Source organism: Triticum urartu, chromosome 5A (genome assembly GCF_056163025.1).
Source record: "Triticum urartu cultivar PI428250 chromosome 5A, HENAU_Tu73, whole genome shotgun sequence".
NCBI classification, from domain to species: domain Eukaryota; kingdom Viridiplantae; phylum Streptophyta; class Magnoliopsida; order Poales; family Poaceae; genus Triticum; species Triticum urartu.
The window spans coordinates 566631707-566703795 of NC_141877.1; the positions used below are offsets into that span (position 1 = coordinate 566631707).

Genomic DNA, 72089 nt, shown 5'->3' on the forward strand with positions numbered 1-72089 from the left:
GTGTTATCAGGCATCATGTTTTTCTATTTTGTTTTACAAACCCGTAGATTTTTTTATTATATGTATAATTAACTTTTTCTGTACTCACCATGATGCCAGGCACGGCCCATATAACCACGTGAGGGGCCCCACAGGCAGGCTATCGTGCCGGCGGCGCTACACCAGCCCCTTTTGCCAGGTTCACATCTATCTTTCCCCTTTTCTCGTTTCCCTTTCCAAATCCCTAGCCCTCTCTCTCCATTTGCGCCTCCAAATCTCGACGGCGAAAGCATGACTGCGAGCTGGGCGTCGGGCGGCGGCGACTGCGGCGAGAAGAGCGGTGGCGACCGCAAGTTAGGTCGAACCATGGGTCCTGCAAGCAGGTGGGGCGGATTCAGTGGCACAGGAGGCAGTGGCGGCAGATCGTGTGGAGCAGGGGACGGGGGTTTCGTGGGCGGCGGCGGGCCGGGAGAACCCACGGCCAGGGTTTCTTCAGTGCTACACTTTGGTGGCAAAAAGGTAAGATCTTTACCGTTGTTCTTTACATCCCAGCATTATCACCCACAATTCATCACCTGTGGCCGTGACAAGCTCCATCTATGTGGTCATCAGGAAACTCCTGGTGGCCGTGTCTGCATAGATGCAGACATTTTTGGCAGCGCACTCGGGGGATGTGTGTTTGAGGTTAGTCTACTGAGCATGATCTTCAAACTAGTACTGCTATTGCGGTCAAGCTGCAAAACAGTTCAGTGTTTAACGGTTGCAGTGACAAGTTCAGTTATAAAATGACTTGAATTGCTCATGATTTATTTAGGATGATATCACTTCTGAGTATGTTGAATGGGTTGATGGGGAGTGTGATAGCAAAGCAAAGGCAGTCATTAAGTATCTTGCCATGAAGAACAAGAAACTGGAGACTAAGATTACATAATATGAAGCTGAAATTAAAAGGAATGAGAAAGAAAAGAGGGCAATGGTTAAGATGCACAAGGAAATATTGCTCTATAGGGATAGGATTTTAGGATTTGGAGGTCTTCTGTATCTTGGCATGCTTTCCATTATGATTGTTGTCATAGTTAGCAAGTAGATTGTTCATAAAGTTATTGACATCATTGTAATTGACATGATGAAATGCTGGTGAATTATTTGCTATTCAGTTTATGGGCAAAGTGTAACAGGGATTGCAGCATAAATAACATGGGATCATCATGATTGGTAGACAATGCACTTTTGGCATGTTCTATATTTGGCAAACAATGCACTTTTGGCATGTTCTATATTTGGCAGACAATGCACTTTTGGCATGTTCTATATTTGGTAAGTGATGCACACGGGCACATCACCTAGCAACACTACTGATTTATGCAGCAGCCTAGTTCATTGTGTTGTTGCAACATAGGAGCAACATGTAGCAGCACCTACGCCTTTGATGCAACACTGAAGCAAAGCAACAATACATATTCAAAATTCTGTAATTTAACAGAACTTGACACTTAGGGTGAGCAGTAGATATTCAGTTTTTCAACCATAAAGAACCCGACCAAACCGTACCGATTGCATAACTTATATGCTTACATATAAAAGCATACCTAACCAATAGCAAACCCAAAATAATGTTAACTTATATGCTGAAACATATAACAACATAACTAACTTAAGATAAGCAGCAACTTCCTCCACCTTCAGCAACTGTGCCCATCTTCACTTCTTCAGACATTTGAGGTGGGGTGAGCGGCGCACCACACACGGAGAAGCCTTCTTCTTGACCGCCGTCCTGTTCGACAGCCGCGCCACCTGATCCTGAGCCACCTCCTCTTCTTCCACCTTCACTATGTCAGGGAAGAGGGGTAGGAGCTCGACGTCGATGGGCATTGTCTTGCCACCTCGACGGCGACCGGCGTTACCATCTGCACGGCGTCCTCCTCGCCCTCCTCATGGTCATCAGGGATGACCAGTACCTCCTCCACGTCGTCCTCCATGACGTCAGAGCCCAATGGCATGACTGGCTTCGGCACGTGGCGGACTTGGTAGTCCGGGCTGACGGGCGGAGGGAGAGCGAGCTCGACGTCGACGCGCTCCGCCCTCGACGCGACGCGTGTTGGATCTGGCCGCAACGTCATGGTGGTGGAGCGGTACATCCACCACCTTGCGCGCTGAACAGGGGAGTCTCTGAGCGTGGCCTCTCGCATTGCCCACACGAGGAGGAGAGCTGGCGGGACGCCGAAGCCGTAGGGGAAGGCGCGCTTCTTCTCGGCGTCAGTGAGGACTTTGACGAGGCCACACGCGTGGTTGACCAACATCTCCATGCTGGGGAACCAGCCGCACACCTCCGTCAACTGCGCGCGCCACCCCTCGTCATCGTCGACGAGCTCCACCATCGCTCTCTGCCAGCCGAGGCTTCTCTCCATGGAGGCGGCTGTAGTGGTCGCCGACGAGGGTTTTCTCGATCTACTGTAGGTGGGGATAAGAGGGGAGTTCGAACCGGCGCCCATGGGAGGTGGGTGAGTGCGTGGTGGGGAGGAGAGTGCTACAATTACTTATTTCATGGCATTTAGGACGTGGCGAGGGGAAATGTAAAATATTCTTTCTACCTCCCGCCCTGGTCATAACACAGTAAAGAATTTTTTTGATTTTTGTTTTGAGGGAAACATCTTACTTTATTTAAAGAAAGTCTGGGATCTCGTCTGCTAATACACTAAGGATACAATCAGGGGGCGAAAGCCTCCAAACTAAAGAAACAGAATCCCCTACAACTACCTTAGCATGAGCCGCCCAATTAACACAGTAAATAATTGAAGCAAGTATTCTACTCTTCTGCCTTCTCCACTTTTCTGCACATGATAAAAGACAAGGTAAGTTAATGAATGATAAAATTTTAATATTCCATAATGCATACAAACACTTACTTCTGATTTAGTTTGCATTTCTTGCTACGTCTAGTGTGTCCTAGCAATTTGCAAGCGCCGCACCGGGTTTTCAACTCATCAAAAGAGAGTGGTCTACCATTTTTCGAGACAGGGCGGCTCTCATCTACCTTTGTTGCACCTTTGCTTGACACTTTCATAGGATCTTTAACCGCAATCATGTTGCCTTCACCATCGTCCACATATTCAACTGCACACTTACTGATGTCATTTGTTTGCTTGATCAAAGTTTCCTGTAGCAGATCATACTCATGACTCTTCACAACCTTCAAACTCTCCTGTAACTGATCCCACAAAGCAGGGTGTTTGCATGCCGCATGCATAGCTTCTGACGCTAATATACTGACCTGGCTATATTTCATTCTTTCCCCGGTCCCAGTCCAACCAAATCCCAACAGGTCGCTTGTGCGCCTTGCGGGCAGTCCCAACCTTGCTTCTTTCGTGAATCGAACAAGAACTAAACACTTTGGTATTTCAGATATGTTCAAGTGCTTCAGTACATGGAATATGTGCTTGCAAGGTAGACTGTCGGTGTCAAAACCGGCGGATCTCGGGTAGGGGGTCCCGAACTATGCGTCTAGGCGGATGGTAACAAGAGGCAGGGGACACAATGTTTTACCTAGGTTCGGGCCCTCTTGATGGAGGTAAAACCCTACGTCCTGCTTGATTAATATTGATGATATGGTTAGTACAAGAGTAGATCTACCGCGAGATCAGAGAGGCTAAACCCTAGAAGCTAGCCTATGGTATGATTGTTGTTCCTACGGACTAAAACCCTCCGGTTTATATAGACACCGGAGAGGGCTTGGGTTACACAAAGTCGGTTACAATGGTAGGAGACCTACATATCCGTACCGCCAAGCTTGCCTTCCACGCCAAGGAAAGTCCCTTCCGGACACGAGACGAAGTCTTCAATCTTGTATCTTCATAGTCTAGGAGTCCGGCCGAAGGTATAGTCCGGCTATCCGGACACCCCCTAATCCAGGACTCCCTCAGTAGCCCCTGAACCAGGCTTCAATGACGACGAGTCCGGCGCGCAGATTGTCTTCGGCATTGCAAGGCAGGTTCCTCCTCCAAGTACTTCATAGAAGATTTTGAACACAAAGGTAGTGTCCGGCTCTGCAAAATAAGTTTCCACATATTGCCATAGAGAGAATAATATTTACACAAATCTAATCTGCTGACGTATTCCGTAGCGTGACATCACACCACGGCCAAGTCTTTATTCAAATCATTTTACTGTCCCACCTCAGCATGTTTAGCGAGGCGGTTTCCTTGGCACGTCTTGTCAAAGCAGAGATCGTGTCCCCTTATTCCGGGATTCTCATCAATACGGGCGTGGGTAACCCAACTGCGCCATTGATTACGGCGCTTGGGAGATAAGCGAGTTTTACCAGCCTGGTGGGGACGCATAGTCGCATCCGCCCATATAAGGGGATAAGGATCCACCTTTTCATCCATGCCTTCTTCCTCCTTTGCCTATCCATTTCCGCGCACTCGAGCTCCAGCGCCTAAGTCCGCACACCCCACCTCAACCTTCTCCAGCCATGTCTGGAGCGGGAGGCAAGTGGATGGTCTCCTCCGTCACGGAGGGACACATCAAAAAACTAAGGAAGGTCGGATACTTGTCTAACGACATTGCGCACCGGCTTCCCGAAGAGGGGCAGCTCATCCCCACCCCTAGGCCCCATGAGAGGGTGGTGTTCCTCCCCCCATTTCCTCCGCGGACTGGGCTTCCCTCTCCACCCATTTGTCCGAGGGCTCATGTTCTACTATGGCCTGGATTTCCACGATATGGCCCCGAACTTTGTCCTCAACATCTCGGCGTTTATCGTCGTGTGCGAGGCTTTCTTCTGCATCCGCCCCCATTTCGGCCTATGGCTCAAGACTATCAATGTCAAGCCGAAGGTGGTGCGCGGCACCCAGGCAGAGTGCGGAGGCGCCATGGTGGGCAAGATGCCCAACGTCCTATGGCTTGAGGGCTCCTTCGTGGAGACCCTAAAGGGGTGGCAATCAGGGTGGTTTTACATCACCGAGCCGTGCGACCCTGAATGGGTCGCAGCCCCCGAGTTCCGATCCGGACCCCTACGCGGCTCACCTCCTGGAAAGAGACGGGCTTGTCATGGGGTAAAAAAGGAGAGCTGACCGGACTCCAAACATGCGTCCAAACCCTGGTGGATAAGAAGCTCAAACTTGTCAACGTAGTCCAGGTTATGCTCATCCGCCGGATCCTCCCGTGTCAACAACGGGCTTTCAACCTGTGGGAGTTCGACCCGACGCGGCACCGAACTCTGAGCAGGCTCTTCTACACGACATACGAAGATGCCTGGAAGGTGCTTTTCAAGGGCGCCAAGGCCCCCGCATCCGCTACCGAGGATCGCGAATTTAGCACGTAGCATCACGCTCGTGCGGTAAGTTGTTTTTACCTTTTACAGGGTATTAGTTTTTCATAGTTTGACTCCATGCGGGATCTAAGCTCCCTTACCTTTGACAGGATTGGCAGGAGACGTCCGGACAGATCAACTGTCCGGCTCCTTTGCCCGAAGGCCCAGCGGACGCTCGCTTGGCGAAGCTGCTGGTTCCGGCACCCTATGTGGTGCTGGAGAAGAAGGCCAAGAAGAAGGCCACGGGGACTCGAAAGAGTGCCCGGCGCCAGGAGGTGTCGGATTCATCATCCGACGACTCCAAGACGCACTCCTCCCATGAAGATGAGGAGGAGGAAGAACAGACCTCTCCCCCTCGAGCGGGAGGAGGGAAGAAAAGGAAGGCCGCCCCAACTGGGGAGGCCGAAGGGTCCAAGAAGGGGAAGACCCTTCCTCCGGACTACTTCACCAACGCCGACGACGGCGAAGAGGAGTGGCCGCACAGGGCCAAGCCCCTGGCGAGATCGTAAGTATTCGGACACCAGAGCAATTCATAGTGTTCCTTTCTTGCACAGCTCCTCCTTGCGCCGAATATGACTATGCAGCCCACCCAAGGCTGGGCTCGACGAGTCGTCGAGCGGCTCCCTGGATTCGTCGGACGTGAATTCACTTCTGCCCGCTACCTCCCCCCACCCTACGGACAACGCCGAGGTGCTGTCCCAACAGGTTCCAAGCCAGGAGGAGGTGGTCCTGGAGGCGCCGCAAGGCGACCTCCCGGACTCCAGGTGCAAAGGGGATAAAACCCCCAAGGGCCCCGAGTCCGGCCTTGAGCCGGACACCGCGCCGGAACCTTCAACGGTTCCGGACTCCGGTAGGCAGCCTCCTTCCAAGAGGATCAAGCCTACCGAGCCGGTGACCTCCGTCCAACCGGAGGCACCGGACAATTTGCTGGAGGTGCTTAAAGGCGCCTCCATCGACGAGGAGCACCGCACTATTATGAGTGCGGTGATCCAGAAGGTTCAGTTCGCCAAGAGCGGACTGACTGAAGCCTGTGCCAGCCTTCTAACAGGCTTTGAGGTAAGTAAAGAATATGTAAAAATATTACCGCATAGACAGTAGCCCCTGATGCTCTGTTCGGCGTTCGGAAAGAAAAGCCGAATAGAGGATCTAATAACATTCGCAGGAGTCTAACATAATCAAGTCAATATGCGTATGCAGGCTTCACTGCTGGCCTCCGCCGCACTGACTACGGAGGTGGATACGCTGAAGCAAAACCTCGCGCGGTCCGAGAATGAGCTCGGCCATGCCAAGAGGCAACTCGAGGAGAAGGAAGGTAAGTAATACCTTGCGCAAGTATATAGAGAAGATGTGGTTGCAAAAAATGACAGAATCAACGTGCTATTATAGAGGCCACGACCGAGGTGGCAACCCTTAAGAAAGCGCTGTCTGAGGCCAAAAACAGAGCGGCCGCGGAGCGCACAGAGAGAGGGAAGCAGGACGCGCGGGTGGAGGAGGTGCAGAAAGAGCTCCAAGCTCTCGTGAAAAAACACGAGAGTTTGGAGCTTGACTCAAAGACGCAAGCGTCCGAGCTTGCGGCAGCCCTCGAAAGCGCGAAGTCTGCCAAGGCCGAAGCCCAGAAAGCCCTCCAAGAAATTGAAGCAATGAAGAAGATAGCAGCGGGTAAGGCATTCATTATGCAAAGCAAGCACGTGAAAGTGAATTACTTGTTACTTACCCGAGTCCGGAGCTCTCCAGGAGCATTCGCAGATTTGCCCCATAGTGCGTCTGATGCCGCCGCCTACTACCGATCCGAGGATGGGAGCTCGACGGAGAAGGTGTTCTGATCTCAGTATGCTGAGGCCGGACACCTGGTGCCTTTGAGCGACCAGCTGAAGCAAATGGTCGAGCTCCACAAGGTGGCCGAACAGGCCATAAAGGGCCACATAGTTCGGCTTTGGCCTGGAGAGGCTCTGCCTGGGAGCTACTTTGGGCTGGTGAGGTGGCTGGTGGATGCCTGTCCACGGCTTGAAGTAATCAAGCGCTCCATCTGCATCGAAGGTGCCCGTAGGGCGCTTGCCCGTGCTAAAGTGCACTGGGGCAAGATGGATGCGGAGAAGCTGGTGAAGGATGGGCCACCGTCGGGCAAGGAGCATCGCGTCCCGGAAGCGTATTATGAGGGCGTCCTGAAGGGTTCCCACCTTATAGCGGATGAATGCTCCAAAGATGTAATTTTTGAGTAAACTCGCATTTGTGATCATGTACGCTGAACACTTATTCATATGCGCTAAGCAACGCTTTTGAATTTAAAATATTACCTTCTGTGCGGCCGTTTATCAAATTTGAGAGATGGGGAGTCATCGGCTTCTGCCCCCATGCCACGAGTGCTGGGGTGTTCGGGATAAACATGAGCGCTCTTTTTCCCATTCTTGGGTCCTTCGAGGGAGGCGCTCAACATAACGAACAAGGCAACCAGACTATAATGCTTGAACACTCTCACTTAGCCATAGAATTCTATAATTTTAAATTTCGATGAAGCCCCTAGTGTTCGGAAGACCGAGTTCGGGGCGCTATCCATGCCTAGGCCGGACAAAGCCGACTCCTCGCTCTAAGCGGTATAAGTCTTTAGGGACTCGAAAACCTCTCGAACAGCGACCAGCTCTCGCCTCATCATGACGGTCAGTTTTAGCTTTCTCTACTGAGGTGCTAAGCCCAGCTCAACTGGGGCACAATCGTAGTAGTTCTCCTAGTGCTACCTTAGCCGATATAACGGAACGTAAGGTACCAAAACATAGGAGTTGGGCAAACCCAACTATTGACCCAAGACATGATTCGGAGCCGATGCATATAATGCTATAAGTTCGGGGTGCCGCACTTGTGAAAGTGTTCGGACTTCTCACACCATATTGTGGGGTACTTAAGCCCCTGGCGTATTGGCCGTACCAAAGTGTACGGGTGCAACATGTCATTAATGAACATATATTCGCAAAAAAGAGTAATGCAATAATAGACGGAAGCTATGCATTGTTTATTTAAAAAAGCTGCGATCAAAGCAGAACGATACAAATAGTGCAATAAGCAAAAGATGGGACTATTTAACATGTCCTTTCCAGGGGCGAGCTGCGGAATGTTATGTGAAACAGGTATACTGCTCGTTATAGAGACCACCTTAGAGTTCCATAGTGTGGCGTAGTTTTCTGCTTCCCTGGTTGTATCGTTTGTGCGGCAATTGTACTACCGGACAAGCCTTCCGAAGAATGGAGTCCTGAAAATAAGAGAAAATTAAGAAATCGGCAGCCCCTAGTGCGGTTTAAGCCGCGTTTCGGGTGTGCCATGATGGTGCCCCTCCCCCTGTGCCCATGGTATTTCCAGAGCGTAGTTATGTACGCGCAACACTGGTTTCGCAAGTTGGCGAGGGCTGGGGTTGGGGCCGCATTGCTATGCTTGCTCGGAACGTGCCAGGCGGTCTTGTTGTAGGTTACTCCGGGCGCGCTTGACGGTGTCCAGACGTTTAATGGCCGGACTGGAGAATTGCCTTGAGAGGCTGCTTTGTACTTCCGCTGCAATAGCCGCCGTATGCTCCTCCGTTCGGAGAGAGTGTTCGGTGTTTCCATTGACTGTGACGACTCCTCGAGGGCCTGGCATCTTGAGCTTGAGGTATGCATAGTGCGGTACCGCATTGAACTTGGCAAATGCAGTTCGCTCGAGCAGTGCGTGATAGCCACTGCGGAACGGGACTATGTCGAAGATTAACTCCTCGCTTCGGAAATTATCCGGAGATCCGAAGACCACTTCAAGTGTAACTGAGCCTGTACAGTTGGCCTCTACACCTGGTATGATGCCTTTAAAGGTCATTTTAGTGGGTTTAATCCTCGAGGGATCGACGCACATTTTCCGCACTGTATCCTGGTAAAGTAGGTTCAGGCTGCTGCCGCCGTCCATAAGGGCTCTAGTGAGGTGAAATCCGTCAATAATTGCGTCTAGAACCAATGCGGTGAATCCGCCATGACAGATGCTAGTGGGGTGGTCCCTTCGATCAAAAGCGATCGGGCAGGAAGACCATGGGTTGAACTTTGGGGTGACTGGTTCCATCGCGTATACGTCCCTTAGCGCACGCTTCCGCTCCCTCTTGGGGACGTGGGTTGCGTATATCATGTTCACCATCCACACTTGTGGGGGAAAACCTTTCTGTCCACTGTTGTTCTGTGGCCGGGGCTCCTGCTCGTCATCGCTATGCAACCCCTTGTCTTGCTTTCGGCATTTAACTTGCCTGCTTGTTTGAACACCCAACAATCCCTGTTGGTGTGATTGGCTGGTTTTTCGGGGGTGCCATGTATCTGGCATGAGCGGTCGAGTATTCGGTCCAAACTGGACGGGCCCAGAGTATTTCTTTTGAATGGCTTTTTCCGCTGACCGGGTTTAGAGCCTCTGAATTCGGTATTAACTGACGTATCCTCAGCATTGTCGCTGTTAATGTGGCGCTTTTGCTTGTTGCGACGCGACCTGCCACTGTTGTCCTTGGTATCCAAATTACCAGGGCTCTTGGTCATGTTATTGCTGCGAGCTAGCCAGTTGTCTTCTCCCGCGCAAAAGCGGGTCATAAGTGTCGTGAGGGCTGCCATAGATTTCAGCTTTTCCTGTCCTAGGTGCCGTGCAAGCCACTCGTCACGGATGTTATGCTTGAAGGATGCTAGGGCCTCTGCGTCCGAACAGTCGATGATTTGATTTTTCTTGGTTAGGAACCGTGTCCAGAATTGTCTGGCCGATTCCTCTGGCTGCTGAATTATGTGGCTAAGGTCATCGGCGTCTGGTGGTCGCACATAAGTACCCTGGAAATTGTCGAGGAATGCGGTTTCCAAGTCCTCCCAACAACCAATTGATTCTGCTGGCAAGCTATTAAGCGAATGCCGAGCTGGTCCTTTAAGCTTGAGTGGGAGGTATTTGATGGCGTGTAGGTCATCACCGCGGGCCATGTGGATATGAAGGAGATAGTCCTCGATCCATACCACAGGATCTGTTGTGCCATCGTATGATTTGATGTTCACGGGTTTGAAACCCTCAGGGATTTGATGATCCATTACTTCATCTGTGAAGCATAGTGGGTGTGCGGCGCCTCTATATTGGGCTATATCACGACGCAGCTCAAACGAGCTTTGTCTACTGTGTTTGGCCCGGCCAGATTTACTGTATCCGGAGTGACGATTACCGTCTCGTGCCATGGGGCGCCCACGCGATTCGTAGATCGATCTTGTTTGCCTTGCCTTGTCCTCCAATATATCTCGCAGGTCTGGCGCATTTTCCCGTGCCTTGGTATTTTTTTGAGCGGCGCCGGGGTGTGGCTTGAGTGGAGGGCCAGGAGGCCTCTCTGTCGCGGCCACGGGGTGGCCGGTCGGCCGCATCATGCGCTGGTGATGTAGGTTTAGGTGCTTCCTCCTCTAATCGGGGTAGCAACATGCGCTTTGGGTAGCTCTTGGAGGGGCGTTCCAGTTCATACTCTTCGGCCGCAAGGACTTCAGTCCATCTGTTGGCTAGCAAATCTTGATCAGCTCTAAGCTGTTGCTGTTTTTCCTTGAGGCTGCTCGCCGTGGCCATAAGCCTGCGTTTGAAACGCTCTTGTTCGACGGGATCCTCCGGCACGACAAATTCGTCGTCGTCGAGGCTTGCCTCGTCTTCGGAGGGAGGCATATAATTATCGTCCTCGACCTCTCTGTCTGCCGCTCTCTCATGAGGGCTGGCTTCTCCATCCTCCTGTGCTGAATCTTGCTGGAGGTGGTTGTCTTCGGCACTGTCCGGGGTGTTATTATCTCCCGTGCCGGAATCACCGTTTTTGCTTTGGCGGGATTTAGAGCGGCGCCGCTGATGCCGGCGCTTAGGCTGCTTCTTGGAGGGGTCATCCTCCGCTGTTCCATCGACATTGCCTTCTTTTAGGGTGTCCACCATGTATATATCATACGACGAGGTGGCTTTCCAGTGCCCTATAGGCGCTGGTTCTTGATCGTCTCCTGCATCGGCGTCCATACCGTCGATGTCTTCGGAGTCGAAGTCGAGCATGTCGGTTAAATTATCGACAGTGGCTACGAAGTGGGTGGTGGGTGGGCTTTGAATTTCTTCATCATCCGCATCCCAACCTTGCTGACCATAGTCCGGCCAGCGCTTTCCTGATAAAGAGAGTGCTGAAAGATGTCCGCGGCGGTGAACTCCATGATCGGCGCCCAATCCGTTCGATCGGTAGGGGCGTGGAGGGCTCGGAGTCTGGAGAGGAGTCCGGCTCCTTGGAGTCACGGGCTTCGCAGAGAATAGGGCTGGTGTTCGGCTCGATCGCTGTAGAGATTGCAGCCCTCGAGGCGGTGTCCAACCACCCATCCTCGATTGGCACAGTTGGCTCCGTATTAAGGGTCGGGGCTGATGCGGGTGCGGCCTCCAGGGCACTGTTCGGCGGCAGAGCTAGATCATGACCATCGTGACAGTGCGGCGCGCTCGGCTGCTGCTCGAATCCGTCGAAGATCAAGTCTCCGCGGAGGTCGGCCATGTAGCTAAAACTTCTAAATCTGACCTGATGGCCAGGGGCTTAGCTTTCGATCTGCTCCAGATGGCCAAGCGAATTGGCCTGCGGTGTAAAGCCGCCAAATATGAAGATCTGTCCGGGGAGAAAGGTCTCACCCTGGATCGCATCGCTGTTAATGATCGGAGAAGCCATCGGGCCTAAAAGTGACGACACAGAGGAATTCTCAATGAAAGCACCAATGTCGGAATCATTCTTCTGCAATTGCACCTTATAGTTTCTACGGAATTTTCTGGTGTATACTCCACCCAAAAACGGCGCTTCTGGTTATTCTTCCAGGCCACGATGTACTGCTGTGATCTGTCTCCTAGCTTAATTTCTAGAATCTCCATACCGCCAATTTTTCTAAGATCATGTTGCAACATATAGAAGTTTTCTGGAGTGAAGACATGAGAAGCAACTATCTCAAGTTCCCTCGAGCTAGTAACTGGCACCGGTAAACTCTGTGAGGCCGTGCAGTCATCTCGTGCCTCGTTTTCATGGATACGCACAACGGCGTTCTCATAGTGCAAAATCATATCCACCAGGGTCATTTCACCGTCTAGGTGCAGGTGAAGGCATGAGTTCAGGATTTCACTCCGCTGGTTGCTTTTCATGCCAAGCCGAAACCCCTCTGTCAGATAAGCCGCGGCCCACAGTCTCCTCTTCTTATACATCCGTCTCAACCATGTTACAGTTTTTTCCGACTGCCATCTTTTGGAAAATGCGTGCCATCTCTCCTCAAACGTGGCCGTGGACGTGCTGTAGTACAGAAGAGTTCGGAACTCCTTCAAGGACTTGTGACCGAGGTGAATCTTCATATTTTTCTCTATGTGCCACGTACATATACGGTGCCACACGTCTGGCAAGACTTCGCGAATTGCCTTGATCATCACAGCGTCGGCGTCTGTGATAACACTCTTAGGCATCTTTTGACACATGGACCTCAAAAAGTCTGCAGAAGCCACACGTATGTCTCCTCGGTCTCGTCCGAAACTATGGCACAACCAAAAACAGTGGTCTTCCGGTGATTGTTAAGACCAACAATATGTATGAATGGCATACCATAGCGGTTCATCTTGTACGTGCTGTCAAATACAAGCACGTCACCGAAGTCCTCATAGTCATGACGAGACTGGGAGTCACACCAGAACATCCTATTCAAATGTCCTTCCTTATCTAGTTTGTACTCGAAAAAGAAGCTAGGATCCCTCTATGTCCTACTGGCCATGATGCGTATGGCTGTGGCAGCATCACCTTTTCAAAGCAGCTTCCTCTTCTGCTTGGCGCAAAGGTTGTATATTTCACGCCTGGTAAAACCACCACCACCGTACCATACATGTTTGCTGATGAAGCAATCCATCATGTCGTGAATTCTAATCCCTGCAGCTCCCATGGACATTATCTCATGCTTCTGGTACTCTTTGATTTTTCTGTGGGACCAAAGAAAAGGTACCTCGTCTGGTCCTGCCAACATATGGCTATGCTTGTCCTCAAAATTTTCAACATACCAAACCCCACGCTTTTGGTCAAGCTTGACGGTCAGGTGCGCTTTGCAAAAGCAGCGTGTCTCGGCTCTGAGCCTACGGCTGTGTCCTTCCTCGGTTAGCAACTTGCTGTCACATTTCCCTTGTCTGGAACAAACAAATCGCCTATAACGCATATGACGTGACTCCGTTTTGCTATACCTGACCTTATTCTTTCTAATGCTGAAACCATTATCTCTAGCATAGCTGTTGTAGAAATCATACGCAGCATCATGAGACGTAAAGGTCATTTCTATTATCTGCATGAACATATCCCTCTTATCATCTGCACTGGCAGTATCTTGGACATTCTTTGCCCCATCATCTTGTGTCACCTACACAATCAAACCACAGCCATGAAAATAGTTTTCTATGGTTTAACATTACTTACTTCTATAGAACATTGATTACACACATACCTCACTCATGATGACTGATACGTCCATTTTGCATCATGCTTTTATATCGATATTCATTGCATTATGGGCTGTTATTTCACATTATGTCACAATACTTATGGCTATTCTCTATTATTTTACAAGGTTTACATAAGGAGGGAGAATGCCGACAACTGGAATTCTGGGCTGGAAAAGGAGCAAATATTAGAGACCTATTCTGCACAACTCCAAAAGTCCTGAAACTCCACGGAATACCTTATAATAAATAATGAAAAATCCTCGCCAAAGATGAAGACCAGGGGGCCACACCCTTCCCATGAGGGTGGGGGGCGCCCCCCTAGGGTGCGCCCCCTACCTCGTGGGCCCCCTGGTGGCTCTCCGATGACCATCTTCTCCTATATGAAGTCTTTCGTCGAGAAAAAAAATATAAGAAGCAACCTTTTGGGACAAAACTCCGCCGCCACGAGGCGGAACCTTGGCGGATCCAATCTAGAGCTCCGGCAGAGCTGTTCTGCCGGGGAAACTTCCCTCCCGGAGGGGGAAATCATCGCCATCGTCATCACCAACGCTCCTCTCAATGGGAGAGGGTAATCTCCATCAACATCTTCATCAGCAGCATCTCATCTCAAAACCCTAGTTCATCTCTTGTATCCAATTCTTGTCTCCAAGTCCGGGATTGGTGCTAGTAGATTGCTAGTAGTGTTAATTACTCCTTGTAGTTGATGCTAGTTGGTTTAATTGGTGGAAGATCATATGTTTAGATCCTTTATGCATATTATTACCCCTCTAATTATGAACATGAATATGCTTTGTGAGTAGTTATGTTTGTTCTTGAGGACAAGGGAGAAGTCTTGCTATTAGTAGTCATGTGAATTTGGTGTTCGTTCGATATTTTGATGAGATGTATGTTGTCTAGCCTCTAGTGGTGTTATGTGAACGTCGACTACATAACACTTCACCATTATTTGGGCCTAGAGGAAGGCATTGGGAAGTAATAAGTAGATGATGGGTTGCTAGAGTGACAGAAGTTTAAACCCTAGTTTATGCGTTGCTTCGTAAGGGGGTGATTTGGATCCATATGTTTCATGCCATGGTTAGGTTTACCTTAATACTTTTGTTGTAGTTGCGGATGCTTGCAATAGAGGTTAATCATAAGTGGGATGCTTGTTCAAATAAGAACAGCACCCAAGCACCGGTCCACCCACATGTCAAATTATCAAAGTACCGATCGCGAATCATATGAACATGATGAAAACTAGCTTGACGATATTCCCATGTGTCCTCGGGAGCGCTTTTCCTCATATAAGAGTTTGTACATGCTTGTCCTTTGCTACAAAAAGGATTGGGCCACCTTGCTGCACTTTATTTACTTTTGTTACTTGTTGCTTGTTACAAATTATCTTATCACAAAACTATCTGTTACCACTTATTTCAGTACTTGCAGAGAATGCCTTGCCGAAAATCGCTTATCATTTCCTTTTGCTCCTCGTTGGGTTCGACACTCTTACTTATCAAAAGGACTACGATAGGTCCCCTATACTTGTGGTTCATCAAGAATATTTTCTGGCGCCATTGCCGGGGAGTGAAGCGCCTTTGGTAGGTGGAATTTGGCAAGGAAAAATTTATATAGTGTGCTGAAATTTACTGTCACTTGTTACTATGGAAAGTAATCCTCTGAGGGGCTTGTTCGGGGTATCTTCACCCCGACCAGTAGAGCAAAGAGTTGCTCCTCAACCTATTGAACCTATAGAAGATGAATATGAAAATGAAATTCCTTATGAGTATCCTTCGGGTATGATAGAAAAGCTGCTAGCTAATCCTTTTACAGGAGATGGAACAAAGCATCCTGATGAACACCAAATATATGTGGATGAAGTTTGTGGATTATTTAAGCTTGCAGGTATACCCGATGATGTTGCTAAGAAGAAGGTCTTCCCTTTATCTTTGAAGGGAGACACATTGATACGGTATAGGCTATGTGATGATACGAGATCATGGAACTATAGAAGATTGAAATTGGAATTTCATCAAAAGTATTACCCTATGCATCTTGTTCATCGTGATCGTAATTATATATATAATTTTTGGCCTCGCGAAGGAGAAAGCATCGCTCAAGCTTGGGGGAGGCTTAAATAAATATTATTTTCATGCCCCAATCATGAGCTCCCAAGAGAAACAATTCTTCAAAAAAATTATGCTCGGCTTTGTGAAAATAATCGCACCATGCTCGATACTTCTTGTGTTGGCTCTTTTATGATGAAGACTATTGGATTTAGATGGGATTTATTGGATAGAATTAAACGCAACTCTGAAGATTGGGATCTCGACGAAGGTAAGGAGACAGGTATGACACCTAAGTTTGATTGTGTTAAATCTTTTATGGATACCGATATTTTCCATAAGTTTAGCACTAAATATGGACTTGATTCTGAGATAGTAGCTTCTTTCTGTGAATCTTTTGCTACTTGTGTTGATCTCCCTAAGGAGAAGTGGTTTAAATATCATCCTCCCATAGAAGTAAAAGTAGCTACACCTATTAAAGTTGAAGAAAAGACTGTCACTTACAATGATCCTATTGTTCCTACTTGTTATGTTGAGAAACCACCTTTCCCTGTTAGGATAAAGGATCATGCTAAAGCTTCAACTATGGTTCGTAAAAGCAATATTAAAACATATACACCTCCTGAGCAAGTTAAAGTAGAACCTAATATTGCTATTGTTAAAGATCTCTTGTCTGATAATATTGATGGGCATGTTATTCAGTTCTGCGGTGAAACTGCTAGAATTGCTAAACCTTGTGCTAAAGATAAACATAGACCTGTGGTAGGCGTGCCTGTTATTTCTATTAAAATAGGAGAACATTTTTATCATGGCTTATGTGATATGGGTGCTAGTGCTAGTGTTATACCTTATGACTTGTATAAAGAAATCAAGCATGAAATTGCACCTGCTGAGTTAGAAGATATTGATGTCACAATTAAACTTGCTAATAGAGATACTATTTCAGCAGTGGGAATTGTTAGAGATGTTGAAGTCTTGTGCGGGAAAACTAAATATCCTGCTGATTTTCTTGTTCTTAGTTCTCCACAAGATAGCTTTTGTCCCATTATATTTGGTAGACCCTTCTTGAACACTGTTAATGCTAAGATAGACTGCGAAAAGAATGTTGTTACTATTGGCTTGGACGATATGACTCGTGAATTTAATTTCTCTAAATTTAGTAAACAACACCGTGAAGAAGAATTGCCTAGTAAGGATGAAATTATTGGTCTTGCTTCTATTGTCGTACCTCCTAGTGATCCTTTAGAACAATATTTGCTGGACCATAAGAATGGTATGTTTATGAATGAAAGAAGGGAAATAGATGAAGTATTCTTTAAACACGAACCTATTCTCAAACACAATTTGCCTGTTGAAATCCTAGGGGATCCCCCTCCACCTAAGGGTGATCCCGTGTTTGAGCTTAAACTGTTGCCTGATAATCTTAAATATGCTTATCTTGATGAAAAGAAGATATATCCTGTTATTATTAGTGCTAATCTTTCAGAGCCTGAAGAAGAAAGATTATTGAAAACTCTGAAGAAGCACCGTGCTGCTATTGGATATACTCTTGATGATCTTAAGGGCATTAGTCCCACTCTATGTCAACATAAAATAAATTTGGAAGCAGATGCCAAACCAGTTCGTGATCCTCAACGACATCTGAATCCTAAAACGAAAGAAGTGGTAAGAAAAGAAATACTAAAGCTTCTGGAGGCATGCATAATTTATCCCGTTGCTGATAGTCAGTGGGTAAGTCCTGTTCATTGTGTCCCTAAGAAGGAAGGTATTACTGTTGTTCCTAATGATAAAGATGAATTGATCCACAAAGAATTATTACAGGTTATAGGATGGTAATTGATTTCTGCAAATTAAATAAGGCTACTAAGAAAGATCATTACCCCTTACCTTTTATCGATCAAATGCTAGAAAGATTGTGCAAACATACACATTACTGCTTTCTAGATGGTTATTCTGGTTTCTCTCAAATACATGTGTCGGCTAAAGATCAATCGAAGACTACTTTTACATGCCCTTTTGGTACTTTTGCTTATAGACATATGCCTTTTGGTTTATGTAATGCACCTGCTACCTTTCAAAGATGCATGATGGCTATATTCTCTGACTTTTGTGAAAAGATTTGTGAGGTTTTCATGGACGACTTTTCCATCTATGGATCTTCTTTTGATGATTGCTTGAGCAATCTTGATCGAGTTTTGCAGAGATGTGAAGAAACTAATCTTGTCTTGAATTGGGAAAAGTGCCACTTTATGGTTAATGAGGGTATTGTCTTGGGGAATAAAGTTTCTGAAAGAGGTATTGAAGTTGATAAAGCCAAGGTTGATGCTATTGAAAAGATGCCATGTCCCAAGGACATCAAAGGTATAAGAAGTTTCCTTGGTCACGCCGGATTTTATAGGAGGTTCATTAAGGACTTCTCAAAAATTTCTCGGCCTCTGACTAATTTATTACAAAAAGATATACCATTTGTCTTTGATGATGATTGTGTAGAAGCATTTGAAATACTTAAGAAAGCATTAGTCTATGCACCTATTGTTCAGCCACCTGATTGGAATTTCCCCTTTGAAATTATGTGTGATGCTAGCGATTATGCTGTAGGTGCTATTCTAGGGCAAAGAGTTGATAAGAAATTAAATGTTATCCATTATGTTAGTAAGACTCTAGACAATGCTCAAAGAAATTATGCTACTACTGAAAAAGAACTTTTAGCAGTTGTATTTGCTTGTGATAAGTTCAGACCTTATATTGTTGATTCTAAAGTAACTATCCACACTGATCATGCTGCTATTAAATATCTTATGGAGAAGAAAGATGCTAAACCTAGGCTTATTTGATGGGTTCTCTTATTACAAGAATTTGATTTGCATATTCTTGATAGAAAAGGAGCTGAGAACCCCGTTGCAGACAACTTATCTAGGTTAGAGAATGTTCTTGATGACCCACTACCTATTGATGATAGCTTTCCTGATGAACAATTAAATGTCATAAGTACTTCTCGTAGTGCTCCTTGGTATGCTGATTATGCTAATTACATAGTTGCTAAATTTATACCACCTAGCTTCACATACCAACAAAAGAAAAAGTTCTTCGATGATTTGAGACATTACTTTTGGGATGACCCACATCTTTATAAAGAAGGAGTAGATGGTGTTATTAGACGTTGTGTACCTGAGCATGAACAGGAACATATCCTACGCAAGTGCCACTCCGAAACTTATGGAGGACACCACGCGGGAGATAGAACTGCACATAAGGTATTGCAATCCGGTTTTTATTGGCCTACTCTCTTCAAGGATGCCCGTAAGTTTGTCTTATCTTGTGATGAATGTCAAAGAATTGGTAATATTAGTAGACGTCAAGAAATGCCTATGAATTATTCACTTGTTATTGAACCGTTTGATGTTTGGGGCTTTGATTATATGGGACATTTTCCTGCCTCTAATGGATATACACATATTTTAGTTGCTGTTGATTACGTTACTAAGTGGGTAGAAGCTATTCCAACTAGTAGTGCTGATCATAACACTTCTATTAAAATGCTTAAAGAAGTTATTTTTCCGAGGTTTTGAGTCCCTAGATATTTAATGACTGATGGTGGTTCACATTTTATTCATGGAGCTTTCCGTGAAATGCTTGCTAAATATGACGTCAATCATAGAATTGCATCTCCGTATCACCCACAGTCTAGTGGTCAAGTAGAATTGAGTAATAGAGAACTCAAATTAATTTTGCAAAAGATTGTCAATAGGTCTAGAAAGAATTGGTCCAAGAAACTTGATGATGCATTATGGGCCTATAGAACTGCATATAAAAATCCTATGGGTATGTCTCCGTATAAAATGGTATATGGAAAAGCATGTCACTTGCCTCTCGAACTAGAACATAAGGCATATTGGGCTATTAAAGAGCTCAACTATGATTTCAAACTTGCCGGTGAAAAGAGGTTATTTGATATTAGCTCACTTGATGAATGGAGAACCCAAGCTTATGAAAATGCCAAGTTGTTTAAAGAAAAGGTTAAAAGATGGCATGACAAAAGGATACAAAAGTGTGAGTTTAATGTAGGTGATTATATATTGCTATACAACTCTCGTTTAAGATTTTTTGCAGGAAAACTTCTCTCTAAATGGGAAGGCCCCTATGTTATCGAGGAGGTCTATCATTCCGGTGCCATAAAAATCAACAACTTCGAAGGCACAAATCCGAAGGTGGTAAACGGTCAAAGAATAAAACATTATATCTCAGGTAATCCCATAAATGTTGAGACCAATATTATTGAAACCGTAACCCCAGAGGAATACATAAGGGACACTTTCCAGAACATTTCAGACTCCGAAAAGGAATAGGTATGTGGTACGATAAGTAAACCGACTCCAAAACAATTTTTGAGGCAATATTTCTCCGTTTTGGAATATTTAGAAAAATAGAAAATTAAGTAGCAGTCCGGGAAGGACATGAGGGACCCACGAGGGTGGAGGGTGTGCCCTACCCCCCTTGGCGCGCCCCTACCTCGTGAGCACCTCGTGTGCCTTCCGGATTTTGTTTTCTTGCACGATACGTATTTTGGTCAGTAAAAATTCACTATATAATCTCCCGGGGGTTTTCACTCCCGTATCACCCAAAAATCTCCTGTCTTTGTTTCGAGTTGTTTTCTGTCAGGGTTTTCAAGGCCAGGCACTATGTTTCTCCCTCCTCCTCCAACCATGAGGGCAACGATGCTTGGCTAATGAAGATAGAGCTGAAGAGAGAAGAACCTATGGAGATCAACAAGGATGAAGGGATCAAGAAGGCCGTGGAGGACCAAGTTCCAACAACAGAAGACACCCTTCAACTGGTTCATAATCTTCTTACCCCTACAGAAATTGAAGCTTTCAAGATGATTGAGTTGGCTCGTATACAAAATAAGTATCTCACACGTGAAAATATTTTGTTGAAGGAGCATATCATCACACTCAAGGGCATTATCTGCAAGTTAGAAGACCTCCTACGCTCGATGTGCGACTATCCGTCATCAACAACTCCAGCTTCTTCACCAACAAAGGAGACACAATCACCTGGGTATGGGCACTCCCCTTGGCAACTGCCAAGCTTGGGGGAGGTGCCCCGGTATCGTATCACCATCACCTTTATCTTTACCGTTTTTCTTAGTTCGATCCTTTTGGTAATATCTTGATCTAGTAGAATCAAAGTTCTTAGTATGATCTAGTTGTGAGTTTTGCTTTATTATCCTTCTATGTAATCGAGTCCATGAGCTATATAATAAAGATTAGTGTTGAGTCAAGGGCTTGATTATTTTTGCCATGATCCCAAGTGAATAAAGGAAAAGAGAAAGAAATAAAAAGAAACAAAGAGATCATGTGAGTCTTATGGAGAGTAATGAGCTCACATAGAAAGAGTATGATGAATAAAAGTTATTGAGGGTTGCCAAACATAGTTTTGGTCATCGTTGCAATTAATAGGAAGTAATAAAGAAAGAGAGGTCTTCACATATAAATATACTATCTTGGACATCTTTTATGATTGTAAGCACTCATTAAAATATGACATGCTAAAGAGTTGACATTGGACAAGGAAGACAACATAATGGGTTATGTTTGCTTACATCTGAGATAAATTATATCGTCTTGGATACTCCAACATGTTGAGCTTGCCTTTCTCCCTCATGCTATCCAAATTCATTGCACCAAGTAGAGATACTACTTGTGCTTCCAAATACCCTTAAACCAGTTTTGCCATGAGAGTCCACCATACCTACCCGTGGATTGAGTAAGATCCATCAAGTAAGTTGTCATCGGTGCAAGCAATAAAAATATTGCTCTCTAAATATGTATGATTGATTGGTGTGGAGGAAATAAGCTTTATACGATCGTGTGATATGGAAGTAATAAAAGCGACAGACTGCATAATGAAGGTCCATGTCACAAGTGGCAATATAAAGTGATGTTATTTCACATTAGGATTTTGTGCATCCAACCATAAAAGCGCATGACAACCTCTGCTTCCCTCTGCGAAGGGCCTATCTTTTACTTTTATCTCCTTTTCTGCAAAAGAGTCATGGTGATCTTCACCCTTCCTTTTTACATTTTACCCTTTGGCAAGCACAATATGTTGGAAAGATCTCGGTATATATGGCTAATTGGATGTGGGTTTTCATGAACTATTACTGTTGACATTACCCTGGAGGTAAAACATTGGGAGGCAAAACTATAAGCCCCTATCTTTCTCTGTGTCCGATTAAAACTCCATACCCATAAGTATTGCGTGAGTGTCAGCAATTGTGAAAGACTATATGATAGTTGAGTATGTGGACTTGCTGAAAAGCTCTTATACATTGACTCTTTCCTACGTTATCATAAATTGCAATTGCCTCAATGACTGAGATTATAGTTTGTTAGTTTTCAATAAAGTTTACGATTCATACTTGATATTGTGATTGAATTATTACTCTAGCATAAGATATCATATGACAAGAATTATATAAGTTGCTGTTCTAAGAATGATCATGATGCCCTCATGTCCGTATTTTATTTTTATCGACACCATCATCTCTAAACATGTGGATATATTTTTCGATTTCGGCTTTTTGCTTGAGGACAAGCGAGGTCTAAGCTTGGGGGAGTTGATATGTCCATTTTGCATCATGCTTTTATATCGATATTTATTGCATTATGGGCTGTTATTTCACATTATGTCACAATACTTATGGCTATTATCTATTATTTTACAAGGTTTACATAAGGAGGGAGAATGCCGGCAGCTGGAATTCTGGGCTGGAAAAGGAGCAAATATTAGAGACCTATTCTTCACAACTCCAAAAGTCCTGAAACTCCACGGAATACCTAATAATAAATAATGAAAAATCCTCGCCAAAGATGAAGACCAGGGGGCCCACACCCTACCCACGAGGGTGGGGGGCGCCCTGTTGGGGAACGTTGCAGAAAACAAAAATTTTCCTACGGTTTCACCAAGATCCATCTATGAGTTCATCTAGCAGCGAGTGATCGGATTGCATCTACATACCTTTGTAGATCACGCGCGGAAGCGTTCAAAGAACGGGGATGAGGAAGTCGAACTCGACGTGATCCAAATCACCGGAGATCCTAGCGCCGAACGGACGGCACCTCCGCGTTCAACACACGTACGGTCAGTGTTACGTCTCCTCCTTCTTGATCCAGCAAGGGGGAAGGAGAGGTTGAGGAAGATGGCTCCAGCAGCAGCACGACGGCGTGGTGGTGGTGGAGCAGCAGTACTCCGGCAGGGCTTCGCCAAGCTCGTGACGGAGGAGGAGATGTGTTGGGGAGGGGAGGGGCTGCGCCTTGGATGTCCTTTGCAGCCCTCCCCTCACCCCTTTATTTATAGGGGAAGGGGGAAGGGGGCCGGCCCCCTCTAGATGAGATCTAGAGGGGTGCGGCGGCCAAGGGGAGGGGGGCTTGCCCCCCAAGCAAGGGGGCGCCCCCCCTTAGGGTTTCCCCCAACCCTAGGCGCATGGGCCCTAGGGGGAGTGGCGCCCCAGCCCACTTTGGGCTAGATCCCTTCCTCATACAACCCATAAGGCCCTCCGGGAGAGGTGTCCCCTCCCGGTGGACCCCCGGAACCCCTCCGGTGGCCCCGGTACAATACCGATATGCCCCCGAACCTTTCCGGTGACCGTATGACAACTTCCCATATATAATTCTTTACCTCCGGATTATTCCGGAACTCCTCATGATGTCCAGGATGTCATCCGGGACTCCGAACAACTTTCAGATTACTGCATACTCATATCTATACAACCCTAGCGTCACCGAACCTTAAGTGTGTAGACCCTACGGGTTCGGGAGACAAGCAGACATGACCGAGACGACTCTCTGGTCAATAACCAACAGCGGGATCTGGATACCCATGTTGGCTCCCACATGCTCCTCGATGATCTCATCGGATGAACCACGATGTTGAGGACCTAATCAATCCCGTATTCAATTCCCTTTGTCAATCGGTACGTTACTTGCCCGAGACTCGATCGTCGGTATCCCAATACCTTGTTCAGTCTCGTTACCGGCAAGTCACTTTACTCGTACCGTAATGCATGATCCCGTGATCAACCACTTGATCACATTGAGCTCATTATGATGATGCATTATCGAGTGGGCCCAGAGATACCTCTCCGTCATACGGAGTGACAAATCCCAGTCTCGATTCGTGCCAACCCAACAGACACTTTCGGAGATACCTGTAATGTACCTTTATAGTCACCCAGTTACGTTGTGACATTTGGCACACCCAAGGCACTCCTACGGTATCCGGGAGTTGCACAATCTCATGGTCTAAGGAAATGATACTTGACATCCAGAAAAGCTACAGCAAACGAACTACACGATCTTTGTGCTATGCTTAGGTTTGGGTCTTGTCCATCACATCATTCTCCTAATGATGTGATCCCGTTATCAATGACATCCCCATGTCCATAGCCAGGAAACCATGACTATATGTTGATCAACGAGCTAGTCAACTAGAGGCTCACTAGGGACACATTACGGTCTATGTATTCACACATGTATTACGATTTCCGGACAATACAATTATAGCAGGAATAATAGACAATTATCATGAACAAGGAAATATAATAATCATTTTATTATTGCCTCTTGGGCATATTTCCAACAGTCTCCCACTTGCACTAGAGTCAATCATCTAGTTACATTGTGATGAATTGAACACCCATGGAATTCTGGTGTTGATCATGTTTTGCTCTAGGGAGAGGTTTAGTCAACGGATCTGCTACATTCAGGTCCGTATGTACTTTACAAATCTCTATGTCTCCATTTTGAACACTTTCACGAATGGAGTTGAAGCGACGCTTGATATGCCTGGTCTTCCTGTGAAACCTGCGCTCCTTGGCAAGGGCAATAGCTCTAGTGTTGTCACAGAAGAGAGTCATCGGGCCCAACGTATTGGGTATGACTCCTAGGTCGGTAATGAACTCCTTCACCCAGACTGCTTCGTGTGCTGCCTCCGAGGCTGCCATGTACTCCGCTTCACATGTAGATCCCGCCACAATGCTTTGCTTGCAACTGCACCAGCTTACTGCCCCACCATTCAAAATATACACGTATCCGGTTTGTGACTTAGAGTCATCCAGATCTGTGTCGAAGCTAGCATTGACGTAACCCTTTACAACAAGCTCTTCGTCACCTCCATAAACAAGAAACATTTCCTTAGTCCTTTTCAGGTACTTCAGGATATTTTTGACCGCTGTCCAGTGTTCCATGCCGGGATTACTTTGGTACCTTCCTACCAAACTCACGGCAAGGTTTACATCAGGTCTGGTACACAGCATAGCATACATGATAGACCCTATGGCCGAGGCATAGGGGACGACACTCATCTTTTCTCTATCTTTTGCCGTGGTCGGGCATTGAGCCAAGCTCAATCTCGTACCTTGCAATACAGGCAAGAACCCCTTCTTTGACTGATCCATTTTGAACTTCTTCAATATCTTGTCAAGGTACGTACTCTCTGAAAGACCAATGAGGCGTCTCGATCTATCTCTATAGATCTTGATGCCTAATATATAAGCAGCTTCTCCAAGGTCCTTCATTGAAAAACACTTGTTCAAATAGGCCTTTATGCTTCCCAAGAATTCTATATCATTTCCCATCAACAGTATGTCATCCACATACAATATGAGAAATGCTACAGAGCTCCCACTCACTTTCTTGTAAATGCAGGCTTCTCCATAAGTCTGCATAAACCCAAACGCTTTGATCATCTCATCAAAGCGAATGTTCCAACTCCGAGATGCTTGCACCAGCCCATAAATCGAGCGTTGGAGCTTGCACACCTTGTCAGCATTCTTAGGATCGACAAAACCTTCCGGTTGCATCATATACAATTCTTCCTTAAAGAAACCATTAAGGAATGTTTTGACGTCCATTTGCCATATTTCATAATCATAGAATATGGCAATTGCTAACATGATTCGGACGGACTTCAGCTTCTCTACGGGTGAGAAAGTCTCATCGTAGTCAACCCCTTGAACTTGTCGATAACCCTTAGCGACAAGCCGTGCTTTATAGATGGTCACATTACCATCCGCGTCTGTCTTCTTCTTAAAGATCCATTTATTTTCTATGGCTCACCGATCAACGGGTAAGTCAGTCAAAGTCCATACTTCGTTTTCATACATGGATCCTATCTCAGATTTCATGGCTTCCGGCCATTTGTCAGAATCCGGGCCCGCCATCGCTTCTTCATAGTTCGAAGGTTCATCGTTGTCTAACAACATGATTTCCAAGACAGGGTTGCCGTACCACTCTGGTGCGGAACGTGTCCTTGTGGACCTACGAAGTTCAGTAGCAACTTGATCTGAAGTTTCATGATCATCATCAACAACTTCCTCTCTAGTCGGTGCAGGCACCTCAGGAACATTTTCTTGAGCTGCGCCACTTATCGGTTCAAGAGGTAATACTTCATCAAGTTCTACCTTCCTCCCACTTATTTCTTTCGAGAGAAACTCTTTCTCTAGAAAGGACCCATTCTTGGCAACAAAGATCTTGCCTTGGGATCTGAGGTAGAAGGTATACCCAATAGTTTCTTTAGGGTATCCTATGAAGACGCATTTTTCCGACTTGGGTTCGAGCTTTTCAGGTTGAAGTTTCTTGACATAAGCATCGCATCCCCAAACTTTTAGAAACGGCAGCTTAGGTTTCTTCCCAAACCATAATTCATACGGTGTCATCTCAACGGATTTTGACGGAGCCCTATTTAAAGTGAATGCGGCAGTCTCTAAAGCATAGCCCCAAAATGACAGCGGTAAATCGGTAAGAGACATCATAGATCGCACCATATCTAATAGAGTGTGATTACGACGTTCGGACACACCATTACGCTGAGGTGTTCCAGGCGGCGTGACTTGTGAAACTATTCCACATTTTCTTAAGTGTGTGCCAAATTCGTGACTCAAGTATTCTCCCCCATGATCTGATCGCAAGAACTTGATTTTCCTGTCACGTTGATTCTCAACCTCACTCTGAAATTCCTTGAACTTTTCAAAGGTCTCAGACTTGTGTTTCATTAAGTAGACATACCCATATCTACTCAAGTCATCAGTGAGGGTGAGAACATAACGATAGCCACCGCGAGCCTCAACACTCATTGGACCGCACACATCGGTATGTATGATTTCCAATAAGTTGGTTGCTCGCTCCATTGTGCCTGAGAATGGAGTCTTGGTAATTTTACCCATGAGGCATGGTTCGCACGTGTCAAATGATTCGTAATCAAGAGACTCTAAAAGTCCATCTGCATGGAGCTTCTTCATGTGTTTGACACCTATGTGACCAAGGCGGCAGTGCCACAAGTATGTGGGACTATCATTATCAACCTTACATCTTTTGGTATTCACACTATGAATATGTGTAGCATTACGCTCGAGATTCATTAAGAATAAACCATTCACCATCGGAGCATGACCATAAAACATATCTCTCATATAAATAGAACAACCATTATTCTCGGATTTAAATGAGTAGCCATCTCGTATTAAACGAGATCCTGATACAATGTTCATGCTCAAAGCTGGCACTAAATAACAATTATTGAGGTTTAAAACTAATCCCGTAGGTAAATGTAGAGGTAGCGTGCCGACGGCGATCACATCGACCTTGGAACCATTCCCGACGCGCATCGTCACCTCGTCCTTCGCTAGTCTCCGCTTATTCCGCATCTCCTGCTTTGAGTTACAAATGTGAGCAACCGCACCGGTATCAAATACCCAGGAGCTACTACGAGTACTGGTAAGGTACACATCAATTACATGTATACCACATATACCTTTTGTGATGCCGGCCTTCTTGTCCGCTAAGTATTTGGGGCAGTTCCGCTTCCAGTGACCACTTCCCTTGCAATAAAAGCACTCAGTCTCGGGCTTGGGTCCATTCTTTGGCTTCTTCCCAGCAGCTTGCTTACCGGGTGCGGCAACTCCCTTGCCGTCCTTCTTGAAGTTCTTCTTACCCTTGCCTTTCTTGAACTTAGTGGTTTTATTCACCATCAACACTTGATGTTCCTTTTTGACTTCTACCTCTGCTGTTTCAGCATTGCAAATACTTCAGGAATGGTCTTTTCCATCCCCTGCATATTGAAGTTCATCACAAAGCTCTTGTAGCTTGGTAGAAGCGACTGAAGGATTCTGTCAATGACCGCGTCATCCGGGAGATTAACTCCCAGCTGAGTCAAGCGGTTATGCAACCCAAACATTTTGAGTATGTGCTCACTGACAGAACTATTTTCCTCCATCTTACAGCTGAAGAACTTGTCAGAGACTTCATATCTCTCGACCCGGGCATGAGCCTGGAAAACCATTTTCAGCTCTTCGAACATCTCATATGCTCCGTGTCGCTCAAAACGCTTTTGGAGCCTCGGTTCTAAGCTGTAAAGCATGCCGCACTGAACGAGGGAGTAATCATCAGCACGTGTCTGCCAAGCGTTCATAACGTCTTGGTTCTGTGGGACGGGTGCGTCACCTAGTGGTGCTTCTAGGACATAATCTTTCTTGGCAGCTATGAGGATGATCCTCAGGTTCCGGACCCAGTCCGTATAGTTGCTGCCATCGTCTTTCAGCTTGGTTTTCTCTAGGAACGCGTTGAAGTTGAGGACAACATTGGCCATTTGATCTACAAGACATATTGTAAAGATTTTAGACTAAGTTCATGATAATTAAGTTCATCTAATCAAATTATTCAATGAACTCCCACTTAGATAGACATCCCTCCAGTCATCTAAGTATAACATGATTCGAGTTGACTAGGACGTGTCCGATCATCACGTGAGACGGACTAGTCAACATCGGTGAACATCTTCATGTTGATCGTATCTTCTATACAACTCATGCTCGACCTTTCGGTCTTCTGTGTTCCGAGGCCATGTCTGTACATGCTAGGCTCGTCAAGTCAACCTAAGTGTATTGCGTGTGTAAATCTGTCTTACACCCGTTGTATGTGAACGTTGGAATCTATCACACCCGATCATCATGTGGTGCTTCGAAACAACAAACTGTCGCAACGGCGCACAGTTAGGGGGAACACTTTCTTGAAATTATTATGAGGGATCATCTTATTTACTACCGTCGTTCTAAGTAAACAAGATGCAAAAACATGATAAACATCTCATGCAATCAAATAATAGTGACATGATATGGCCAATATCATATAGCTCCTGTGATCTCCATCTTGGGGCTCCATGATCATCTTGTCACCGGCATGACACCATGATCTCCATCATCATGATCTCCATCATCGTGTCTCCATGAAGTTGCTCGCCAACTATCACTTCTACTACTATGGCTAACACGTTTAGCAATAAAGTAAAGTAATTTACATGGCGTTTCTCAATGACACGCAGGTCATACAAAAATAAAGACAACTCCTATGGCTCCTGCCGGTTGTCATACTCACCGACATGCAAGTCGTGATTCCTATTACAAGAACATGATCTCATACATCACATATATCATTCATCATTCATCACAACTTTGGCCATATCACATCACAAAACACTTGCTGCAAAAACAAGTTAGACGTCCTCTAATTGTTGTTGCAAGTTTTACGTGGCTGCAAGAGGGTTCTAGCAAGAACGTTTTCTTACCTACGTTAAATCCACAACGTGATTTGTCAACTTCTATTTACCCTTCATAAGGACCCTTTTCGTCGAATCCGCTCCAACTAAAGTGGGAGAGACAGACACCCGCCAGCCACCTTATGCAACTAGTGCATGTCAGTCGATGGAACCGGTCTCACGTAAGCGTACGTGTAAGGTTGGTCCGGGCCGCTTCATCCCACAATACCGCTGAAGCAAAATAAGACTAGTAGCGGCAAGAAAGTTGACAACATCTACGCCCACAACAAATTGTGTTCTACTCGTGCAAAGAGAACTACGCATAGACCTAGCTCTGATACCACTATTGGGGAACGTTGCAGAAAACAAAAAATTTCCTACGGTTTCACCAAGATCCATCTATAAGTTCATCTAGCAACGAGTGATCGGATTGCATCTACATACCTTTGTAGATCACGCGCGGAAGCGTTCAAAGAACGGGGATGAGGAAGTCGTACTCGACGTGATCCAAATCACCGGAGATCCTAGCGCCGAACGGACGGCACCTCCGCGTTCAACACACGTACGGTCAGCGTGACGTCTCCTCCTTCTTGATCCAGCAAGGGGGAAGGAGAGGTTGAGGAAGATGGCTCCAGCAGCAGCACGACGGCGTGGTGATGGTGGAGCAGCAGTACTCCGGCAGGGCTTCGCCAAGCTCGTGACGGAGGAGGAGATGTGTTGGGGAGGGGAGGGGCTGCGCCTTGGATGTCCTTTGCAGCCCTCCCCTCACCCCTCTATTTATAGGGGAAGGGGGAAGGGGGCCGGCCCCCTCTAGATGAGATCTAGAGGGGGGCGGCGGCCAAGGGGAGGGGGGCTTGCCCCCCAAGCAAGGGGGCGCCCCCCTTAGGGTTTCCCCCAACCCTAGGCTCATGGGCCCTAGGGGGAGTGGCGCCCCAGCCCACTTTGGGCTGGATCCCTTCCTCATACAGCCCATAAGGCCCTCCGGGAGAGGTGGCCCCTCCCGGTGGACCCCCGGAACCCCTCCGGTGGCCCCGGTACAATACCGATATGCCCCCGAACCTTTCCGGTGACCGTATGACAACTTCCCATATATAATTCTTTACCTCCGGATTATTCCGGAACTCCTCGTGACGTCCAGGATCTCATCCGGGACTCCGAACAACCTTCGGATTACTGCATACTCATATCTATACAACCCTAGCGTCACCGAACCTTAAGTGTGTAGACCCTACGGGTTCGGGAGACAAGCAGACATGACCGAGACGACTCTCTGGTCAATAACTAACAGCGGGATCTGGATACCCATGTTGGCTCCCACATGCTCCTCGATGATCTCATCGGATGAACCACGATGTCGAGGACCTAATCAATCCCATACTCAATTCCCTTTGTCAATCGGTACGTTACTTGCCCGAGACTCGATCGTCGGTATCCCAATACCTTGTTCAGTCTCGTTACCGGCAAGTCACTTTACTCGTACCATAATGCATGATCCCGTGATCAACCACTTGATCACATTGAGCTCATTATGATGATGCATTACCGAGTGGGCCTAGAGATACCTCTCCGTCATACGGAGTGACAAATCCCAGTCTCGATTCGTGCCAACCCAACAGACACTTTCGGAGATACCTGTAATGTACCTTTATAGTCACCCAGTTACGTTGTGATGTTTGGCACACCCAAGGCACTCCTACGATATCCGGGAGTTGCACAATCTCATGGTCTAAGGAAATGATACTTGACATCCAGAAAAGCTATAGCAAACGAACTACACGATCTTTGTGCTATGCTTAGGTTTGGGTCTTGTCCATCACATCATTCTCCTAATGATGTGATCCCGTTATCAATGACATCCCCATGTCCATAGCCAAGAAACCATGACTATCTGTTGATCAACGAGCTAGTCAACTAGAGGCTCACTAGGAACACATTATGGTCTATGTATTCACACATGTATTACGATTTCCGGACAATACAATTATAGCATGAATAATAGATAATTATCATGAACAAGAAAATATAATAATCATTTTATTATTACCTCTAGGGCATATTTCCAACACGCCCCCCTAGGGCGCGCCCCCTACCTTGTGGACCCCCTGGTGGCTCTCCGATGACCATCTTCTCCTATATGAAGTCTTTCGCCGAGAAAAAAAATAAGAAGCAACCTTTCGGGACGAAACTCCGCCTCCACGAGGCGGAACCTTGGCGGATCCAATCTAGAGCTCCGGCAGAGCTATTCTACCGGGGAAACTTCCCTCCCAGAGGGGGAAATCATCGCCATCGTCATCACCAACGCTCCTCTCATCGGGAGAGGGCAATCTCCATCAACATCTTCATCAGCACCATCTCATCTCAAAACCCTAGTTCATCTCTTGTATCCAATTCGTGTCTCCAAGTCCGGGATTGGTGCTAGTAGGTTGCTAGTACTGTTAATTACTCCTTGTAGTTGATGCTAGTTGGTATAATTGGTGGAAGATCATATGTTCAGATCCTTTATGCATATTATTACCCCTCTGATTATGAACATGAATATGCTTTGTGAGTAGTTACGTTTGTTCCTGAGGACAAGGGAGAAGTCTTGCTATTAGTAGTCATGTGAATTTGGTATTCATTCGATATTTTGATGAGATGTATGTTGTCTAGCCTCTAGTGGTGTTATGTGAACGTCGACTACATAACACTTCACCATTATTTGGGCCTAGAGGAAGGCATTGGGAAGTAATAAGTAGATGATGGGTTGCTAGAGTGACAGAAGCTTAAACCCTAGTTTATACGTTGCTTCGTAAGGGGCTGATTTGGATCCATATGTTTCATGTTATGGTTAGGTTTACCTTAATATTTTTGTTGTAGTTGCGGATGCTTGCAATAGAGGTTAATCATAAGTGGGATGGTTGTTCAAGTAAGAACAGCACCCAAGCACCGGTCCACCCACATGTCAAATTATCAAAGTACCGAACGCGAATCATATGAACGTGATGAAAACTAGCTTGACGATATTCCCATGTGTCCTTGGGAGCGCTTTTCCTCATATAAGAGTTTGTCCAGGCTTGTCCTTTGCTACAAAAAGGATTGGGCCACCTTGCTGCACTTTATTTACTTTTGTTACTTGTTGCTTGTTACAAATTATCTTATCACAAAACTATCTGTTACCACTTATTTCAGTAGTTGCAGAGAATACCTTGCTGAAAATCGCTTATCATTTCCTTCTGCTCCTCGTTGGGTTCGACACTCTTACTTATCGAAAGAACTACTATAGATCCCCTATACTTGTGGGTCATCAATGACCGACGACTGGGACTCCCCAGAATCAGGTGCATCTAATGATTCGTTGTTAAGGCCTGTCTTCGCGTCAGATTCACCATAATAGTCGTACGCATTATGACATTCGGAAATGAACTGAAAAATACAACACAAATACAAAATTACTTATCACATAATATTCCAGAACAAATTCAATTTGCATGCCAACAAAATTTTTCACTTATGTACCTGACTAATGTAATCTTCATTCGAGAGCTCCGAGTTGTTATCCTGATCATCATCAAGCTCATCGATCTATAAATTTTCAACACAAAGATTTAATGTTGTCGGATGCCACCAAAAAATTACAACATGACAATGCCACTCACATTAAGATCGTCCCATTCGTTCCCATTCTCTGACCGATCTTCACGATCTGAATTTTCATCATCTGACCAATCTTCTATCCAGTCTTTCATCAGTTCTCCAAACTCCATGTCTACCATGATATCAGTTAACTACTCGTCTGCCATTTCCTACAACCAATAATATGTATCATCACATGTGCAAACATTATCAATGATGAAATATACAACACATAGCACACGATCACGGATGTTATGTAAACAACCGCAACCGAGGCCGTTCAGATCTGCCAAACTTAGTAAGGAAGATGGCCACGGCACCCGTCGTGATCACTTTCAATCATGAGGAACTGCACGATCTCAAAACCTAGCTTGATCTATCATTACCTCTGCCGCCGGATACCTAGGTTAGCCGCCACATCAAATAACGATATCGGTGGTGCGCACAGCCGACGGCAACCGACGCTACGTGAACCCAGATCACGTGGAGCTGCACTACCGGAACAAGATCCACGATCGGATGTGCCACCGGGTAGCTAGGTTACCCGCCCCGCTAGGTTAACCACTACCACTGGCGGCAGCAGTTCGTTCGATGTCGCCGCAAGCGAGACTAGAGGGGGGACGCGGGATGGGGTACCTGTGCGCGCTCGTTGGAGATTCACGACGTTGTCGCGCCCGCTGTCCGATGAGATCCCCGGTGACGAGATAGCCGCTGCTGGAGATCTACTACGTGACTTATGGAGCTGCGTCAATGCTCGCTAGATTGATGGAGCTGCGTGAATGATTGGATTCGGCAGGTCTTACGTGGACGTGGGGTCGTGTGAGATTTTTTTCGGACCAGAGCACTGTACATATACGGTCTGGGTTATACAGGGCTAGACAGGCTTGGATCTGAGCTACGGCGGGCCAGGAAAAAAACAAACTCGCGGGACAAAAATACCCCTCCGAAATTAGGTTAGGGGGAGCACCGGAGCAGGGCTCGAGTACGTCCCCGAGCTCAAGCTCTGGCTGGGCCTGTCGGACTGCAACCCCGAGAGCTCCTCTCCCAGGCTGTGCGCCTTGGGCCTCTCTGCCATCAACACCGCCGAGCAGTCGCCGACGCCGCAACATGCTTGGGATTATCTTGACTTGCCTGATGATAACAAGACAGTGATACACGAGTTCCATTTGCTTAACTTGGGCTCCGGCATGTTTTGCATTGCCACACAGATTAGAACCATGCTGCGCGTTTCAGATGAGGACACACCTAGCCCACACTCCTCATGTACTACTTCAGATGGGGACACATCTAGCCCAGACTATCCAGATGTGGAGATGATCACGGATATTATTGAGGAGGATTTTGTTATCTTAACTGGAGTGAAGGTGGAGAGATGCTGCAATGATGCTGAGGCTCCTCTTCAGATGGTCAAGCACAAGTCCAAACGTTATGACTTTATACAACATATCATGAAGACCGTGCTTTAGCCCATGATATATTTGAATGCCAAGGGAATGAACTTCGTATGAGACTTATATTTTTTATATATGGTAACCGTGCGAACGTCTTTACTCATATAAAGAAGTTAAATCAAGCATACCGTTTATATAGGAAATATTTAAAACATTCTTAGTTCATACAAATGAAAACAAAATTGTCCCTTCAGGGACATCTGTCAATGAAAACTAAAATAATCTAGGTGGCATGGTAATTCAAGGGTTAAAACCGTTGCATCTAGATAAAAACATAAAATGGCAACAACGGGAAAATCGTTCTAAAGAAAAGTGCACAAGAGAAACCATACATCAATCTCTAAGGCCAAAAAAAGGAACAACACATGCATGACGAGTTATCACTATAGGCTCCATCACCATGGTGAGTGCATGTGCAACCACCCAAACCCTTCTCCTTTCTCCTGTCTTGGTACTGGAACCAAATAGGAGGGAGATAATGGGAGACAACTAGAAGGCACATGCCTCTTAGAATGATCTAAGACCCATGTTTATCTATCAAGAATCATGCAATCACAACACGAGCATGACACTAGTATTTGTTAATAAGGTTTAATGACATGGCTACATCACCAGGACACATGTCATTCCATTTTTTATTTTTTAAGAGACTAGCAGGAGCGCTGTCTTTTCATTAAGTGGAGGAAAATATGTACAGTGTGGCATGTTTTGAAGGGGACATGCTGGAAACCCCAAGATCCGAAGGATCACACTAAGTACCGCATGCTAACTACTCGTGAATTTGGATCACTCTTGGCCGGAAGGCTAGATCGCGTTGCATGATTTCCTCGAAGGTAGGTGCGCCACCTTGATGTAAGTCAATCTTGCGCCTTTGAAGATTCGTCGGTTCCTCTCCTTCCAGGCATTCCGCATTATATAGATGAGGTAGCTGCTGCGTCGCCTTCTCAAGTTGTTGTCGGTATTCTTGAGGCCATCATCCCACGAGGCGTCATTTAGGGAGGGAGGGAAGGTGGCATTCGGAGCGAATGCCAACGGCTCTCCCACCCAAGTCAGGACAAGGTTGTAGATTGCTGACGTGAACGGATAGGTCTTGCATAGGTGTTCTATGTTTTCAAGGGTACAACGGCAAAGTTGGCAGACAGGGTTATGCGGCCCGCCACGCGTGGCAAGTCAATCAGCCGTTAGGATCCTGTTGTGGACCAACCAGGAGAAAAGCTTGCATTTTGGCTCTGCATGCGCCTTCCAGATTTTGTCGCTCGAGAACCTCGGATATGATCTGAGGAATTGCGCCTGATAGGTCGAGCTAGCCGAATATTCACCGCTGGGGTTCCAGTTCCAAGAGATGGCGTCAGATGTGTTAGGGTCGAGATTGGCCGAGGTAACGGTAGAAGCCAACTCAATGAATTCCCGTAGTTGGCCCAATGTATTTATCTTGGCCACATCGCAGAACCAAGCCTCATTTAGGAGCTCATCGTGCATTGATCTGTTTTTCTAGTTGCAATGGCAAACAACCCATGACACTGCTGTCGTAGTGCCCCCTTTCCCGACAAGTTGTCGTTCTAGAAAGAGGCCGTATGGCCGTCGCCAATGGTGATTGTCGTGGAGGCTCTAAACATGGCGAAATCGCAAGCATCACAAGGCAGTTGGGACTCAACCCATGGCCACTCAGGGTCGTTCCATTGAAGCCATATCGAGCCAAATTTGAGCGCCCTCTCAAAGTGTTCCAGGTCAGCGATACCGAGTCCACCAAGCCCTTTGGGGCGGCAGACCATCTTCCAGTTTACAAGCGAATGCCCCCCACTGGCATTGTCAATGTCATCCCTGGCCCAAATGAAATTGTGCGTGACCCAATCCACCTTGGCATTGGCCCACTTCGGCAGAGGGATGAACGTCTTGTGAAAGGTGCCGATTGAGGTCAGGGAGCACTTGGCTAGAGCCAATCGACCTGCTCTAGCAATGTTGTTGCCCTTCCATCCAGGTAGTTTTCCATGAACCTTGTCGACTAGCAGTTGAAGGTGGACCTTACGTAGCTGGCGGAAGTGAAGGGGGGAGACCCAGATATTTTCCTTGGAAGGAATAAATTTTGCCCGAAAACACTGTGAAGAGATCAGACGGTTCGATGCCGTTGCATCAGATAGGGAAGATCTCTGTCTTAGGATGTCATCAGCATGTCATTTCATTTTTTATGACTTCTGCTTCTATGATTTTTCATCATGTTGAAACAAAGGATGCGTTAATGTTGGGGCGAGCCTTTTTGATTGGCAAAGCAAACAAAACGCTGAGGTAATGCTGACGCGGCACTACGACATCACTTGCGAGTACCATGGTGACTTGGGGAGGAAGTGTCTGGTTTGCCGTTGTGAGGAACTGACAGCTCCTACACGCCTACATGCATCTACGGTACAGTGTTCTCCACCGAGAAGGACTCCCTCATTTACCTTTTCCAATTTCCATGCATGGGTACAGCCGTGTAGGCAGGAGAATGCATCGAAGAAAGGCATAGAGGCAATGATGCACAAACGCCGGGTTCTCCCGCTAGTCGCCAGCGCTTGGTTCTCTCGTAGCTTAGTGAGGGCCAAAGGGGGCAATGCAACCCCCCCCCCCCCCCCCCCCCAGCGCACAAATTTATTTCTTTGTATAAACACACAGTAATATTTAGTATTTAATAATACTTGAGCAAACTTTAATAGAATACATAAGATTAGGTCCCTCAACTCTATTTAAGACTCATTTAGCCCTCTTACAAATCGTGTTAAAGCTTCGGCACTGCTCGTAGCATAGCATCTGCCTTCTTGACGCGGGGTGCTTGTGTTGGCCTTGTTGGTTCCGTCGTCTCGTTTTCCGGGAGCAGGACTCCTGCAGATTTTTTTTCACGGGCGCTACCCGGTCACATACATATTCCGACGGCCAACTTGTCGCCGTCGACCAAACACTGGCTGTCAAGACGGGCACGGATCATGTACGCTACTGGGAGGAATTTCCTTTCTCGCTAGGGAGGTGGTCTGCTGCACGACGACTGCACCCATTTCCTAAAAAAATAAGTAGTGCACACATCCAGCAATCCATAGACCCAGAGCGTTCGGTACCCCGTTATGTCCATTTCTGGTATGGTGCGCAGCACTGCTGCACCAATTCTGCCTCACTAGCAAACAGTACTCTACTCATCTGCCTATTAGTGGAACACTCTTCAAGTGCCACTCACTCACAAGCACACCACGCGCGCACAAATTTGAACTCGTTCGGACTCGGGAGTACTCAGCAGGTCGGGATCGGAAGCGAGATCATGGGCAGCTCGTTCGGGCTCGTGGACTTCAGGGGGAGGCCGGTTGACACCAGCAGGCATGGAGGAGTCAGAGCTTCCATGTTCATTTACAGTAAGTGAACTCATCGCCTCTGCTTTCCTTCATCAGCAGTGTGAGAGTGGATTGCTGGCTTCATAGTGTCTTGACATCGGTTTAAGCCACAACTATTTTCGGACGGAGGGAGTACACAGTACCATGCTGCATATGCCCTGGTTTCAGACTAGCTCGCTCGGACACTTCTTAGAGAAGCCAAGCCTGAACTTGTAACAACGCTGCTGTGTACATATACAGTCATGGTGTGGCTCGGCAACGTGGCCAACATCGCCAACAGCATGAACATGGTGAGCTACCTCCGCGGGACGATGAACATGGGCGTAGCCGCGGCCGCGACCACCAGCACCAACTTCGTCGCCGCGCTGCAGATGTTCACCGTCCCGGCGGCTTTCCTCGCCGACTCCTATGTCAAGCGCTTCTACACCGTCCTCATATTCGCCCCCGTTGAGATTTTGGTAACCGACCAACTCGTCCATGCATATTCGCTACTCTACGCGTTTTTGTTTCGTTTTGCGAGTAGCGTCTAGTTTGTTTTCAAGGAAAAAAAATGCTACGTAGAGTACTTAAGAGTCCCTAAAGTAATTAACCATAAAAAAATAGAAAATTACAACCATATAGTTTTCTATGACACTTCGAGGAACAAAGCTAAATGCATAATGCAGCTGCAGCTAGCTGGTGTTACAATAATTATAGCGTTTCTTCCCTCTTATCTTAATAGTGGAATAATGCTGTACAGTGCAAAACTCTTTGCCTGTTCGGGAAAGAAAAAGCATGCAAGAATGAGATGTTCTACCTGTTTGCCACTTTAGTTGTTCGGTTGTTGCAGTGTCTCCATTTCTATTATTAGGTTAGTGGAATATTATTGGGGGCATGAGCTGATGTTATGTAGTGTCTATTATGTGGACAATATCATTTTTATTATTCATTGTTTAAAAGGAGCCAAAGTTTTGCCTCATTCATTAATTAAGAAAAAAAAGAGTTCCCCGATTAATTGACGGAAAACCGGACGAAAAGCCGTCAAAAACTCGCCCACATGCGAACTACTCTAAAACAATGTAGTCACACAACCCCTCAACAAATACATCCAACATAGAATCAATACTGCCCCAAAATACATGGGTCACACCAATTGAACCACACTGACACACAACATCTTGAGAAGGACATAACCATAGAGACAATAGATACATCCAAACCCACGTTTGCAACTAAGACAACTCTATCATGAAAGCACATTCGTCTCCCTATTATTGCTCTTGCCATTGCATTTGCTAGCTTTCTTCTTCTTGTGGATGCCCGATTGAGGGTGAGCACCATTCTGCTTGCATTTGTCCCTTGATGCCATCTGCCACAAGAGACGTCCAATCATTTTTCCGGATTTATTCAACCGAAACTGCTGTGCAGCCGAAATTGCATGAACGACATATAGCCGATAGTCAAATCCAACGGTGCACCAGTGTTGCTGCCATGCATTGTATGGCGTGATCTTCAGTGTCGTCCACAAATCGTGCGGTGGCATCGTGTGTATAGCAATGCTCTTATTCAACAAGCTGCAACAGATGGGTTCAACTGATCCATTCAACTTCCAACAGATTGCCTTGATGTATTGACATATATTGCCCGCCATTTTTCTTTTGTTCGAACTTTCGAAGTAACTAACTACTTCATCCGTTTGAAAATAACTATCGCTCAAACAGATGTATCTAGCACTGCAATATGTTTGGATACATTATTAATTTAGTATGGTATCAAAGCCAATTGGTCTTAAGTTCAACACCCTACCATTGTACTATTAAAAAAAAGTAGTTATGGCCTACACCACCAGCATGCTTAAGTTTCAGAAACATGCTCGTCCCGGTGCTTCCAGATCGTCTAGGGCACGAGCAAGGTGGCAGATGCCATTGTTGCACTCGTTGGCAGGATCAAAATTCAAAAACGAGGCATCGTCCTAGGCTACGACAGGTGCTCTAGGACTCAGGGATGTCCACTAAATTTGCTACCCCCTTTTTGTACCTTGCGCCTCCTAGGAGGATTGTAACAACTTCTACAACTACCATCCTTGTTGCTATTCAAGAACTGAATATATAGTTGTTGAGTTTCAAGATTGAAATACATATCTAAGTTTCAATATAAACCATTTCTACTACAGGGTTACATCCTGCTAGCCATCCAAGCACACGTCCCCTCGCTTCACCCGCCGGCGTGCGGCGTCAACGAGCCGCATAACTGTGAGCCGGTGCACGGCACCAACCTAAGTCTGCTTCTCCTTGGCATGTACATGATCTGCATCGGTGAGGGAGCCATCCGGGCATGCCTACCAGCGCTCGGTGGCGACCAGTTCGACAATGCTGACCCCGTTGAACGGCGGCTGGAGTCGAGCTTCTTCAACTGGTACACCTTCTCTGTGTCAATGGGATCCTTCTTCGGGCTCATCTTCGTCGTGTGGCTGGAGAACAACAAAGGGTGGGGTGTTGGCTTTGCTGTGTGCGCTGCGATCGTGCTGCTTGGGTTGCTCATTTGGGCGGCTGGGTTCCCCTTCTATCGCAACCAGGTGCCAACTGGGAGCCCCATCACTAGGATTATGCAGGTAATCAATTAATACATGAGCTTTGAATTATTTCAATTGTTCTGAAAGAAACATTTGAATCATTTTTGTTCGAGGTTTACAATAGTACTATAAGTTTTAGAGGGATTTTTTTATCGTGCAAGGGATATATGGTGCATACATACACCACCTGTCGTTGCTTTGAAATTTGTGCCACTTTTTTGTTTTTTTTTGACAAAAAAATTGTATTGTTTCGAAGTATTACATAATATTTTCTTGGGTTTTCTTTTAATTTGTATCATAATGTTCCATTAAGTACCAGCGAATTCATTTGAAACAAGTGCACTCTTGATTGCTTGTATACAAGACGAAAAAAACCTATGAAACATTATGTATTTATGTAACACTTCTTTTTTTAACAAAAGGGCGGCCTTCCTCTCCTATTTTAATTTATGAAAATTATCTAGTTCATTATGTAACACTATGAAACGGAACCAAATTTTGTCACCGTGGCACGGATCTCAAAACAGCGACGAATATCCCATGCATGATAATATATCATTTCCGCAATCTTTTTACTAATGCCGGCAAGTCTTCTTTCAGGTTATGGTAGTAGCATGCAAGAAAAGGAATTTTAAGCTACCTGGGAACCCTGACGACTTAAACCAGATGAGTGACGATAACGCTAAAGGCCTCGAGGTGCTACACAGAACAGAAGGCTTACAGTACGTCAAAATCAGACCTAAACATTACTGTATGTCCTGTTGTCAGTTTAATTATGGTTCCAAAACAGAATTGTGTGAGTGTGACTCGTCTCACCATCTTCCAGGTTCCTGGACAAAGCAGCAATAAAAATAGAGAACGGAGCGAGAGGGCCATGGTCGCTCTGCAACGTGACCCAGGTGGAGGAGACAAAGATTATGTGCCGCATGATCCCGATCTTCGTAACCTCGGCGCTCGGCTACATGCCCGTGTCCATCATCCTCAACTTCACCGTCCAGCAGGGCAACACCATGGACACCAGGCTGGGCGCGACCACCGTGTCCCCCGCGACGCTCTTCGTCATCCCGACCGTCTTCCAGCTGGTGATCCTGGTGGTGTACGACCGGCTGCTCGTCCCGCTCCTGCGCAGGGCCACCGGCTACGTCGGCGGCGTCACGCACCTCCAGCGCATCGGCGTGGGGTTCGTGGCCGCGGTGCTGGCCAGCGCCGTCGCGGCGCTCGTGGAGACGAGGAGGAAGGCGGTGGCGCGCGGGAGCGGCCTCGTGGACTCGCCCGCCGGGGTCCCACTCCCGATGTCCGTGTTCTGGCTGACGCCGCAGTTCTTCCTGCTCGGGGTGGTGGACGTCACCTCCTTCGTCGGCCTCCTCGAGTTCTTCTACAGCGAGGCCTCCGCCGGGATGAAGTCCATCGGGAGCTCCGTGTTCTACTGCATGCTGGGGCTGGCCGCCTGGTTCTCCACCTTGCTGATCCAGCTGGTGAACCGGGCCACGAGGCGGGGTGGTGGGGAGGCAGGGTGGCTGGACGGAGCCAACCTCAACAGGAGCAGGCTTGATTCCTTCTACTGGTTGGTCTGTGTTCTTGAGCTGGTCTCCTTCGTGGTCTACCTGTTCTGGGCGTGGAGGTACGTCTACCGGAATGACCAAAGGGTTGCCGCTGAAGACGACAAGAAGACTATTCCATCAGCTGCTTATGTGGATGGGATCTGAATCAATATGTTGTGTACTATACTATCGATCGAGCTGGTAAAGTTGCTTTGCCAAGACAGATTGGTTGCCATGCCCATGCATGACGCTGAACTTCCTTTCGAGCTCTCGCGAGTCGCGATAGTACCACCGTGTTATTGAAGACGCACTGGAGCTCAAATGCACCTGTATTAAATAATAAAATTAATAAAGAAACAAAATAATGTATTTTTTGCAGCAAACGTTGTTGAATGCTCTACATATACGTACAATTTTTCACTAAGAAAAACATTTCAATGCTCTAGACAAAAACAAAAGCAAAATCGGTGCTTCAGAATGCTTTCAATTTTTTTTTGAATGCATGCATGGGGTGGATGGCAATAATTTTCCCCAGCGCGATGGCCTAACCCCTCACTCTGGATTCGCTTGCAATCCCCTCTCATTTCGACTCTGCTCTTCTACATTGTCTTGGCCCTCATTCTCCGCCACACCCTGACATCGATGGCTGACTGGAGACTGGGGATGATGGAGATAGTTGGGACGAGGTGAAGATGGCGAGGATGCAAGATATCTGTTCATGGTTTGCAAGCAAGAGCGAGCTCAACAAGGTGGCTCTCATTCTCCGCATCACCATGACATCGATGGCTGGCTGGAGACTTAGGATGGTGGAGATAGTTGGGACTAGGTGAAGATGGCGAGGATGCAAGATATATGTTCATGGTTTGCAAGCAAGATCGAGCTCAACAAGGCGGCGATGGGTATTTGTGCGGATTTGATGGTGGAGGAAGACGAGGCTCACGCTGAGCAGGCTGCCGGTGCGGCCACTAGAAGTTGTGCTCTGCGCCATGGGGGAGGTGGAATCCGGGGATCCAAAGCAGGCATGGAAGTGGCGTACATTTCGCTTTCGCCGCCGAATCCCCATTGACCGAGAGGAAATTGAGGTGGGAATGGTGATGCCTCTCCCGTCGTCGGGGATGAAGGACATGCATATCCAAATCGAAGACGGTGAGCCAAGGGTTCGCACGAAGAAGACCACGGAGGTGGTCGTGGTCTACACATCGTGGCGGTCACCGCGCTTCCCTCGCTGTTCCCCGTGTTTTCTCAGCCTCGCTCCCCCCGCGGCGGCGGAGTAGGGATCACCCCTGTTGGCAACCACTTCTGGTTGCTTGCTGGGGAGGATTCTGATGAGGAGGCTGGGCACTCGTAAGATTCCATTAGTAAGATCCGCTCCTATGTTAAACTAGACCATGATGGCGCACGTTGCTGCGCCCTTTCATTTGTAAGTTTAGATGATATGATTTTCTATAAGTATACTGAGGTAAAAAAGATAGAAGTATTTGTAACTTAGGAATTTCAGGAATTTCAATGATAGAGATTGCAGTTTAAATGTATCATTTCTGCAGAAAATGTCAAAAATTTGTAGCATACGGACAGCAAGATTTAATATACTCCTACTGTAACAAAATATAAGATGTTTTTTTTGACAATATGGCAGTGTAAAAAAGTATTATATTAAATTACGGAGGGAGTGTATTATAAGATTTTTCGCCATGCACATCCATTATTTAATCTCAAGATGATATAATAGCTCAGTCTCACGAAGGTGCTCATAGGGGTAGGGTTTGCGTGTGTTTTCATTGGGATGAGTGTATATGCATATATATGAACGCCATCTGTATAGTGTTCTGATAAAAACATATATAAGAAGTCAACTAAAAGCGGTTTGTTATTTGCAAGTCCATCATGCTCTCTTAAACAATAGACTACAGAAATTTAGCAGTTAACAAAATATTCATCCAATCAAAGCTTTTTAGAATCATAGTAATCAACCATAATTTTATTGTGAGGTCACATTTGTGAGCTATCTTCCATGCAAATTAAGAAATTAACACAAGTGAAAATTGAATAGGCTCTTCGTCTGAATGGAAATCCAAGTCGTTTGCTTTAGAACATAATTTATATCTGATACCATCCATATATTCTTGGAGTGCAGTAAGAAAAAAATGCTTCTAAAATCCAATGGCCCAATTGATTTTGTATCATATATAGTGGTAGGATCAAGTGACCACCAAACTGCCAACCACTACAGGATATCCAATTATCCATACCGAATATCAAAAGTTGATCCAGCAAGTGAAAGGAATTGGAAGTTTAATAATGGTACTCTATCTATTTTTTTTCAGAAACACATATCATCTGAGACAAGAAATTGTTGAAGAATGATAACTGCTAACGAACTGCCGTACATTTTTTTGAAAAAAAGAACTGTTGTAGAGAAACCAACAGATGCACTCACTCAAATATGGAGCAGCTCATCTTCACGGTAAAATTTTAAGCTCTTTATAGTTTATTAACATCCAAATTATGCAATACCTGCAGGAAAGGGCAACTGATTACCTCGAACATGAATGGGGAAATGATGTCGTAAATTTTTTCCCATATATATAAATAGCATTAACTCGTTCTTTACTCTGCGGTTTTTCTTTTCCCTTGCTCTGCTAGCTGGGCTTATACTTCAGTTCTGATGAAGAATTTCAGTTTTGAGAATCAATGCATATATACATCAAATAGCATTAAGAGAAAACATCATACCTTCACCCTTACCATTCCTACCAAGTGAGACATCCGCCAAAATTGTCAGACCTGAAAATTATAGAATTAAAATGACCTTTTTTAGGGGTGAACTAACATGAATTGATTTGTGTAAAGAAAATACATTCAACTCCCATCTGCGCCGTCCTCACGTTGTAGTAAACCACCTAGGCACCTACGAAAAAGGCAATCATCTCCGTCGTTTCTATCTCTATGTATACACCGTTGCCATAGAGCTAGTGTTTCGAGGCTCGTGGTCGTTATCCTTCCCGAATCCACCTTGCCCCCATAGGCCACCATGGCTGATTGGTTGAACAAAAATGCTGCACTTACTGGCATAAGAGGGAGGGACTTGCCTCGTGTGTACCATCTTTTCATGCGTTTGCCTTCTGAAGCGAGCACGATGGTAACTGGCAAGGATGGAAGGGGGGCTATATAGGAGACTGCAATCGCATGAAGGGAAGCCAGCGTGAAACTCCCACCCAACACCAGGAAAGAGGAGTTTGCGGAGAAGACGGGGTGGTGGGCTCTAGGGTACGGAGGAGAGATAAATAGGCTCGTCAAGGGAGGAGGAGGTGGAAGGGCAGTAATGTACGCCGCGGCACCTCCACGGACATTAAACGCAACACCGCGGCGCTTGAAGCATCGTTGCCTCGCTCGCTCGTTCGATGAAGCCTCTTCATCTCCGTGTAACCTTGGCATCCGAGCGAGTTTTTTTTAACCTTGGCCTCCGAACGAGGAGGCCAGTGCCGGTGTTTATTTCCATGGGCAAATGCACCTTCGGTCACACACCACAGTCCATTTGTCCCAAAACCACAGGAGGCATCTGAAATTGTTTCTAGAGCAGCGGCCCAGTCCCATTAGGCGCTCGGTGCTGAATGTACAAATCCAGTACGAGGGATTTAACGGCCACGAACATCCAAAGCGCAAATCCAATGGTTCGCAACACTAATGGCCTGAGAGGGCTCAATTAGTGCGCAGCTTTAATGTTTCTAAATATCCGCACTCTGCTTTGTGTATTGGTAAAGAAAGAATTGCTACACGGAAGGAAAAAAAGGAACAAGAAAAGTAGCAACAATAGAAAAATTCACTCTATCTTCCTGTTGTAGGGGGGTTGTAGCATTGATACAAAGAAATTGGAGATAGATTGTCTGAAGAAAAAATAAAGACGTTTCTTTGTTCCTAGAAATAGATAACAAAAATTTGAGACATAAGAACGATTGTGTTGGAAAAAAAGTGATATGTGCTATGATAGTTACAGAGCATATGTGTGAGGGAAATTTCCCGGTCATTCTTGATTTTTTGGTCAGAGGATGTGTTAGATTTGGAGGATTTAGTTCTTGATAATTGCAGAGTCGCAAATCTAGTGTCTAATTCTAAACAAAAGTCAGATATTGTGGATGGTCCTTATGTTTAAAAAAAATCATGAAGACTGGGCCATCTAGGAGGGCCTGGGCTATAATAGAGGCCTAGTTTTGTAATGCGCTTTCTAGTTCTTTGTGTCATATAAATAGCCTCCTCTTACTCTAGATTGGGCTCGAGGGTGAGCTCCCTGTAGAATTAGGGGTTTCCTGTGTGCTGCTAGTGAGCTTTGAGGTGGAGATGGAAGGGAATTTTGGTAGATTCAGAGGGTTTGGAAGATTCAGTACTGGTGATAGAGATAATTTTCAGTACCGTAGAAAGGAGGATGAGGGTAACAAATTTAGAAACAACAACCCTCGCGAGGGGAGGATTGATAATGGCTTCAGGGCTGGTGAGATGAGTATGGATCAGATTTTTCATGATCTGAGGGGCCCCAATCCTTCCAGAAGAAGTGTTGATGTTGGAGGTTCCAGTTCGCTGATCATAGGAGAGGCTTTGAGGGAAACTTTTCACAACAAGGAGATAAGGTAGTTGCTGGAACACCTGATCAGATCAATACTAAGTTTGCTCATGATCAGATTCAACAACAACAACGGTTTGGGGCACTATTGGCTCAGCTGGAGCAGAGCAGTCAGCAGCTGAATGTTCCTGCTATGGCTAGTTCCTCCAATCGTGTCGGCCAAGGGCTTGAGAGTGGTGGTGAATTGGAGAAAGGAAAGACTAGTGGTGATAGTGCTGGGGGTGTGCCTGGTAATCAGAACAATGGAACTTCTGGGGGAATCATAGATCATAGGGGCATTCTTTGGATTCTGATAAATTTGGTGCTAGGTCTGGGCAAGATGGTGGGAAAATGGGATCTAGATATAGGCCCATGTGTGCTGCCCTTGTGAGGACTAAAACCGTACTTATCTACTAGCTGGAGCCGAGGCACCAGGATTCCCCTCCTCACCACCGGAGCAGCATGCAGAGGGGAGGCGAATTCACGGGCTCGCCGACAAAGCTCGATGAGAGAAGTTCTCCCTAATCGCAGGGAAAGAAAAAGATGTTGTATAGAAGTAAATATCGTAAATGTATATAAGCCAAATGCTATTCTACTACTATCAATCACTCACAGTGAAGCTAGATGATTCAGGTGTTGATAGACGCACACAAGAAGCAAGCCCAAAACAATGAGAAACAACTCCAAATGAACGGGATGCAAACCTAAATCAACGAGATGCAAGCTAAGAGAGGGAAATTTAAGAAGCTTCGCCTTGCACCCCTAATTGCTGTAATGATTTGGTTCATACTCTCTGGATCAGCATTAGTTTTTTTAGTGGGAGCCTTTGCATTAATGATGTTCTTTGTTTAGATGATGACGAGTAGAGTTATCTAGTATGTACTCTCTTTGTTCCTAAATATAAGACGTTTTGGCAGTTCAATTTGAACTGCCAAAGCGTCCTATATTTAGGAATGGAGGAATAGTTATATATATATATATATATATATATATATATATATATATTTAGGAATGGAGGAATAGTTATATATATATGATGATGATGATGATGATGAATAGTAACACTATAAGGTCGCGATATTCGTCACCCTGGTTGAGGAATAGTTACTCTTCACCCCTTCTATTTTACCATCAATGCACCGTAATTTTACGTTCCGTAAGTTTTGTCTTATTTCCGACGTAAAAAGAGACCGTAAGAAAATATATAATCGCCGTAAAAAATATTTTATGTTATGTAAAATTACAAACATAAAAACATAGTCTAAAATACACATAAACTATAAATTTTCTTGTCTTATAACCTATATATTTATTTTCTTATGTCAATTTTTACGAGGTGAATCAATAAGAATGTAACTATTTGAATTCTAAATGTAATTTAATTATGAAATGATCGTAAGATTACCTCGGGTGAAGAATAACTTATTCTGCACCCTGGATGATGAAATAACTTATTCTGCACCCTGGATGATGAACAGTAACATAGTAACATATATATATTGTTACTGTTCATCATCCAGGGTGCAGAATAAGTTATTTTTCACCTGTGGTAATCTTACGATCATTTCATAATTAAATTACGTTTAGAATTCAAATAGTTACATTCCTATTGATTCACTACGTAAAATTTGACATAAGAAAATAAATATATAGGTCATAAGACAAGAAAATTTGTAGTTTATGTGTATTTTAGACTATGTTTTTACGTTTGTAATTTTACATAACATAAAATATTTTTTACGGCGATTATATATTTTCTTACGGTCTCTTTTTACGTCTGAAATAAGACAAAACTTACGGAATGTAAAATTACGGTGCATTGATGGTAAAATAGAGGAGGGTGAAGAATAACTATTTCTCAACCAGGATGACGAATAGCGCGACCCTATATATATATATATATATATATATATATATATATTGATAATATATATATATATATATATATATTTTTATGTTGATGCTTAACCTAGTTCAATATCAATATAGTGTTATTGCAATAGGCAAATGGGCAGTTTAATTATGCTATGTGTAATGTTAATGTGATACCTAATTCAAATTATATGATGAACTAGTGTAAACGTGTGTTTCAAATGAGTTTGTGTACAAAATTTATGTTTAATTTTTCTGAGAGATTAAGTTTTAGGTGATTTGCTAGATGAAGAAATGTTTAAACCCCTAAAAATTGGCAAGGGACTGAGATAATAGATACGGTTTGAACTTTCAGGATAGGGGATATGCTGCTAAAGATTATTCTTGTTTTGTGTTGATCCGTGCATCAGTACGTACAAGCGCACGGTACAACGAGTTCGCTTTATACTACTCCATATGCTATATATATAATTTACTATTGTATGTAGCATATGTGCTTATATATGTTGGGTACAAATGGCGCTTACAACATTAGTGTTTGACTAAATCCGCCTGACAGTAACCGATTAGCCGGCCCATGATTCCAAAACTGGAGATCGACCAAACAATTGAAGGACCGGGAATGCTCCAACATTCATAAGGAAGTCCGACATTTGATCTCCATATTCGACCTTCAGTTTTGTACTCTTATTTTTTACTAGAAATCATAGAAGTTGAGAATGATCCATTAGATCCTTTGCGCCATTCAGTTTGCTGCATGCAGAAGTGGCCGCTCTGAACACACGGCTCAGACGCTAATTACGGTAGGTCGGCCGGCTTGTCACTGCAAAATTCAGAGGTAGAATGCAACAAACTCCCCAGAAAAGAGCAGAAGATTCAGCCACAGAACACACATGCACAACTGAATCTCGTCCTTCAGAAAGTGCCTCAGGAATCTGCGCGGCTTCTGCCCCCTCGGACCTCTTCCACCCCGCCCCTCTTCCACCCCGCCCCTCCTATATAGCCCTCGCCCCCTCCACTTGGCACCGCGTACTCGCCTCGCGAACGCGACGCCGGATCTTGTCACGCGCGCGCACACACTCGCATCGTGGACTGCCTGCCATCGATCGCCGCCCGGCGAGGTAGGAGGATCATGGCGACGGAGGCGGCGCCGGAGTGGCTGGACAAGGGCGACAACGCGTGGCAGCTGGCGGCGGCGGCGCTGGTGGGGCTGCAGAGCGTGCCGGGCCTGGTCATCCTCTACGGCAGCATCGTCAAGAAGAAGTGGGCCGTCAACTCCGCCCTCATGGCGCTCTACGCCTTCGCCGCCACCATGGTCTGCTGGTGCCTCTGGGGCTTCCGCATGTCCTTCGGCGACCGCCTCCTCCCCTTCGTCGGCCGCCCCGACTTCGCCGGCCTCGACGCCGCAGGCTTCCTCTCCCGCCAGGGCTTCGCCGGCGCCTACCCGGCCGCCACGCTCCTCTTCTTCCAGTTCGTCTTCGCCGCCATCACGCTCATCCTCGTCGCCGGCTCGCTCCTGGGCCGCATGGACTTCCGGGCATGGATGATCTTCGTGCCCCTCTGGCTCACCTTCTCCTACACCGTCGGCGCCTTCAGCGTGTGGAGCCCCAACGGGTTCCTCTTCAAGGCCGGCGTCATGGACTTCGCCGGCGGCTACGTCATCCACCTCTCCTCCGGCATCGCCGGCTTCACCGCCGCCTTCTGGGTCGGCCCGAGGACGGCCAAGGACAGGGAGACGTTTCCGCCCAACAACATCATCCTCACGCTCGCCGGCGCGGGGCTGCTGTGGATGGGGTGGACGGGGTTCAACGGCGGCGCGCCGTACGCCGCCAACATCGACGCGTCCGTCGCCGTCGTCAACACACACCTCTGCACGGCCACGAGCCTCCTGGTGTGGCTCATCCTCGACTGCTTCGTCTTCGGCCGCCCCTCGGCCTTCGGCGCCGTCCAGGGCATGATCACCGGCCTCGTCTGCATCACCCCGGCCGCCGGGCTGGTGCAGGGCTGGGCGGCGATGCTGATGGGGCTCGTCTCCGGGAGCGTGCCGTGGTTCACCATGATGGTGCTGCACAAGCGGTGCCGGCTCCTGAGGCACGTGGACGACACGCTCGCCATCCTCCACACGCACGGCGTGGCCGGCAGCCTCGGCGGCCTCATGACGGGCCTCCTGGCGGAGCCGCGGCTATGCCGGCTCTTCTTCGGCGACGACCCGCGGTACGTGGGATTCGTGTACGCGGTCAGGGGCGGGCGCGTCTCCGCGGGGTTTCGGCAGATGGGCGTGCAGCTGGCCGGGATCGCGTTCATCGTGGCCCTCAACGTCGTCGTCACGAGCATCATTTGCCTGCTCGTCAGGGTGGCCGTGCCGCTCCGGCTCAGCGAGGAGCAGCTGGCGGCCGGCGACGACGCCATACACGGGGAGGACGCGTACGCGGTGTGGGGCGAGGGCGAGACGTACGAGCAGTCCGTGCATGGGAGCCGGCGATACCAAATGACGGCCAATCCTATGTCGTCCAAGGTTGATGAGATCATCTGAGCAGTCCTATGCATTTGTAAGATCGATACTAGTGCATTGTGGAGTATGTTTAACGGATTTGCGGTTTAGGGGTACTCCTAGATCCTAGTCTACCACGAACGAATGTCCAAGGAAATATTAGGAACGGCCACCTATACGGTCAAACCCACAACACTGTAGTTTTCGATCGTTGAAGCAGCCCGAAGGGGCTGAGCCCTAGGATCAACATATAGCTAGCGATCCTTATCTCCACACTTAATTGCATATAAGTATCACATTTGTGCCTAGGATAACGAATTGGTAAGAAATATAAGAGTGTTTAGATCACTACTTTAGAGGGGGTATCAATTTTCTTTACGGAGGGAGGGAGTACTAGTTTTCGTTTTTTCTTGTTTGCAGATTAGTATCGAATTTGGGGCAGACCGCAACAAATCACATTGATTAGCGTTTGAACAAGTTTTGACAATCTATACCTAAGATGCAATCTTAATCAACAATGCATTATCCGTCTTACTTTCATATCGGTACTGATTCGGATTGGTACTGATCCGGATTGTGGATAAATATCTCAACGAAATCAGGATTAGAGACGAAATTAAAGACAGCTTGCCCGTTTCTTTGTACGTATTAAATTTACATGCGAGCCATGTTTAAATAGAAGACATGTGAAATCTTGAACTTGCGCTTTTGTATGCAAAGACCGTCTTTGTTTGGGCCGTAGCTACAAATACTCAAATTATAGACATTTCTTTTGTAAATTAAGAGCGTGTGGTATTCTTTTCTCCCGTTGCAACGCACGGGCCCTTTTGCTAGTGAAACTAATGAGCGGGGCCGACATGACGCGTCGCGTGCATGTTCTTTTGTAGAAAACCCACTTACTTTACATTTGACTCGTGGCGCGTTGTGGGGAGTGCACCCCAGCGTACACTCGAATCTCACGACAACTCTTTTTGCAAATGAGGTGCATGATTAAATATAAAGTAAGGGGATTTTCTACAAAAGAACATGCACATGATGCACCACGTCGCCCCCCCTGACAAGTGGCCCCCGCTGGTTAGCCTGTCAAAACCGGTTCAAACATGATTCAATGCGATTTGTTGCGGCCTGCCCCGGACTCGGTACTGATCTCCAAAGATGATGAAAAGCGGTATCAATTTGTTACCCTAGGAACAAATGTGGTACTTCTGCAATTAGGTCTCATCTATCGGGGCTTCTACCTGTGAATTGGTTCATCTGTCTGGTTCCCTGCTAAGCTCTTCCACAGGTCATGCTTCCCAGTTCGGCCGCTCCCCCTGCCACACACACCTCCTCCGGTGGCTTGCGGTCTTACCGTTCCCTCCATCATCGTTGTGTCAGTGGTGCACCACGTAGACCTTGCTTTTCGCCCCTGCTCTCACGCAGTGGCCAATGGTCCATGATAAACACATTCTCACTCAACAACAGAATCAACCTGTGCAAACCCGGAGCTCTGTTAGCCTCGTCCAGATGCCAACCTTGTGCCCGATGTTTTTGTAGGCGTCAGGGCACGTATCATCCATGTGCGCCAACGAGGTGGTGTGCATTCACTGAAGGAAATATGCCCTAGAGGCAATAATAAAGTTATTATTTATTTCTTGTATCATGATAAATGTTTATTATTCATGCTAGAATTGTATTAACCGGAAACATAATACATGTGTGAATACATAGACAAACAGAGTGTCACTAGTATGCCTCTATTTGACTAGCTCGTTGATCAAAGATGGTTATGTTTCCTAACCATAGACATGAGTTGTTATTTGGTTAACGGGATCACATCATTAGGAGAATGATGTGATTGACTTGACCCATTCCATTAGCTTAGCACTTGATCGTTTAGTTTGTTGCCATTGCTTTCTTCATGACTTATACATGTTCCTATGACTATGAGATTATGCAACTCCCGTTTATCGGAGGAACACTTTGTGTGCTACCAAACGTCACAGCGTAACTGGGTGATTATAAAGGTACTCTACAGGTGTCTCCGAAGGTATTTGTTGGGTTGGCGTATTTCGAGATTAGGATTTGTCACTCCGATTGTCGGAGAGGTATCTCTGGGCCCTCTCGGTAATGCACATCACTCAAGCCGTGCAAGCATTGCAACTAATAAGTTAGTTGCAGGATGATGTATTACAGAACGAGTAAAGAGATTTGCCAGTAACGAGATTGAACTAGGTATTGAGATACCGACGATCGAATCTCGGGCAAGTAACATACTGATGACAAAGGGAACAACGTATATTGTTATGCGGTCTGACCGATAAAGATCTTCGTAGAATATGTAGGAGCCAATATGAGCATCCAGGTTCCGCTATTGGTTATTGACCGGAGACGTGTCTCGGTCATGTCTACATAGTTCTCGAACCCGTAGGGTCCGCACGCTTAAAGTTCGGTGACGATCGTAATTAGGGTTTTTGTGTTTTGATGTACCGAAGGTTGTTCGGTGTCCCGGATGTGATCACAGACATGACGAGGAGTCTCGAAATGGTCGAGACATAAAGATTGATATATTGGAAGCCTATATTTGGATATCGGAAACGTTCCGGGTGAAATCGGGATTTTACCGGAGTACCGGTGGGTTACCGGAACCCCCCCCCCCCCGGGGGTTATTGGGCCTACATGGGCCCTAAGGGAGAAGAGGAGGGCCGGCCAGGGCAGGCCGCGCGCCCCCTCCCCCCCTAGTCCGAATAGGACAAGGAAGGGGGGGCGATGCCCCCCTTTCCTCTTTCTCCCTTCCCCCTTCCTTTTCCAACAAGGCAAGAGGGGGAGTCCTACTCCCGGTGGGAGTAGGACTCCTCCAGGCGCACCCCTTGGGCCGGCCGCACCTCCCCCTCTCCCTCCTTTATATACGGGGGCAAGGGGGCACCCCATGACACACAAGTTGATCTTCGTGATTGTTCCTTAGCCGTGTGCGGTGCCCCCTTGCACCATATTCCACCTCGGTCATATCGTAGCAGTGCTTAGGCGAAGCCCTGCGTCGGTAGAACATCATCATCGTCATCACGCTGTTGTGCTGACGAAACTCTCCCTCAACACTTTGATGGATCGGAGCTCGAGGGACGTCACCGAGTTGAACGTGTGCAGAACTCGGAGGTGCCGTACGTTCGGTACTTGGATCGGTCGGATCGGGAAGACGTACGACTACTTCCTCTACGTTGTGTCAACGCTTCTGTTGCCGGTCTACGAGGGTACGTAGACAACACTATCCCCTCTCGTTGCTATGCATCACCATGATCTTGCGTGTGTGTAGGAATTTTTTTGAAATTACTACGTTCCCCAACAGTGGCATCCGAGCCAGGTTTTATGCGTTGATGTAATATGCACGAGTAGAACACAAGTGAGTTGTGGGCGATATAAGTCATACTGCTTACCAGCATGTCACACTTTGGTTCGACGGTATTGTTGGATGAAGCGGCCCGGACCGACATTACGCGTACGCTTACGCGAGACTGGTTCTACCGATGTGCTTTGCACACAGGTGGCTGGCGGGTGTCAGTTTCTCCAACTTTAGTTGAACCGAGTGTGGCTACGCCCGGTCCTTGCGAAGGTTAAAACAGCACCAACTTGACAAACTATCGTTGTGGTTTTCGATGCGTAGGTAAGAACGGTTCTTGCTCAGCCCGTAGCAGCCACGTAAAACTTGCAACAACAAAGTAGAGGACTTCTAACTTGTTTTTGCAAGGCATGTTGTGATGTGATCTGGTCAAGACGTGATGAGATATAAGTTGTTGTATAAGATGATCATGTTTTCTTGAAGTTATCGGCAATTGGCAGAAGCCTTATGGTTGTCTCTTTATTGCATAAGATGTAAGTGCCAAATAATTGCTTTATTTTATCGCTATGCGATAGCAATAGTTGCAAGAGCAATAGTTGGCGAGACGACCATGTGATGACACATTGATATAGATCAAGATGATGGAGATCATGGTGTCATGCCGGTGACGATGGAAATCATGACGATGCTTTGGAGATGGAGATCAAAGGCACAAGATGATGATGGCCATATCATGTCACATATTTTGATTGCATGTGATGTTTATCTTTTATACATCTTATTTTGCTTAGTTCGACGGTAGCTTTATAAGATGATCTCTCACTAATTATCAAGGTACAAGTGTTCTCCCTGAGTATGCACCGTTGCGAAAGTTCTTCGTGCTGAGACACCACGTGATGATCGGGTGTGATAGGCTCTACGTTCAAATACAACGGGTGCAAAACAGTTGCACACGCGGAATACTCAGGTTAAACTTGACGAGCCTAGCATATAACAGATATGGCCTCGGAACACGGAGACTGAAAGGTCGAGCGTGAATCATATAGTAGATATGATGAACATAGTGATGTTCACCATTGAAACTACTCCATCTCACGTGATGATCGGACATGGTTTAGTTTATATGGATCACGTGATCACTTAGAAGATTAGAGGGATGTCTGTCTAAGTGGGAGTTCTTAAGTAATATGATTAATTGAACTTTAATTTATCATGAACTTAGTCGTGGTAGTATCAGCATATCTATGTTGTAGACCAATAGCTCGCATTTAGCTCCCCTATTTTATTTTTGATATGTTCCTAAAGAAAATTAAGTTGAAAGATGTTAGTAGCAATGATGCGGATTGGATCCGTGATCTGAGGATTATCCTCATTGCTGCACAGAAGAATTATGTCCTTAATGCACCGCTAGGTGACAGACCTATTGCAGGAGCAGATGCAGACGTTATGAACGTTTGGCTAGCTCAATATGATGACTACTTGATAGTTTAGTGCACCATGCTTAAACGGCTTAGAATCGGGACTTCAAAGACGTTTTGAACGTCATGGACCATATGAGATGTTCCAGGAGTTGAAGTTAATATTTCAAGCAAATACCCGAGTTGAGAGATATGAAGTCTCTAACAAGTTCTATAGCTAAAAGATGTAGGAGAATAGCTCAAGCAGTGAGCATGTGCTCAGATTGTCTAGGTACTACAATCGCTTGAATCAAGTGGGAGTTAATCTTCTAGATAAGATAGTGATTAACAGAATTCTCTAGTCACCATCACCAAGTTAGTAGAACTTCGTGATGAACTATGATATGCAAGGGATAACGGAAACAATTCCCAAGTTCTTCGTAATGCTGAAATCAACGAAGGTAGAAATCAAGAAAAATATCAAGTGTTGATGGTAGACAAGACCACTAGTTTCAAGGAAAGAGCAAAGGGAAGAAGGGGAACTTCAAGAAGAACGGCAAGCAAGTTGCTGCTCAAGTGAAGAAGCCCAAGTTTGGTCCTAAGCCTGAGACTAAGTGCTTCTACTACAAAGGGACTGGTCACTGGAAGCGGAACTGCCCCAAGTATTTGGCGGATAAGAAGGATGGCAAAATGAACAAAGGTATATTTGATATACGGATTATTGATATGTATTTTACTAGTGTCCGTAGCAACCCCCCGGTATTTGATACTGGTTCAGTTGCTAAGAGTAGTAACTCGAAACAGGAGTTGCAGAATGAACAGAGACTAGTTAAGGGTGAAGTGACGATGTGTGTTGGAAGTGGTTCCAAGATTGATATGATCATCATCGCACACTCCCTATACTTTCGGGATTAGTGTTGAACCTAAATAAGTTTTATGTGGTGTTTGCATTGAGCATGAATATGATTTGATCATGTTTATGTTGGGGAATGTAGTAATTTCAAAAAAAAATCCTCGCACATGTAGGATCATGGTGATGCATAGCAACGAGAGGGGAGAGTGTTGTCTACATACCCTTGTAGACCGTTTGCGGAAGCGTTATATCAACGCGGTTGATGTAGTCGTACGTCTTCACGATTCGACCGATCCAAGTACCGAAAGCACGGCACCTCCGAGTTCTGCACACGTTTGGCTCGGTGACGTCCTCGCCTTCTTGATCCAGCAAGAGGGCCGAAGTAGTAGATGAGTTCCGGCAGCACGACGGCGTGGTGACGGTGTTGGTGAAGAACAATCTCCGTAGGGCTTCGCCTAAGCACTACGAAAACTATGACGGGGGATAAACTAGAGGGGACGGGGTTGCCGGCACATGGCTTGGTGTTTCTTGATGTGTCTTTGGTGCTAGCCCTGCCCCTCTATTTATATGTTGAGCCCTGGGGTCGAAACTTGGAGCAAAAGCCTCCTCAAAGTCGGTTTTGCCCGAAAGGAAAGAGTCCCACTCGGACTCTAGGAACAAATGCCACAATCCTTGGCGTCTGGCCCAGACGCCATGGGCCTCGGCGTCTGGCCCAGGGCCAGACGCCAGGGTCTCCGGCGTTTGGCCCCCTGGCCTTTGCAAAACTCCTTTTGCACCGACTTATAGCCCCATGGGCCTGACCCCTTGGCCAAACCATATCATCCAATATATGAATCTTTACCTTCGGACCATTCCGGAGCTCCTCGTCATGTCTGTGATCTCATTCGGGACTACGAACAACATTCGGTCACCAACATACATAACTCATAGTACTATATCGTCAACGAACGTTAAGCGTGCGGACCCTACGGGTTCGAGAACTATGTAGACATGACCGAGACACCTCTCTGGTCAATAACCAATAGCGGGACCTGGATGCCCATATTGGCTCCTACATATTCTACGAAGATCTTTTATCGGTCAGACCACATAACAACATACGTTGTTCCCTTTGTCATCGGTATGTTACTTGCCCGAGATTCGATCGTCGGTATCTCAATACCTAGTTCAATCTCGTTACCAGCAAGTCTCTTTACTCGTTCCGTAATACATCATCCCGCAACTAACTCATTAGTTGCAATGCTTGCAAGGCTTATAGTGATGTGCATTACCGAGTGGGCCCAGAGATACCTCTCCGACAACCGGAGTGACAAATCCTAATCTCGAAATACGCCAACCCAACAAGTACCTTCGGAGACACCTGTAGAGCACCTTTATAATCACCCAGTTACGTTGTGACGTTTGGTGGCACACAAAGTGTTCCTTCGGTAAACGGGAGTTGCATAATCTCATAGTCATAGGAACATGTATAAGTCATGAAGAAAGCAATAGCAACAAACTAAACGATAAAGTGCTAAGCTAACGGAATGGGTCAAGTCAATCACATCATTCTCCTAATGATGTGATCCCGTTAATCAAATGACAACTCATGTCTATGGTTAGGAAACATAACCATCTTTGATCAACGAGCTAGTCAAGTAGAGGCATACTAGTGACACTCTGTTTGTCTATGTATTCACACATGTATTATGTCTCCGGTTAATACAATTCTAGCATGAATAATAAACATTTATCATGATATAAGGAAATAAATAATAACTTTATTATTGCCTCTAGGGCATATTTCCTTCAGTTTATTGCAATACGGTTATTCATTTAAGTAAGAGAATAAATTGTTGTTCTGTTTACATATATGGTTACACACCCAATGAAAATGGTTCGTTGGATCTCGATCGTAGTGATACACATATTCATAATATTGAAACCAAAAGATGCAAAGTTAATAATGATAGTGCAACTTATTTGTGGAACTGCCGTTTAGGTCATATTGGTGTAAAGCGCATGAAGAAACTCCATGCTGATGGACTTTTGGAATCACTTGATTATGAATCAGTTGATGCTTGCGAACCATGCCTCATGGGCAAGATGACTAAGACTCCGTTCTCCGGAACAATGCAGCAAGCAACAGATTTGTTGGAAATCATGCATACTGATGTATGTGGTCCGATGAATATTGAAGCTCGCGGCAGGTATCATTATTTTCTGATCTTCACAGATGATTTGAGCAGATATGAGTATATCTACTTGATGAAACACAAGTCTGAAACATTTGAAAAGTTCAAAGAATTTCAGAGTGAAGTGGAGAATCATCGTAACAAAATAAAAGTTTCTATGATATGATCGCAGAAGTAAAATATTTGAGTTACGAGTTTGGCCTTCAGTTAAAACAATGTGAAATAGTTTCACTACTCACGCCACCTGGAACACCACGGTGTAATGGTGTGTCCGAACGTCGTAACCATGCTTTATTAGATATGGTGCGATCTATGACCTCTCTTACTGATTTACCGCTATCGTTTTGGGGTTATACATTAGAGACAGCTACATTCACGTTAAATAGGGCACCATCGAAATCCGTTGAGACGACACCGTATGAACTATGGTTTGGCAAGAAACCTAAGCTGTCGTTTCTTAAAGTTTGAGGTTGCAAAGCTTATGTGAAAAAGTTTCAACCTGATAAGCTCAAACCCAAATCGGAGAAGTACGTCTTCATAGGATACCCAAAAGAAAATGTTGGGTACACCTTCTACCACAGATCCAAAGGCAAGATATTCGTTGCTGAGAATGGATCCTTTCTAGAGAAGGAGTTTCTCTCGAAAGAAGTGAGTGGGAGGAAAGTAGAACTTGATGAGGTAACTGTACCTGCTCCCTTATTGGAAAGTAGTTCATCACAGAAATCTGTTCCTGTGACTACTACACCAATTAGTGAGGAAGCTAATGATGATGATCATGTAACTTCAGATCAAGTTACTACCGAACCTCGTAGGTAAACCAGGGTGATATCCGCATCAGAGTGGTACGGTAATCCTGTTCTAGAGGTCATGTTACTTGACCATGACGAGCCTACGAACTATGAGGAAGCGATGATGAGCCCAGATTCCGCGAAATGGATTGAGGCCATGAAATCTGAGATGGGATCCATGTATGAGAACAAAGTGTGGACTTGGGTTGACTTGCCCGTTGATCGGCAAGCAATTGAGATTAAATGGATCTTCAAGAGGAAGAAGGGCGCTGATATTAGTGTTACTATCTACAAAGTTAGAATTGTCGCAAAAGGTTTTCGACAAGTTCAAGGTGTTGACTATGATGAGAGTTTCTCACTCGTATCTATGCTTAAGTCTATTCGAATCATGTTAGCAATTGCCACATTTTATGAAATCTGGCAAATGGATAAACAAAACTACATTCCTTAATGGATTTATTAAAGAAGAGTTGTATATGATGCAACAAGAAAGTTTTGTCAATCCTAAAGGTGCTAACAAAATATGCAAGCTCCAGCGATCCATCTATGGACTGGTGCAAGCATCTCGGAGTTGGAATATACGCTTTGATAAGTTGATCAAAGCATATAGTTTAATACAGACTTGTGGTGAAGCCTGTATTTACAAGAAAGTGAGTGGGAGCACTACAGCATTTTTGATAAGTATATGTGAATGACATATTGTTGATCTGAGATAATGTAGAATTATTCTGCAAAGCATAAAGGAGTGTTTGAAAGGAGTTTTTCAAAGAAAGACCTCGGTGTAGCTGCTTACATATTGAGCATCAAGATCTATAGAGATAGATCAAGACGCTTGATAAGTTTTTCAATGAGTACATACCTTGACAAGATTTTGAAGTGGTTCAAAATGGAACAGTCAAAGAAAGAGTTCTTGCCTGTGTTACAAGGTGTGAAACTGAGTAAGACTCAAAGCCCGACCACGGCAGAAGATAGAAAGAGAATGAAAGTCATTCCCTATGCCTTGGCCATAGGTTCTATAAAATATGCCATGCTGTGTACCAGATCTATTGTATACCCCACACTGTTTTTGGCAAGGGGTACAATAGTGATCTAGGAGTAGATCGCTGGACAGCAGTCAAAATTATCCTTAGTGGAATAAGGATATGTGTCGGTGTCAAAACCGGCGGATCTCGGGTAGGGGGTCCCGAACTGTGCCTCTAGGCCGGATGGTAATAGGAGGCAGGGGACACAATGTTTTACCCAGGTTCGGGCCCTCTTAATGGAGGTAAAACCCTACGTCCTGCTTGATTAATATTGATGATATGGGTAGTACAAGAGTAGATCTACCACGAGATCAGAGAGGCTAAACCCTAAAAGCTAGCCTATGGTATGATTGTATGTTGTCCCACGGACTAAAACCCTCCGGTTTATATAGACACCGGAGAGGGCTAGGGTTACACAGAGTCGGTTACAATGGGAGGAGAACTACATATCCGTATTGCCAAGCTTGCCTTCCACGCCAAGGAAAGTCCCATCCGGACACGGGACGAAGTCTTCAATCTTTTATCTTCATAGTCCAACAGTCCGGCCAAAGAATATAATCCGGCTGTCCGGAGACCCCCTAATCCGGGACTCCCTCAGTAGCCCCTGAACCAAGCTTCAATGAAGATGAGTCCGGCGCGCAGATTGTCTTCGGCATTGCAAGGCGGGTTCCTCTCCAAATTCCGTGTACCTGTTGAAATATTGTCCGGCCTCTTGTGAATGTTGCACTCCTTGGCTTCCACACCCAATAATGGCCATTTTCCACGTGTCGAGCGAATGTGAAGAGCCAGGGTGTTTTTACATTTACCCCCCTAGCTGTGTGAATGAACTGCCTATTAAAAAGACGAGGATTCAGATCCAAATCGCACCATCCTCCCTTGGCGAGCCTTCATCGGAGCGCATCCGACAGAGATCCATTCCATCATGGCCGGTCGACGCGGCTCCTCCTCTCGCCCCCCTAGCCCCAAGCCTGGAGATTGGAAGAGATGTTCCGTCCCGCATAGCAAATTAGTGATGCTTCAGACCAAGGGATTTCTTCCCCCAACGTACATGGTGCCGGTTCGAGCTGGGCTCGCCACCTATAATGGCAGAGAGCAAGCGGAGAGCTTTCCCAATCCCTCCAAGGGAGAGAGAGTATGCCTTGTCCCTCATTTGATAAGAGGCCTCGGATTTCCAATTCATCCATTTCTCCGGGGGCTCCTGGAGTTCTACGGCCTCCAGTTGCACAACCTTACGCCTGCCTCCATATTGCATATCGCGGGCTTCGTAGCCCTTTGCGAGCTGTTTTTGGGCTGTGAGGCTCATTTCGCGTTGTGGAAGAAGTTGTTCTGCCTTGTGCCCCATTCTCAGAAGGGATCAATATATCAAGTGGGCGGAGCCGAAGTGTGGCGTATTGCCGGGACCCGATATCTATCTGGAACCCCAAAGAAGACGTCCGAAGACTGGCCTTCAGAATGGTTTTATATAGAAGACGTCCCCCTCCCGGACCCTATTCGAATCGGCCTCCCTGAGTTCGACAACGCTCCTTTGAAGAAGCGCCGGAGCTGGCGTCCATGGAGCCCCCTGGAGGAAGATGACAGGGACGTTCTTTACGTGATGAGTCAGATAAGTTTGTTAGCTCGATCCGGATTGACCATGATCGAGGTCATGGCCACATGTATTATCTGGGGGGTGCAGCCGCTTCAGTATAGAGGCCACCCCATGTGGGATTTCAACGGGGAGGATGACGCCACCCGCTACGGCCGTAAAGGGTCGAAATCGGTTGCTGATCTAATAAAGATCTTATCCGCTTTGTATAAGGGAGAAGAGGAGGAATTCCTCCGTGTCAACCCGCAGGGCGGATTTTCTATGTACAATCCTCCGAGCTGGGTAAGCGGAGACTTTTTCTCGCCCATCCGTTTCATATTCCCATAGTTAAGTATTCAGTCTAGCGATTTCAATGCAGGAGCTGCGCCAGGCTATAAGGGAGATAAACAACCCCCCTCCACAACCCGAGGACCCGGAACGGTCCCTTGACCCGGCCTCCCAAGAGGATCCAGACATATCTGTGGAGCTGATCGATGGGGTATTTTACCAATTGAGCAATGACAACGCCTTGGTGGCCATTACGGCCGATTACCCTGGGCTACTTCCAGCCTCACAGGTAACTGAGACCGAAGTCCCAGTACTTTGAAAACGGATCCGTCCTTGCGTGTTTTTGATTACCGTATAACAACCGTGTTTTGCAGGGGAGGTCCTCGAGGCGGAAGGCCGAGCCTACGGCGACTAGCCAACAAGGGGCCGCGAGGCCAGGCAGGCTAAAAGACACGCAGTCTGGATTGAGACACCGGCGCAGCGGTACGGCGCGCCGTCTTTATTCCAAGACATTATTCTCAGAGGCATACTAACGCCCATGCCTTCTTTTTAGGAAAAAGAGCGCTCGCCGGACTATACCCGGAGAGGCTACTAATCACGCCTCCACCAGCCAGGCTCCAAGGCCGGATTCAGAGGCGGGAACGAATACGAGGCATGCGCCGGGCACTCCTCCGACAGAGGATGCGGATAGACTGTCCGCCACCAATTCTGAGGTGGAAAGTGCCATGAACCACAGGCGCCGCCGAACTGTTCTTCGTGACGCTTGTTTTTCCCAAGAGGCATTGGATGCCTTCAACTCGGGAGATGCGTACCTTCATGCCGCTCAAAATGGTCTAGCCAGAGCCACGGAGCAGTATGTAAAAGACATACGGGTGAGAAAATTTGGTGATTATATATATCAGTAGCCCCTGAGACTTGAAACAGTTAGAATAACTGATTTAAGGATCATTTGTTATGTAGGTTCTTACAGAAAAGAATACCCAACTGTCCCAGGAGCTGGAAGAGTGCAAAGCCCAACTTCAGGCCGCACTGGCCGCAGAAGGGGAGCCCAAAGAGACCCCCTCTGGTAATATATCCTTCGAATGATAAGTATCATATAAAGTGTGGCGTATATGTAGATCTGACGATAAAACTGCAAATGACGCTGGAGTAAATCCGGATAAGCAACAGCTCCTACACCAGCTGAAGGCCGGTGAGAGCGTGCTTACGAGGGTGAGGCAGGAGAAGAATGATCTCCTAGATGCCAACACCAAGCTGGGCGTGGAACTAAAGGATGTTCGTGCCCAACTGTCGGACTCCGTTAAGGAGAATCAGCGGCTTCGACGCGGTATATTTACTAAGTGCTTTAACGAACTTTGAAAAGGAGTTCGGCGAGGAAGTTGGCTGACAGAGTTATGTCTGTAGGTATGCTAACAGGTCGTCCTGCAGAGGAAATGCCCAGTTCTACGGGTGACCTTCTTCCCGAGCTCTCACAACTGCACGAACGAGTTCGGCAGGTGATGCAAGGCGTCGCCCAGGCCTTGTGGCCATCCGTCTCCATGCTCGAAGGCCTTGGAGAGCTTGCAGAGAAGCTGAAGGGAGCGCGGCGGCGCTTCCGATTATGGAAGATATCGGCCTGCCGTCAGGGCGCCAGGGAAGCCTGGGCAATGGTGAAGACGCGGTACACGAAGGCTGACCCAAACCACATGGCCGAGGTCGGACCTGTGGGGCCCGATGGGAAGGAGATCCCTGTGAGCTTAGTGTACGGCCAAGTCGAATTGGCCGCAAAGTATTCCCAACAGGACTGTAGACTAGACAGCCTATTGGATGGTATTGAAGAGGAATTCAACCAGTCAAATTGACTATGTAATTTAAAGTGACATGTATAATGCCTTCTGGCCGGATTGTAGATCGTTTGTCGTGGCGGACCTTTTCGCTTCAACCTCGGGACCCGACGGTCCGGAGTGTAACCGAATACCCTCTCGATTATGTAAGAACCGGGGCATGCGTGGAGACCAGGCGTAGGGGTCATTAGTGCTTGAACAGACAAGTGCCAAACTAGTTATGTTATATTACATGGTTAGTAAGAAACATCTTCCAGGGATAATAGTTTCATTAGGGGTTCCCTTCCCTGGGAGGCATGCCCTAAAGTGCATGTCCGGACTGCGAGAAGAGACGCAGAAAAAACATCTGGGGGCGCATAAGTAAATAAGTGAAAAATCATCTTTAGTTCACCGACCGAATATTCCCTTAAGAACGCTAGCTTTCGGCTTCACCCAGTCTGAGGTACACATCCGGCTGACCCGACAGTAACAATCGTAGAGGTGCTCCCCTTATGCCCTAGCCAAATTAACGGGAACGTAGGGCATAAATACAAGAGCCAGGCAACCCAGCTTGGCCAAAACTTAAGTCATATCGATGCATATAATGGTGAATAAAGGGTACATGCAGAAGGATAAGACATGTGTTGGGCATAAAGCCCGTATGAATAAGCTTCTGTTAAAGAAGCCCCCAGGTATAATGAGCACGGATAGCGCGTCAGTTGCGTGCAAACAAGGCATGAATGGGCCCCTAAAGGCTGTGAGAGAAAAGAAAAGGAGAAGGAGAAAAATATAAGACAGATAGTGTATAAAAAATGGACAGAGGAAGGAGACGAACACAGAGTCCGGCGTTAGGCGTAGAATCTTTGGAGTCGGGCTGCGTTCCATGGGTTCGGCTCGAGTCGATTATCCGATGCATCCCGCAGACGGTACGCTCCACCAGTCAGGACTTGGTCAATGATGAAGGGACCTTCCCATTTGGGCTTGAGTTTGTCCTTTTTCTTATCCGGCAGACGTAGAACTAACTCGCCAACATTGTAAGTTTTGGCCCGTACTTCTCTGCTTTGGTATCTTCGAGCCTGCTGTTGATAGAATGCGGAACGGGCTTTTGCCACGTCACGCTCCTCCTCCAAGGCGTCCAAACTATCCTGCCGATCGAGTTCGGCTTCTCTTTCTTCGTACATGCGCACTCGAGGTGACTCATGAATAATGTCGCAGGGCAGAACCGCCTCTGCGCAGTATACCATAAAGAATGGTGTGTATCCGGTAGTGCGATTCGGCGTGGTCCGCAGCCCCTAGAGTACGGAGTCGAGCTCCTCTACCCAATGCGTGTTAGATTCCTTGAGGGACCGCACTAATCTGGGTTTGATGCCGCTCATGATAAGACCATTTTCTCGCTCGACCTGACCGTTAGTTTGTGGGTGATAGACTGAAGCATAATCAAGCTTGATGCCCATGTTTTTGCACCAGAGTTTTACCTCGTCGGCCGTAAAGTTCGTGCCGTTATCAGTGATGATGCTGTGGGGGACGCCGTAACGATGTACGACCCCAGATATGAAGTCTATCACCGGTCCGGATTCGGTCGTCTTAACAGGCTTGGCTTCTATCCATTTGGTGAACTTATCCACCATGACCAGTAAGTATTTTTGCTTGTGGGTTCCTCCTTTAAGGGGTCCAACCATGTCAAGCCCCCAGACCGTGAAGGGCCAGGTGATGGGGATAGTTTGGAGGGCGGTGGGTGGCATATGGCTTTGGTTAGCAAAAAGCTGGCAACCAACGCATCGTTGGACTAAGTCCTGAGCGTCTGCCCGGGCCGTCGGCCAATAGAAGCCTGTATGGAAGGCCTTGCTTACAAGGGCCCCGAGCTGCCGCGTGGTGACCGCCGAGTCCGGCATGAATTTCAGCCAGAAGATTCCGCCCTTCCTCTTCGAAGATGCACCTTTGAAGGACTCCGGTGGTGCTTTTCTTATAAAGCTCTCCCTCATGGACTTTGTAGGCTTTAGATCGCCGCATTATGCAGCGTGCCTCGTTTTGGTCCGCGGGAAGTTCCTGCTTAGTTAGGTAGGCTAGGAATGGTTCTGTCCACGGGGCGATGACTGCCATTATTACGTGGGTTGAAGATGTTATTTCGTTGGCAGAGCCTCCAATTATGTCAGAATGTTCGGTGTCGGGCAGTGCGGTTGGGTCCGGGCTGTTATTTCCGGGTTCCCTTCCCATACTATGGATGGATTGAACAGCCTCTCCAAGAAGATGTTGGGAGGGACGGCATCGCATTTTGCGCCGATGCGTGCCAGGACGTCTGCTGCCTGATTGTTTTCCCGGGCAATATGGTGAAATTCGAGCCCCTCGAACCGAGCTGACATTTTAGGATGGCGTTGCGATAAGCTGCCATTTTCGGATCCTAGGCATCAAAGTCTCCATTTATTTGGGATATCGTGAGGTTCGAATCCCCGCGCACCTCTAGGCGTTGAATGCCCATGGATACTGCCATCCGGAGACCATGTAGGAAGGCCTCATATTCGGCTGCGTTGTTGGAGTCCGTATACATTATCTGGAGTATGTATTGAACTGTATCTCCTGTTGGGGACGTCAAAATGATGCCAGCCCCTAGACCAGCCAACATTTTGGAGCCATCGAAGTGCATGATCCATTTGGAATATGTGTGGTACTCTTTAGGGAGTTCGGCTTCCGTCCATTCGGCGACGAAGTCGGCCAAAACTTGCGACTTAATAGCTCGCCGTGGCTTGTAAGTTATGTCGAACGGGAGGAGCTCAATGGCCCATTTGGAAATCCGGCCCGTCCCGTCGCGGTTGTTTATAATATCGTTAAGTGGTACTTCCGAGGCTACCGTTATCGAACACTCTTGAAAGTAGTGTCGCAGCTTCCGGGATGCCATAAATACCGCGTACGCTATCTTTTGATAATGCGGGTACCGTGACTTGCATGGAGTAAGGACAGTGGACACATAGTAAACCGGCTTTTGAAGGGGGAATTTGTGTCCATCCGTTTCTCGTTCGACGACGAGCACTGCGCTTACAACTTGATGAGTTGCCGCAATGTATAATAGCATTGGTTCGCCAATGTTTGGCGCGGCCAGGACTGGGTTTGTTGCCAATATGGCTTTTATTTCGTCGAGTCCGGCCATGGCGGCATCCGTCCACTCGAAGTGTTCGGTGCGCCGGAGGAGGCGATAAAGGGGTAATGCCTTTTCTCCCAAGCGGGAGATAAAGCGGCTTAGAGCCGCCACGCATCTGGTCAATTTTTGTATTTGTTTGAGGTCCTTTGGGATGTCCAATTGTGACAGAGCTCGGATCTTGGCTGGATTTGGTTCAATTCCTCTATCGGATACAATGAAGCCCAAGAGCTTTCCGGCTGGTATGCTGAAAACGCATTTTTCCGGGTTGAGCTTGATGTCGTATGTTCGGAGGTTATCAAATGTGAGCCTCAAGTCGTCTACTAGAGATTCGACATGCTTGGTTTTAACGACCACATCATCTACGTATGCCTCCACTGTTTTGCCGATCTAGTTTGCCAGACATGTCTGAATCATGCGCTGATATGTTGCGCCGGCGTTTTTGAGCCCGAAGGGCATTGTGTTGAAGCAGAATGGGCCGTACGGTGTGATGAATGCTATTGCGGCTTGGTCTGGCTCTGCCATCTTAACTTGATGGTAGCCGGAGTATGCGTCAAGGAAACACAATGAATCATGTCCTGCGGTAGCGTCGATGATTTGATCGATGCGGGGGAGGGGGAAGGGATCCTTTGGGCAGGCCTTGTTAAGGTCCTTAAAATCGACGCACAAGCGCCAGGATTTGTCCTTATTGGGTACCATCACCAGGTTTGCTAGCCAGTCCGGATGTTTTATGTCTCTGATGAATCCGGCCTCCAATAGTTTGGCTAGTTCCTCTCCCATGGCTTGTCTCTTAGGTTCGGAGAAACACCGAAGAGCCTGCTTGACTGGCTTGAATCCTTTTAGGATATTTAGGCTGTGCTCGGCCAGCCTGCGTGGGATTCCTGGCATGTCTGAAGGGTGCCAGGAAAAAATGTCCCAGTTCTCGCGTAGGAACTCTCGTAGTGCGGCGTCGACATCAGGGTTTAATTGTGCCCCGATGGAAGCTGTTTTTGTAGGGTCTATTGGATGGACTTGGAATTTGACTATTTCGTCCGCCGGTTTAAAGGAGGTGGACTTGGATCTTTTATCGAGTATCACGTCGTCCCTGTTCACCGTGGAGCGCAGTGCAGTCAGTTCCTCGGCCGCTAGGGCTTCGGGTAGTGCCTCGAGGGCTAGTGCGGCTGTCTTATTTTCGGCGCGGAGTGCTATGTCCGGATCACTAGCAAGAGTGATGATTCCGTTGGGCCCAGGCATTTTGAGCTTCATGTACCCGTAATGGGGTATGGCTTGGAAGATTGTAAACGCCTCCCGCCCTAATAGAGCGTGGTATCCGCTACTGAACGGGGCCACTTGGAACGTGACCTCTTCGGACCTGTAATTATCCGGCGTGCCGAACACCACATCTAGTGTGATTTTTCCTGTACAGTGCGCTTCCTGACTGGGGATTATTCCTCTAAAGGTTGTTGTCGGTGTCAAAACCGGCGGATCTCGGGTAGGGGGTCCCGAACTATGCGTCTAGGATCGATGGTAATAGGAGGCAGGGGACACGATGTTTTACCCAGGTTCGGGCCCTCTTGATGGAGGTAAAACCCTACGTCCTGCTTGATTAATATTGATGATATGGTTAGTACAAGAGTTGATCTACCACGAGATCGTAGAGGCTAAACCCTAGAAGCTACCCTATGGTATGATTGTATGTCTATGATCTATCGACTAGCCTGGCCTCGGTTTATATAATGCGCCAGAGGCATAGGATAACAAGAGTCCTAGCCGAATACGCCGGTGGGGTGGAGTCCTTGTCTTGATCGCCAAGTCTTGTGGAATCTTCCTTGTATGCGGCAGCTGTCCGAACTGGCCCATGAGTATGCGGCCATGGGGGTCCTCGGCCCAATCCAACTGATCGGGAGACGATGTGATGAGTACCCCCTAGTCCAGGACACCGTTAGTAGCCCCCTGAACCGGTCTTCAAGTTAGGGACGCTCCTTGATTCTTCCGAACTGTTCTTCATCTTCGGTTGACGGTCTTGAAAACTGGTTCAACAAATCTTCTCATCTTCGATCTTGAGGATTGCCGAAATGCATTCGGCGAGTTTACATGTCGGGTATCCGAGGATCCCCTTTAAGTTTCCGGCCTTTATCAATGCCTTGTTATTTTTATGCCACACCTCGGGTTTGAAGTTGTTCCCGGGAGGCAGTGTCCTCTTGCATCCGAGCTCTAACGCCGGACTGCATTTGAGGTATCTTTTGCGGCCGAGCACCAATGCCGGACCGCTTCCGAGCTCCAACGCCGGAATGTATCCGAGCTCCAACGCTGGACTATGTCCAAGCTCCAACGCCGGACTGTATCCGAGCTCCAACGCCAGACTATATCCGAGCTCCAACGCCGGACAGTGTCCCAGCTCCAACGTCGGACTATATCCGAGGTGTCATATCACCTTGGTTCAAAAAAGTTGAAGGAGTTTAGCCGAGCTTAATGCCGGAAATGCCCTCTATGGAGCCAGCCACTAGCGCCCGAGCTTTATGCCGGACTGCTTCTGAGGTGGTGCACCACCCCGACTGTGGGCCAACTTTTTGTCAATATTTTTTATTATTGCAATTTATTCTCTGCCGAGATATATGGCCAGTAGCCCTCAAGGTGTGTATTGGTCTAAAACCCGAGATGCACCTGAAGGATGATGTAAGACCGCTGATCCCAGTAGCCGCTGAGACTCAGGTTGATTTGCAAAATCGGCCTGAGGATCAAGTCCTAGCTCGGCAGAATACTTCGGGACACAAAAAGCGGCGTGCTCAGTTCCTCGATACTCAGGTTGGGTGCGGCCGACCAACCTGAGGATCAAAATCTCGCCGGAAATTGTATTGCACTTAAAATTTTCTGCATTGAACAGGCAATGCAGTAGCCCCCGAGACACTGGTCGGGTGGCAACACCAGATCAGGGATCGATGTGCCCCTGTAATATTTGTAAATAATAAGCTCGAAGCCCAGTAGCCCTCGAGCCTTAATGCGGGCACGGGTGGCCGAATTAAGGATCGATATCCGTAGTAAAATCACAAATTATATGCAATGACTCTATGTATCCAAGTACTTTACGTCATTTAATGCTCGGATCCGCATTGTACAAAACTTTGTTGACCGACCATCGGCTTCCACCTCCTCGGCCAATAGCCGAGGAGTGTTTGTCTTACTTTATAAAGCCTTTATGAGGACAAAGATTTACGACAAACAAGGCAATCTGGCCATACGGTTTTATAAACAAAGGTACGCGGAGAGATATGTTATATTACTGTTTAACATAAGAAATGTCTTCCAAAGAAAATAGTCCCGCTATCGGTCTCTTTCTTTGGGTTGTCATGCTAAGCATGATCATGAAACCTCAGCTCTAACGTAAGAGCAAAATATTGAGGATTTTAGTTTGGGAGGCCAGTTACTAGCCCCCGGTAGTGTTCGGCGGCAGTTGAGGTTAAGCCGTAAGCACTTCGGCCATTGTTATGAATGGCCCGTCATTTAACATAGTCATCGGATCGCTGACCAGTTTACGCTTATTGTGAAAGTCAGTTTTCGGCTTTCTCCACTGAGGTGCTTAACCATGTGAGCTGGAAGCACAATCGCAGTGGTTCTCCCTTTGCACGCCTAGCCGAACAAAACGGAACGTAGGAAGCAAGTGCAGGAGCCGGGCAACCTAACTATTGACCGAAGACACAATTCGAAACTGATGCATATATAGCAATATCTGAGAATGTTTTTGCCGAATCCCTAAAGGTGTCCGGCGTTGCACTGCGAGACTAATACTGGAAAAGCACAAATAGTTTAAAAGTGCCAAAAAGCTTGGAAAACCAAGAAACGTCAGTAAAAACATGACATCCGAACAATATCAAGTGTCTGGTGCCAATCCGAAAGTTGGTCGTAGAAAAAGGAAGTGCTTCTGTCGTGCTTTAACATGATACATCCTATCTCAAGACTTCGAGCGGGTCAGCCTACGGCTTCAACCTCCTATCCCGAGGGCGGAGTACTTCTCATCAGGCCAGTTTAGCAAACTAAACTCTAGCTGCTTTGAGAGAGAAATTAGACTCCCCGGCTAGTGACCGCACACTCGTGTCGAAAAAATGAGTGATAAATAATAATAATAAAACTTTGCAACGACTAAGAAGAAGAACACTTATTATAAAATGGCTCAAATAAACTTAAGAGCCCCCAAGTGACTTGGGTAGAAGAATGATTGCATGTACCGAAGTACTTATATCATATCTATGTTCAACCGAACTTTAAACGCGTCTTAACCGACCGTTAGCTTCTCCCTCTTCGGTCAAGGACCGAAAAGTGTTATGTACTCCATCGGTCGAGAATATCGACGGTGTTTCCAATAACCAGGCAATCAGGCCATAAGGCTGTAACAGACAAAGCGCGCTCAGGGAACTTATGCTATATTACCGTGAAGTGTAAGAAGCATCTTCAAAGAAAATAGTACCCCCACCGATACCTTTCTTCGGTGCTCATTGTTATTATGAGACTTGTGCAATAGATTTTTTGTACTTATGAGTTCCGTTGTGTGCCGACCATCATTGAAAACTATAAGAGCGCTAGCTTTCGGCTTCACCCAGTCTGAGGTTAGAGCTCGGAGGACCCGGTCGTGACAATCGCAGAGGTGCTCCCTTTACTCCCTAGCCGAACAATCGGGAATGTAGGGGTAAGCACAGGAGCCAGGCAACCCAGCTTGCAAATCGCTTAAGTCAATATGGTGCATATTGTGGCGTAATACACGAACAAGGAACGAAGCCGTACAAGTATAATCATATGCAAGAGGAAAAGCTTCATAAAGGAAGCCCCCAAATGAATTGGGTCCTTGAATTTGTGTGTCACAAACAAAGTTTTGACAAGGAGATTTTTTACAAGCAACTTTTTTCAAAAAAAGTATAATGCTTGGTCGAACCGAACACAAGT

At 46.6% G+C, this 72089-nt stretch overlaps 2 protein-coding genes and 1 pseudogene across 2 annotated transcripts; 2 read left to right on the top strand and 1 right to left on the bottom strand.

Moving 5' to 3' along the window:
- Positions 1–13065: 13065 nt before the first annotated feature.
- On the bottom strand, positions 13066–33158 carry LOC147972914 (protein FAR1-RELATED SEQUENCE 11-like; annotated as a pseudogene).
- Positions 33159–37582: 4424 nt separating this feature from the next.
- Positions 37583–42135, top strand: LOC125510615 (protein NRT1/ PTR FAMILY 4.5). Its single transcript, XM_048675841.2, has 5 exons — positions 37583–37816; positions 38036–38253; positions 39948–40385; positions 40947–41068; positions 41173–42135. The coding sequence occupies exons 1-5, from the start codon at positions 37726–37728 to the stop codon at positions 42050–42052; spliced, it is 1749 nt and encodes a 582-aa protein (XP_048531798.1). The 5' UTR covers positions 37583–37725; the 3' UTR covers positions 42053–42135.
- A 7277-nt stretch (positions 42136–49412) lies between these two features.
- LOC125505975 (ammonium transporter 2 member 5-like) lies at positions 49413–51029 on the top strand. Its single transcript, XM_048670869.2, has one exon. It carries the CDS (start codon positions 49486–49488, stop codon positions 50884–50886), a length of 1401 nt encoding a protein of 466 aa, XP_048526826.1. The 5' UTR covers positions 49413–49485; the 3' UTR covers positions 50887–51029.
- The last annotated feature ends 21060 nt before the right edge of the window (positions 51030–72089 follow it).

Excerpts from the sequence above, each read along its gene's own strand:
- LOC125510615 (XM_048675841.2), top strand. The coding sequence starts at position 37,726 with ATGGGCAGCTCGTTCGGGCTCGTGGACTTCAGGGGGAGGCCGGTTGAC. Across the intron at positions 38,254-39,947 it reads TCGCCCCCGTTGAGATTTTG|GGTTACATCCTGCTAGCCAT; the intron begins GTAACCGACCAA and ends TTTCTACTACAG. Across the intron at positions 40,386-40,946 it reads CCATCACTAGGATTATGCAG|GTTATGGTAGTAGCATGCAA; the intron begins GTAATCAATTAA and ends GTCTTCTTTCAG.
- LOC125505975 (XM_048670869.2), top strand. The coding sequence starts at position 49,486 with ATGGCGACGGAGGCGGCGCCGGAGTGGCTGGACAAGGGCGACAACGCG.